Raw genomic sequence first — 72,089 nt, 5'->3', positions numbered from 1 at the left:
TCGTTGGACAAAATCCAAGTAGTAGTTGTGGGAGTACAACCACTTCTCTAAGCTCCCATTAGGCATATACTCAAGCACCAAGGCTTTGAAGTCCAAATTGGAGCAACTACTAATTATCTTGGCAAGATTTCGATGGCGAATATTCCGCATTACTTCACATTCTACCTCAAAACTCTTGAAAGCTCCCTGCAATTCCAAATTGAAAACCTTCACAGCAACAATCAACCCATCAGATAATACCCCTTTATATACCATGCCTAAGCTTCCTTTCCCAATCAAATTGTCTTCACCGAAGTAGTTGGTTGCATAAAGGAGTTCTTGGTGTGGAATCATTCTATGCATTCTGGGAAGCGACAAATCAACTTGAATTGGAGTTTCTGACTTAGTCTGTCTTCGCTTCCATTGAACAAAGAGAACCACTAGTATTATTGTTGATAATGATACACTCAGTGGCACAATACATTTCAAGAGGAGTGATTTTGTGTTCTTTCTGGAATCTTTCTCACATGCCATGACTTGAAACCGAGGTGCTCCACAAAGTGCTAGGTTGGAGATGAAAGATTCAGCAGTGAAGTTTGCAAAGGGTCCTCCATTTGGAATCTCTCCTTGTAGTTTATTGAAGGAAACATTTAGGTATTCAAGATATTTCAGATGCTCTAATGACTTGGGAATAGTACCAGATAAATTGTTCCCAGACAGATCCAAGGATTCCAAGCTCACCAAATCACCAAAATTGGGGGGGATGTGACCTTGTAGCTTGTTATGGGATAGGTAAAGTTGGAGCAGGTTTTGAAGAAGTGATATGGTGCTTGGGATGTTTCCTGAAAATTGGTTCTTTGACAGGTCCAATGCCACTAAGGACTTCATGTTTCCAACTTGTAGGGGTAGTTGGCTGTTGAGGAAGTTTGAAGACAAGTTAAGAACCAAGAGACCTCTAAGGTTGCACAGGGATGAAGGTATCTCAGAAGCTAGTCCATTGGAGTGAAGATAGACGTTACGCAGTCCAGTAAGATTCCCAGAGCAGCTTGGGATTGTTCCGGAAAGTTTATTTGAACTCAAATCCAAGAATGCTAAGTTTGTCAAATGGCATAGACCACTAGGAATGGATCCATGTATTCGATTTTGAGAAATAGACAACATCTGGAGCTTCTGTAGGCGTCCAAATGGTGTTGGAATCAACCCTGTCAAGTCATTATCATCAAGTCTCAAACCAATCAAGTTGGTTAGATTACTAATCCCTGTAGGAATGGTGCCTCTGAGTTGGCAGTCACTTGCGTAAATAATTTCGAGAGAAATGGAGAGATTCCCCAATGAATTTGGAATCATGCCTTTTAAGGGATTATCACTGATCGACAATGTTCTCAAAAAAATGCAATTCGTCAATGATGTAAGAAAGGCAAGCTCAGAGGCTGAGTGTTCATTAGTCAACTGGTTATGTGAAAGGCCGAGCAACTGGAGTTGTCTCAAGTTACCTAGATCTTTTGGCACATTACCAATGAAGAAGTTGTCGGATATGTCTAGGCTGATAAGGTTGGACATATTTGAAATAGACATTGGAATTATTCCACTGAATTCATTGCCTCCTATTAAAAGTTGTTCAAGATTTGGGAGCCAACTGCCAATACTTGATGGGAGACTGCCTGAAAGGTGATTTCCTGCCAACGAAAGGACTTGCAGCTTAGAGATGTTAAAAATAGCTTCTGGTACTATCCCCGTTAGATTGTTCACGTTAAGACTCAAGAATTGTAAGTTTACCAAATTCCCCAACTCCTTCGGGATATTACCTTGAATATTGTTTTCCCCCAAATCAAGATGTTGTAAGGCGGTTAAATTACCAAATGACGGTGGAATAGTACCTGTGAAGCTACTCCTCCGAAAATAAATCTGTTCAAGCTTGGATAAGTTGCCAATTTCTCTTGGTATGCTTCCAGTGAAGTTGTTATAGGCAAGTGTCAGTGTCAGAAGCTCTCCACATAAGGACAGAGTTGTAGGAAGTTGACCACTGAGCTGATTCAAAGAAAGAAGGAGCCATTGGAGATTAGGAAGATGTTTGCAGATATCCATTGGAAGACTCCCAGAAAGGCTATTATTAGCGAAACCAATCTCTTGCAATGAAGAGATATTGAAAATTTCGGCAGGAATTGGACCACTTAGTCCACTAGAGGCAGAGTTCAAAAGATTTAAATTTGAAAGATTCCCAATCTCTCCAGGAATTCCACCTGCCAATTGGTTAAAACCAAGATATAATGTTTCAAGATTTGATAAACTCCCTATGGCTTGTGGAATGAACCCAGTGAATTGATTGATTGATAAGTCTAGCAGTCGGAGCTCTCGACAATGCAACAAACTGGAGGGGATTTCACCTTTTAGGTTATTTGCTGCTAGACTCAAAAACTTCAGCCTAGAGATGTTGAACAGAGATTGAGGTATTTCTCCTGAAACACAATTAAAATGTGTGGGTTGGAAAAATATCATCACTTTGCCTACATCTCTGAAAGCTCGAGGAAAAGTGAGAATAAAAAGTAAATAAAAAAAATAAAAATAAAAAGCGTACCTGTCAAGCTGTTATTCCGGAGAGATAACCTCTCAAGCTCTACCAAATTACCAATTGCTCTTGGTATGCTTCCCGTAAATTCATTAAATGATAAGTAAATTACTTGAAGCCTTACACATTAGCCTAAACTGGTGGGGATTTTTCCACTCAAATGATTTGATGAAAAATCAAGCTCCTTGAGTTTTGGATTGGCGTTGCACATATCCATGGGAAGACTCCCCGAGAGGCTATTATAGGAGAGACTAATGTTGAGCAGAGAAGATATGTTGAAAATGGTGGCTGGTATGGAACCTATTAAATTGTTCATTTGCAATGATAATATCTTCAGATTGTGAAGATGACTGACCGCCTTTGGAATTTCGCCAGTCAGCTGATTATTGCCAAGATATAGCTCTTCGAGTTTTGATAAATTACAAATGGCTTCTGGAATGTTTTCAACCAGTTTATTATTGAATAAATTCAACTGTTGAAGGTCCTTGCACTTACCTAAAATAAAATAAAAAATATTATTATTATTATGAACATATAATTATGTTTGGTTTAGAAGAGTATTAAAGAAAGAAAAGAAAATATTATAAAAAAATAAGAGCTTATTTAGCAAAGTATTTAAAAACAATTTTCTTTTTTTAAAAACAAAAAACAGTTTTTAAAATTTCATAATACCGTTTAATTATTGTTATCTGTTTCCATTTTTCAAAAATAAAGTGAAATAGAAAACAACTTTTAGATAACAAGTAAAAGTTATTTTTACTAGTTTTAAAAATAATAGAAAAACACACACTATTATTTCTCTTCTTACATAGAATCATTATTTTTCGCTAGGCAAATTAACTCAAAATTAAACAAGACCTAATGCGTTGGATTTGTTAACAAGTCTATTAATTTTTAAAAATAATTTAAAACTTAACTCATTAATATCATAAATTTATGAACAAAAAATGATTTAAAACACTCTTCTACATAAAATTATTATTTCTCAATTTTTTTTCACTAGCCAAATGAACTCCAAATTAAGTATGACTCAATGTGTTGGATTCATTAACAAACCTAATAATTTTTAAAAATAATTTAAAATTCAAATAATAAAATTATTAATACTATAATTTTATAGATAAAAATTGGTTTATAATGACTATTATTTCTTTTCTATACATAATTATACTTTTATAAAAAATTTCACTAGAAAAATGAACTTTAAATCAAGTAACACTTTTTATTGAATTTATTAATGAGTTTAAAAAAAAATTAAAATAATTTGGAGCTCAAAAATAAATCTAATAATAGAAAAAAAAAACTGATATATCATGAGTCATGACTTTACTATTTATCCTATACACAACTTTTTTTTTTTTTCTCACTAGGTAAATAGATTATAAATTAAGTAAGACATAATTAATAATTTAAATTCTTTAATAAATCCTTTAATTTTGAAGAATAATTTGCAATAAAAAAACTGATACAATTAATTGTAGATTAAATCAAAATATTCTAGAATTTTATGTTCAAAATTGATTATTAAATGAGTGTATATGTATAAAAAAAAATTGGCTCATTTATATGTTAAAAAAGTAAAAATTTATTCATTATTCATTTTAAATAAAATGCTATTGGCAATTAATACTATTCATTTTTAACAAAAAAGAAAAAAAATGTAATGATGTTAATATCCTTATGTTTCTAACATATTATAAAATAGTATATTTTCTACTAAAAATATAATTTATGATTTTATTATAATATTATTATTTATATTTTACTAAAAACTATTTATTTTTTAATCTTTTGTAATTAAAAAATTATTTTCATTTTCAATAAGACTTCAATTAAATTTAATTAATTAATATTATATAAATTGAATTTAAAATGTTTTTACAAAATCAAAACAATTTTTGTTTAAAAACAATTTATCCAAACAAGTATTTTGGTTTTTTATTTTTAAAATTCTTTTATAAAAACAACTTGCCAAATATCCTTATTTTTATAAAATATTAAAAAAAAAACTTTTTTTTGTTTAACTTAAAAACAATTTCTAAAAACAAGCATAAGAAATCATGGTCAAACAATAAATTTAAAAAAAAAAATTAAAGTACTTAGACTTGTATTAAAAATGCATATTAAAATTATTTTTATCTTATAGTAATTTTTATTTCACTAGAATAAAAAAAATTATTTCATAATAAAAAACAAATTATTTATCTTTAACTCATATATAATTGTAGATATAAATTTTATTTATTTTTAATCAGATTTAACTTGAATTTGATTTCATATTATTATAAATTAAATTTATAATTTTTTATAAAATAAAAGTAAGACATTTTTTAAAAAAAAAACAATACAAGTTCTTTCATCCAAATAAACTTTTTGATTTTTATTTTTAAAAATATTTTTTAAAAAAAATATATGTTTTTTGTTCTCTATTTTGAAAAAAATAAAAAAATAAAAACACTGTCAAATGGGCTTTAATTTTCTCATGTGGTTAGTTTTACTATAGAAAAAAAGAGAAAAAAAATATAATTATAATTAATTATAATTTTATGTATTTTAAAATTATTAAAACTTTGCATCGAGGATTTAAAATAAGTTAATGAATTTGAAAAAACATATAAAATTAATTTATTGACTTTAAATCTTTTTTTATTTTGAATGAATTTGAATGAACATAAACAAATAATTTATTAACTTAAAGTTTATTTTTTTATTTTCTTTCACTTTTTCTTTTTCTTTTCTTCTAAAGGACTCTTTTTCCTCCTTATATTTTCCTAAACATAGGCATAGGTTTTATTCAATTCCAAAAGAAAATAAATAAATAAATAAATAAGACAAAGAAGATGGAGAGAAAAAATTTGAAGGAAAAAATTATATAAATATAAAGTTAATAGACTATTTATATGTTACTTTAAACACATTTACCTTGTTTTAAATTTTCTATCTAAACATTAAATAATTGAAAATTAGATAAATTTTAATTAATTTTATAAGAAAATTATTTGCTTTAATATATTTTTTTTTAATATTTTCACGGAATCAAACATGACAATAATATTTGTAAGAGGCACTAATGTTGAGGAGAATTTATCATGAATCACATATTGATAGTTGCCAAGCAATTAGGTAGCACGTTTTTGGTTTAGTTGAATATAATTTGAAACTCCTACTATGGTTTGAATTGTGTACAATAATATTTCTTACTTGAAAATAATAATTTGTGGAATAAATTAACTATACACTCAACACAAATGTTGAATATTAGATGGAATATAATTAACTAATTGACATTTATTTTTATTTTTGTTAGGAATTTTAACAAATTACATTAAATTATATTTTTTTTTCAATAATTTAATTTTTTTTGGATCAAAATTTTCTATATTTGAAATTATCTATCAATTGTAAAATGTTACAATAAATAAATCAATTAATGTTATAACTTAAAAAGAAAAGCACTTAGTTAGTTGAAACTTTTTATTATTATTGTGTATGTTTATTTAGATTTATATTTGGTATTACTCATTCTAAAATTCAAAATAAAAAATTATTGCCATTAGTATGGTTATGCTTACTTGAATTCATTCAAAAAAAACAATTTTTAAGAAATGAAAAAAAAATAGAACTAATTTTTAAATTGCATAATGATTTATTCAATTAAAGTGGATTTTATATCAAAATAAAGAGAATAAATTAGACTTGTATCATTCCTATTTTAGTGATTATACATGATCACAATAATTCAACATTCCAATCTATCAAATATATAAATATTATTTTTGAAACTATAATTTATCAATTACTCAACCATTTCATGACAATTGAAAGCCAAAAATTATGATAATCCCAACCTTTATTGATGTTATATATTGAAGCAAGAAACATGAATATTGACCCATAAAGTAGACAAATGTTATGAGAATCTTACCAATATCCTTAGGAAGAGAGGCATGAAAGTAGTTATTACTAAGATCAAGGGAAACAAGAAAGGAAAGGTTGCCAACTTGTGGTGCAATAGTTCCTTCAAGACCCATGTTAGAGAGGTTGATTGTAGAAACTCTTTGTTGAGGAGCATTGCAAAAAATTCCATACCAACTGCAATGGGAGCTTTTGGTTGACCAATTTGTTGCCAAAATGCCTTGAGAATCCTTTGTAATATGGGCTTTCAAGGCAATAAGAGCAAACTCATCAACTAAATTGATGGAGAATACCATGGGAGTGAAGTAAGCCATCCAACAACACACCAAAGCAAACACTAAAACATAAGGTGAAAAGAGATGCATCTTTCCTCTGAGAGAGCAAGAAGAAAAGATAGTTGATGAAGATTGAAGAAGAGGATGTGATTCACAAATGCAGGAGTTAAGGAAGGGAGAGTAATTGGTGGCCAACAACCTTTTTGGAAGAAGTAGGTGAATGAGGTGGACAAGGGCTTCAATGCAATCTCATCCAAAGTGACAACCACAAAACTAATTATGTGGGTCAAAAAGCATTGGTTATTAACTTGGTAGTCTCACTTCTTATGCTACTCCACCCTTATCTAGAAGAATGTAACTATTTAATAATTAATTTAGTAAATTGCTTAACAACTTTCATCTAATTATGATTCAATCATGATTCAATTCAAACTAAATCCATCAACCTTATGCTTGGAATTTTCTATCTTCATTATGCTATGGAGATCTTCTCCACTCATTTTATAAATCCATTGTATAACATACCATTATATATAAATAGATAGATAGACATAGTGACACTAAACTATGATCATGACTGCTAATTAGAAGAAAAAATGATGTTTTTTTCTAGTACACTTCTTTCAAATAATTTAGAAAGAGAGAAACTATGATAGTATGTATAATATAGAAAAATCTAGAATGTAACATTACTCATAAAAAATAAATAAAAAAATAAGGATTCATGAAAAACTTAAAATTTTTTCAAAACACTTATCATTTTAGAAAATGTCGTTTGAAATAATTAATAGGGTAAGAACATTTTCTGCATGTCATGATTGAATCATTGGATGATCATTGAAGAAGCAAGACTTTTCTAACTCCAATAAAAATTAAAATTCTAGAGAAACAATTTTTGCATGACCAAACACGAAGTTTGATATTTCCTACACATCATTGAATGCATGGATTATGACCAGAGCTGCTGCAACTATCTCTTGTTGGACATACTCAAAACAATTCAACAAGCATTTGCATATGTGATAATGCAATTGGATAAATGTTGGAAGAAGGAAGAAAGAACGAGTAATTGTTGGGTAAACCCGGTGTGTGGCCCCTAAAGTGACAAGACACCCTCAACCACTTTTGGAGAAGTGAGTTAAGCTGGTCAAGAAGGGGCAACTACGGTCAAGGAGGTTCTTGCGGACAATTTATTGCTAAAATGCCTTGGGAATCATATGTTATATGGGCTTTAAAGGCAATAAGAGCAATCTCATTAACTAAATTGATGGACCATGAATAACAATATTCCTCAAGAATAAAGGAATAGAGAATCAAATCTAGCAAAACCAACTTCAAATATTTAGAAATAATAGAAACCAGTATGGTATAGAACAAATTTCCTTTTTTTTCTCTAAATGATATAAAAAAAATAAGGCGAATATTTTTTTGTGGTTCCTTAAAAAGAATCCCTTTGAAACCATGGAGAACAGTGAGACCAATGGGTGTCTCACTTCTCAAACGTGTTTTTTGTTTTCAAGAAAATAAAATAGATTTAAAAAAATCAACCAAACAAGCCTATAATTTTTAAAAACTTTTTCCACTTTTTTAAGAAAAATTATAAGAAAATTCTTTTAGTATTTTTTTCCCCCTTTTTTCTTAGTATTTTTTACTTTTCTATCTCCATATTATCCAAAGAAATTCATTATTTAAATTATTTTCTATCTTTTTTAGTACTTTTCAAAAATTAAATATAATTTTAAATTTATTAAAGAATAATTTATGAAAGAAATAACTTTTAAAAATTCAAATAAATGATTTATCATTTTTCGTATCTATATCACGTTAAAGTGGCACTACACTGTAATGCTAATTTAGAAAGAAAAATCATACTTTTTCTAATTAATGTAAGAGAGAAAAATCATACTGTTTAAAGAAATGTAACCAAATTTAAAACATAACATTAATTCTAAAAAAGAGCGTTCGCGAAAGACTTGAAGATTTTTCAAAACATGTTAATTATTTTTATTTGTAAAATGAAATATTTCTGACAGAAAAAGATTTTGATTTGTTCTGCCAGACCTGGTAAGGAATTGGAGAGTTTACATGGAAGGAAAATTCTAGGGTGCCGAGGGAGGTAGCATGCCTCGTTTTTTTTCAGTCATCGGATGAAACCGATTAAATCTCAGCCATCCAAATGAAAAGGCAAAAATGAATACCTACTACCTTGAAATTATGGGGTTTTCAGGTTGGCTTTGAAATTGCAACTCAATCACCTTCCATGGCAAGCCTTCTGATAACAAAATTTCTAACCGTTTTTGTCCTGAGGTAGATTTATCATTATTGTTGACATTATGCCGGTCATCGTAGTAGATGAATGGTTTATCATCATTATTATTGTTACCGTAGAAAGGACAGCAGGTAGATAGATGGGCCCATGATCATTATTATGGTGGCCTAAAAGTCTAGCACCTCTCTTGGAAAAAAGAAAACTAATAATAAATAAATTTAAGCTAATGATTTCTATATCTTTAATTTGCATTGAAACAAAATTTCTGACTTCTCTAAAAATTTGAAGTCATTTCAAACTTTATTTTTAAGAAAAATTGCTAACAATGACGGAAAGAAACCAAAAAGAAAATATGTGTGCAGCATATAACAACTTTCATACAAATTAAAATCTTCATTTACCCCCTATTATTGGTAACAAGATACAATTGCTTAGCGACTTGGCTAAACATGGTAATAGGAGGAAGTGTATTAATATATAAGAATTTAAGTAATGTAAGATGTTCTTCAATCTACCTTCATGAAGATATGATTCTCGTGGTGTTTATTGGCAAGTGTTAGGTAAGCCATTGTAGGTTACCATGTTGGTTAGATTAGGTGTAAGTTACATATTGGTCAAATTTATAAAAGTACCAATTTTTCTCATAGTTTATATCTAATAAACAAGTGTGAGAAATGTAAATTGTGAATACGAGGGCAAACATGAGATCTCATACCAAACTAAACTCTTATACCATATCACAATTTACCAAAGATAATAATGTGATTGTAATGGGGTCCTTATATCAACAATTCGATTCAGGATCTTCTTGAGTCTAACAACACATCTTTCATGTTAATCCTCGTCTCAGGAAACTTGATTGCACAATCCAAAGCTAATGTCATGGTGGAAGAAAAACAAGCTCGTTTTAAAGCAAAACATTCATCTTCTTCTTCCTCAAAAAAGTTTCCATAAACATTACCCCATAACTATATATATCACCTTCACAAATACTATTCCCTTATTTGAACCATAGTTTGCATGCTTGCATATTAGTTTTCATTAATAAAATGAACAAAGAAATAGTAATATAGAGAAAGATAAAAAAAAAAAATTAAACAAGTATTAAGAGGTCAAAAAAAGATGTAGGTCTGTAAAGAGTCGATGATTGCCTCTTCATTTTTCAAACGATAGAAAAAAATATTAAAAGCCAAGAAAACTTACAATATCTTATCCTCTTACTACCTTGATGTGATATTAGTTGTTAATTTTGTAGACTTTAATGCCAAATACTGCTTCTTGGTCAAATGGAAAACCAGCTGGTTTAGAGAGAAAAAAAATGATGGTAGTCCGTATCATTGTAATATAAGAATGTGTTGAAGTGGTAGGAAACTTTACCTAGTGCCATATAGCCTATGGTGCAGCCCATGGTTTTGGTTCACTTCAAAAACTCACTTCCCATCAACAGTTTTGCAATGTTGAAATTACTTATGTGTGCAACCATGTCATCATTTAACAAAACCTGGTTGGGCTTCAAGTCACATTGCACCACAGAATTTGAATAATTATGATGGAGGTACTCTAGCCCTGATGCCACATCTATCATCATTTTTAATCTTTGGAGAAAATCCAAATGGAGTGTAAGAGTACAACCAGTTCTCCAGGCTCCCATTAGGCATATACTCGGGCACTAAGGCTTTGAAGTCCAAATTTGAGCAACTACTGATTACCAGTGAAGAAGTTACCGAACATGTCTAGGTGTAGACCCTCCATTTTGTCCCTTTAGCACATGTCTTTAAGTTCACTTCCAATGTTCCACAGTGATTCTTGGATAGCCCATTTCTACTCATGCAACTTACCTTCTCTGAGCTACTTTGGAGACTTTGGTTGGAGGATTTATCCGGCTCCACATTATGACCTTGGTCGCCCTTCAAGTTTAGATTAGGCTTCACTTAGGTGCATTTCAGGTTAGACTTAGTTAGGCCAACTTAGTATCACCCTAGGCCCGTATAGGTATACTCGGCCCATTAGGCACCACTCTTGATGCCATACTTGATTGTCTTGATGCTTGTTTGATCATCCTTGATAGAATGCATGTCGTGGGTCATATTTCTGAATTAACCATTGATGTTTTATGATAGCGCTTAAGAAGTGATTCAGGTACGTACCCTATCTCTCCTTTATCGTGGTTAATTCCCTTATTTAGCATGCTATTTTCTGAAATCACCTAGCTTACTTAGGTATTCATGATCAACCATTTAATTGCCACGTTTCCCTCAACTTAGTCAGTAGAGACCTTTATAGGGCTTAGAGGGGTGCTACCTCTTAGAGGTACCTTCCCAATAGGTACCCCGATCCCCGGACTAGACTCGGGTTTTTCAAAGACATGCTTTTTCCAAAAATTATGGAGTCACATTTTAGGGTTTTTCTTTCTTGTTTTATTTTCCCTTCAAAATAAAAATAAAATAAGTGACGACTCCAACCTTTTTTCCAAAATTACTTTTTCACAAATAAAAGTGAGTCTCGCCGATCGAGTGGGGACGCAAGTGAAAAATGCGGGTCCACATTAGGACTGTTAGTTTTGACATATTTGAAATAGACAGCGGAAGTTTTCCACTGAATTCATTGCTTCCTATATAAAACCCTTCAAGATCCGGGAGCCAAGTGCCAATACCTGATGGGAGGCTGCCTGAAAGGTAGTGATTTTGTGTCAGCCCGAGGGATTGCAGCATAGAGATGTTTAAAATATATAGTTTCTGGTACTATCCCCATTACATTGTTTTGAACAAGATTCAAGATTCGTAAGTTGAAGAGATACCCCAACTCCTTGGGGATATTTCCTTGAATGTTGTTTCCCCCCAAATTCAACATCTGTAGGGCAGTCAAATTACCAAATGAAGTTGGAATGGCACCTATAAGGCTATTCCTGAGTAAATCGATCTGTTCAATGGTACCAAATGAAGTTGTTGATAAGTTGCCAATTTCTCTTGGCCTGCTTCCTGTGAACTGATTCAATGATGGACCTAGCACTTGAATCTCTTTACAATGCAACAAAGTGGACGGTATTTCACTTTGAGTTGATTCTCCCCAAGATTGATGAACTCAAGTCATGAAAGATTACTACGCAATCTCATAGGCAAAGAACCTGTCCAAGTACCTCAGCGAGAAGATGTTGAACCGTGGTTGAGGTATTTCTCCTACTGGGAAAACACTGAGGCTTCCATTGGATTTTGGTAAGTTTGAGGGAAAATTGCACGGCAAGAAATCAAGAGAAGAAAATGAAAGGTAAGAAAAAAGGAAAAAAACAACATATTTTTTCTAAAATTAATAAATCATTTTCACGTTTTTTTACAAGGAATGAATATTGAAAAGCTTTCTAACTAACTTTATTATATTTGATTTTCCTTGGCATTGTACACCCTAAATAAAAAATAAGATGTTATATTTCTTTCTACTTTTTTTTCTTTTTCCTATGGTACTTGATTTGCATAATCCAAACATCACTTAAGAATTTGAAATTTTCAATTCATTGATAGAGTGGAATTGTAACTGTGTTACGTATATCTAACCACTCAAGCTCCACCAAGTTGTCAATTCCTCTTTTGGCATGCTTCCTGTGAATTCGTGATCTGAGGAGCAGCCCCTTTCAACCGTGGTGATTCCTCCCCAAATCTGTGCCCAATATGCAACCGTGGTGCTGAAAAGTGACGCCCCCAAAAAATCTCCAATGATATACAGCTCGGTCTTCCACTTTTTTATGGTAAGTCATAATTCCACCTTGGTCTTCAATAATATGGGAATTCTCTTCCCTCCAAAGAAAGCCCTGAATGATCTCCTCTATGGCGGCGCATATATCTCATGCAAAAATAAAATAAATATAAGTTAGAAATCATGTAATTGAAAATAAAAACAAACTATGCAATTATAAAATTAGTAAGTCACTCACATACATCTATAAGGAACTAAAGGATAACTACAAGTCAAGAAAGAAACATAGAAAAGCACTCAACATTACACGTGCTAAGAGGACAAAATGGAGGTTTTACACATGTTTAATTTTTATTTGTTTGTTATGGTTTTGTTTATAATTTTTATATGTTTTCCTTTTATTTTTAAAAACTGGTGAAAATAACTTATACTTGTTCTCTAAAAATTGTTTTCTATTTCACTTTACTTTTAAAAATTGGAAACAAAGAACAACAACCACATAGTATCATGAATTTTTAAAAATAGTTTACATTTTTTAAACATAGAAAATCATTTTTATAGTCCATAAACTAAGAAGGCTATTATTAGTCATGATATGATTAATTTTTTATGAGCAAGCAGTATGAAATTAGTCTTTTAATGAAAAATAACCATTAAGTGTTTGCATTAATCTTGAAAAGAAAAGCGAAAGTCAAAGGATGCAGTTTGCTAGTGCACCAATTATGATTCCATGTCCTATAGTCATCAAGGCATCTAGCAACACCATGTCTTACCTACATACTTACAAGGTTATGTTGTTGGTGATACAGTGACCCAACAGATGAAGAATTGATGAATATTGTTTTATTTGCTATGGATGAGGAAGTTGCTAGAGATGATTGTTGGCTTAAAGTTATGGGTGAAAAAATTGATGCAATTGAGAAAACATGGGAGCTCACTAATCTCTTAAATTCTAAGAAGCTAGTTGGTGTCAAATGGGTATACAAAACCAAGTATAAAATAAACGGAGAATTTGATTGCTTCAAGGCAATATTGGTGGCAAAGTCTTACAAGCAAAAACTAAGTATTGATTATTTTGAAGTATTTGAACTTAATTACTACTAGACTTGACACTATTTGTATGATTATCTCTCTTACTACATAAAACAATTGAAAAAAAAAAATTCAAATGGATATAAAATTAACTTTCTTTAATACCAAACTCGAAGAAGAGGTTTATATTGAACAACCTCAAGGATATGTATAAAATGGGATGGGGGGGGGGGAAGGTCTTATATGGATTGAAATAAGCACCAAAAGTATTTGTGGACCCACATTTTTCACGTGCGCCCCCACTCGATCGGCGAGATTCGCTTTTTATTTGTGAAAAATTAATTTTTAAAAAAGTCAGAGTCGCCACTTATTTTATTTTTATTTTAAAGGGAAAATAAAACAAGAAAGAAAAACCCTAAAAAAAAATGACTCCATAATTTTTGGAAAAGCAAGTCTTTGAAAACCCAAGTCTCGGTCCGGGGATCAGGTTACTTATTGGGAAGGTACCTCTAGGAGGTAGCACCCCTCTAAGCCCTATAAAGGTCTCTACTAACAAAGTTAAGGGAAGTGTGGCCATTAATCAGATAATTATAGGTACCTAAGTAGGCTAGGTGATTTCAAATATTGCATGCCAAACAAGATCAAATTACAATAAAGGAGAGTTAGGGTGCATACTTGGACTGCTTCTTAAGCGCCATCAAAAGACATTAATGATTTGTTTGGAAAATAAAACGCACAACATATATTTTATCCTAATCTCTTTGTCAAAACATGGCAAGCTAAACAAACAATAAAAAATAAAAAATAAAAATATGCTGAACAAGTTGAGAATCGCATACGAAGCAATACATAACGATCATATATAAAGCAATACATAATTTATGGAATTAAGATACGAAGGTAAGAAGCATACCTGAATAGCATGGTGTAGACCCTCAATTTTGTCCCTTTAGCACATGTCTTTAAATTTGTTTTCAGTGCTCCACAGTAATTCCTTGGTAGCCCATTGCTACTTGTACTACTTACTTTTTTTTTAGCCACCTCGGAGATTTTGGTCGAGGGATTATCTGACCCCTTATTGTGACCCTTGGCAGCCTTAATTTAGACTTAGGCTTTTCATTCATTTTTAGGATAGCTTTTAGGGTAGTCTACTTAGGCCCACTTAGGCACCCTAAGCCCACTTAGGCACCCTTGGGCCATTTAGGCACTTGGCCCATTAGGCATCACCCTAGACCCACTTAGTCTCATCATAGGCCCGTTTAGGCACACTTGGCCCATTTGGACATTTTTAGCGTGACTTGTATGACTTGCATGGTTACATGGCTTTTGGGCTCAGCTTTTGTTTATTGGTTTATTTTTATTTTTATTTTTATTTTCATTTTATTCTTTTTTTTTAGTTTTAGTTTCATGATTATCATTCACTTTTTAGTTTGAGTTTAAGGAAGGTGGGACTCTCCTTGGAAGGTTTTGGGAGGGGAATTTGAAATTGGGAAGATTGCTTTTGAATTGGAAGATTTAAAAAAAAGGATAAGGAGAAAAGAAGAGAGAAAATAGGAGATTTCACCTTTTTTTAGGGAAATTTAGGTCTTGAGGGGTGATATATATAGGGGAGAAAAGAAAAAGAAAGAGGGGGGTGGATTTTTCTTTGAGAAAAAGCACGCATTGGAGGCATTGGAGAGGGAGGGAGGAGAAGCACGCAGCAACGAGAAGAGAGTAATTGCAGCAAAAGACTGTCCAGGTATGCTCCTTGTTACTCTCAATGTTCCTATCCCTATTCGATTTCTCCACTTGGTCGTCTTTTCGTTTTAATATTTTTTATATTGTTGATTGGTGTGGACGGAAAGAGAATATTTTTTTATATTCTCCACTAAGATTGCTGTGTTGAAGTTGATTCCTGTTATTCATTATGCTCTCATTCATATTCCGTTCTTCTTTATTCTTTTACTGATTCCAAGACGCCATTTATATCAGCATAAACATCATGATCACTAACTCGTTTGTTTGCTGAATCTGATTGCTTGTGATTGTTTGTCTATCTCTCCTGTTCAAAGCCCGTTGATTTGAAATATGAAACGCGGCTCTTCCTAGCTCGTTCTGTTCTTATTTTATTTTTATTTTTATTTTTATTTTTTTCTTTCTTCTTCTCCTTTTGTACTCTGTTTTTGGTTACCTTTCTCTCTTTTCGATACTTGCCTATGAGATTCTTCAAAAGACTGTCCAGTGAATTCAGTGGAAACATCAAATCGCTCTCTGCGGTTAGGAGTGGACAAGCTGATGCAGAGAATAGCAATGAAAGGTCAAGAACTTTCAAAGAGGTAGTGAGGATAAATTGGATAAGAGACTGTATGATAATACTGCTGGTTCTGAGAAGAAGAATGGAAAGAGGAAAGCTAAGATGGGTGATATTCAGGCAGCAATCAAAGAGCAGGTAGATGAGGTTGAGGCATGCTTTATACTTTAATAAGTCTCAAAGGAATTCAGAGCTGAAGACCATCAGTAGTCTAAACTTTCCACTTATATCGGAGTATCAGAAGGAATAATTACCTCAGTTGCCTCCTGTTAAACTTAAATCGGAGGAGAAACCATTGAATATCAGCTAGGAGGAGAGGTTTGAGCATGAGGGGCCTGGTTCTAAGAATTGTTGGTGAAGATGGTGCGCTTCTTATGGGGTTGTATCTGGACATTCAATTGGACAAGAAATCAACTCTTCAGGTGGAGAACGAACTGCCGGGGGCAGATGGCTATCTGTAAGACAAGGCATTGCAGAGGATATCACTGACCTGGTTTCTGGTTTTGCTGCTGTTGATGACGGGTTAATTGAATCTGTTGACTATCCGATTGAGTATTGGGTTTCTGATGAATATGATGACGATGATGATGTTCGATACATGAGAAAACCTATTGAAGATGAAACTTGGTTTCTGGCTCATGAAATTGATTATCCAAGAGACAATGAAAAAGAACATGAGCAGGCACTCGAACTTGAAAGACGTCGCTTATTTGAGTTGCAGTTGACTCCAAAAAAAAAATGCTCACTCTTGCCCTGACTATCCCATAGATGGGTTCAAGCAGTACTTTGGCAAACAAGCTGAGTCTCCATCTGCAGAGCACCTCAACTATCTCTCAGAGGTCCTGAATGATGGTTCCAACAGTACTCTCTTGGTCTATATTCCAGGTATGGATTTCATTGATGCCTTCTTTGGGTGCCTAAAGGCAAAATTCTTATCAGTTCCGGTTCTTCCTCTGGATCCACTGTAAAGAGGTGGGCAGGCACTTCCAGAAAGGTTCTCATTGCCTTTTTTGTAATTTCTGCATTTGCTCCATTGCTGTTGGAATGATTATCAAGATCATTGTCATGTACCCAATACAACACAACGAGTACAGGATTGGAATTGACAACTCACTGGTTCTCTTGATTGGAGGAATTCCTATTGTTGTGCTTATTGCTTTGTCTGCTACTATGGCTATTGATTCCCGCCCCCCCCCCCCCCCCCCCCCCCCCCCCCCAAAGGAAGAGACGTCGGGCCACTTCTGAAAGGCTGAAAGTCAAAAATCAAGCAACCGAAGCCAATGGTTCCCCATCTGCTTCAACGACTGAGACATCTGATCATTCCATCGAAAAAGAGCAACCATAGTGCAATTCCAACAAATCCTAGAATTGCATGCCACTGGTGGTGCAGCAAACTCAGCATATGTTAATGTCTCAGTTCCGAAGCCAAGCAAAAAATGCTGTCTCATGATGGTGCTGATACTATACTTGAGCCTCAAATACTCCCTCCATCTCTATGTGGATATATGGAAAGGGCCTTGGTTCATTGCAAAGGTGAAACACAAATGGCAGCTTGTCAAATTGTCCTGAAGGAAGTAATTATTAATACAATTGCTGATGGTACACTCCACACAAGAGATTGAGACATTGAGCCTCTTTTTCTCACTGCCAGATGCGGATGCTGTCAATAACAACATAGAGAATAAGGGACAACGGGTGCTGAATGAACCTTCTCAGTTTAGTTTAGAAGGAACTTCTGAAAAGGTGTTCTAGTTCTGTGTAGAAAGTGCAGATCCTAATATCTAAAGCTCTCAGGTATTGGAAACAATTCCAGTAAATTCATTGGGAACATAGTTTGGAAGTGAAGATCTGCTTATTGACATTCATGATTGGGTATCAAAGGAAGTCGTGCTTTGGCTTCTAACCAACCTGCCCTTCCTGTCTACCTATTTACACCTCTCTCAGATTCACTCAAGTTTCCTTTGATCTGAATTTCAATTGTATTCATCCAGATTAGAATCAATTTTCCCTCCACTGAGACTGGCGTCTATTCGACTCCTACGCTTAAGGAGATTCCAGTCTAATAATTGAATTTCCCATAAATCAGCAGCATGGTATGAGAGAGTTGTGTAATTGACATAGGCATGCATACTCCACTAGTAGATGCTATGCTTGCACTTCGAGAATGCCCAGATTCTAAGGATATATTCGGAGTTCTCTCCTACCCTTCTCCTGCTGGAAGAAGATCTGGAGTAGCTCAAAGTCTTTGAGAATGAGTATAAGATAGAGATGATTGAAGATATGATGAAGTTGAGTACAGTAAAGTTGATGTTAATCGGTCACCGAGTTTGCATTCCACTGATCAGGATCCTAGGGGTTCATCAACAACCTCATCGACACCATGTTCAGACCAAGGATGCGGTCTAAGAGCACAGTCTTCAAATGCTGGCTGTTCAAGTCAGTGGCAGGCTGACATACACCTCGACCTTAAGGTCAATGGAGAAAAGGCTCTTGTACTATTCAATGTTAGCATTATACAATACTACGAAACTCAGTGCTGTTCGAAATTTGCTGCTAGACACTACTTGATGCCTAAAAAGGGGGGTTAAAACCTGTTAGCTCTGATGATAATGGTGATGAACCTGCTGTGGATGCGCACTCCAATACTGAATCCCCTTCATCATGACTTAAGGTAGATCCGGAAATAGAATATCTTGCTGAAATTCATATTAATCAACCTGCGCAGAAGTGGAAATATGTTAACAGCATTTAATAACAAGGAGACTCAAATGTGAGATTCTGGTTGGAATTGTGAACGTATGGAAGTCTGAGTCATGGGGTACTTGGTATTCAGAAGTATGCGAGAGGCTGAAGGCTTTCACAGAGGCACTTACAAGCAAGAAAATTCTGAAGCTGTATGCTTGGAAGCTTCAGTGTTTAAGGCTCTGTTTCATTTCATATACTGGGATCCATTGCCTAGCATAGAAGAGTTCTTCTACTTTGAGAGGCTTAGTACCTGCTCAAAAGATTGGTACAGTCCAGGTAGGTTCAGGCAGCTATGCGAGTCTAATCTCCATGAAGATATCGCCATAAATACTGTAGCAACTATCTTAGCTTATGACCAGAATAGCACCACTGTTTCCAGCTAAAAGCTAGATGTCATAAATTTGTTGAAATCTTTGAAAAATCTAAGAAGTTGAAGTCAAAAATCATAAGTGCTGAAGCTCCATCATGACCCATTGCAGCCACAAGGTTACTAGCACATGAGGGACTAAATGCAGAACAGTTTGCTTGGGGTCTCAAGTCTTTTGAATTGAAGACAACATTTGAGGATGTTTTCTCTGTTGAGGCAACAAGTGTTAAAGAATACCTGTAGTAGGTTCATGAGATGGCAATAGTTTCCGCTATCCAGGAAGCATAGAGAAGCACTATAATCCGATTCTGTTTCAGAAAATCTACATCATTGGATACAAACAGAGAGGGAAGGCTACTAAAGAAGTTGTGAATGTTTTCTAGCATTACACCTATGAGGGAAGTATAGACATAGATTCAGTTACATATCCTTCATTGAAACTATCCACCAGAAAAAAGAAATAATGAGCATATCAATGAAAAGACTGGCCATCTTTCTTAAATAAAGGAGATTGGATCCCCATCAGAACCAAAGTCAGCACTCGTGTCAGTTTTGAAAATACAGGATGGAGAAGACAATAAGATTGCAAGATTACGGGCCATACCGGAAGCGGGAAGTCAGAATACTGTTTTATAGGAAGCTAACAGTCAGTTGTAACTCGTCATAATTGCATCCGAAGCTTAAACTAATCTCTATACTTACTCGATTTTATTGAAAAATCTCTTGGATGCTGTAAATTAGAGGAAATGCATTGAGATACTGCAATAGATATAGGAAGTAGGTCTTCGATCTCTAGTCAGATCACGAGGAAGTTCTTCGCATAGCAGAAAGAAGAAGCTAAACCCTCTGAGGCAGAACCCCTCACGTGCCAGACATACCATGAGCTTATTGCTTTAATTTATGACTCAATTGAAGTTGTTAATTAAGCCTGAACCACAGTAGCAATATGAGGAAACTCTCTGCTAATGTTCATGATTCATTTCCTGATTTGAGCAGTCGCACATCTTTTGCAAATAAATTTGCAGAAACTGGTGTACCTATGGGTAATAATGATAAGTTACATCACTTTGGTCTGTTAATATCTGAGTACAGAGGCTCCCATATGAGGTCTAGTCAGTCATCAAATCTATCTTCAAATATAGGCGATCAAAGTCACTTTATATGTACCTTACATGAGAGAGATGCTTTATTGCCCAGACAGAGTTCGATAGGTGCTGCGTCCGATCAATCTCTTATTGCAAAGACATAATCTGATGATTGTTGAAGAAATATATGATCTAAATCCCGTGTTCATCAAAATGCCATAGATGCCTGGCATTTATCTCACATGGAGCAAGAATTCAGTAGCTATGACTTGACAGAGCACCTGATGTCACAAAAGTTGCAAATGAATAACTTCAACCACGGAACCTTCCATCTCCTCATCCCACATCTCATTTTATTGGATCAGTCAGTCCACCATCCAGCACAAGATATGGAGCATCTTTTAGAGCCTAAATTACAGTAGCAGTGAGAGTTTGAGCTTCATCAACAACAGCTTCATCACCACCAAATGAAATTACAGCAATAGCAGCAACAACAACAACTGCAGCTACAGCATGACTCATATTCAACAATTGCTTCTTGAATAGTTGCAACATCATCACATGTCTGATCTGGGTTTTGGGCAGTCAAAGATGGACCTTATGAGAGACAACATGCTTGATTAGGTTTCTTTGAGGAAAAGCCTTCTCCATGAATTGTAGCAAAATTCGTTTGCTTCAAGACACCTGGATCCATCTTTAAAACAGATCATTCAAGCCAAGATTAGTCAGAATGCACATGGAAGACGACCAAATGGTTTATTGGAACCCGTGTCACAGGTAATACATTCCCTTCAGAACAACAGTTTCGTTTTCACCAAGAACAGTTATATGCAAGGCGGTTATCTCTGACATTGAGGCAATATGGGGCAGAGAAAGAAAACACAAAGAGAGCAGGAAGAGAAATTCAAAAGGAATAATGATAGCACCAACATCTTTAGTAATGCAGTCTCAGTCACATCTCCAAGCTCCATTCCATTATGGCAATCTTGTTACAAACATTCTCCTCTGTTCGCTCCTTTGATTGAGAATTTACCGTTTTAAATTGAATTTTAAAACCATTGTTCAACTAAACATTCTCGGCTTTGAAAAATTCATCTTTAGAATACCTTGAGGCATAAAACCCAGATTTTAACAAATCTTTTGCTGCCATTTTCCTTCGGGCATGCACTTTCATTGTTTTATTCGATTTTCAACCGATTTTCTTGATTTTTCTTAATTTTCTCAAGCATGAACAAACTTCATAATTCCAAATCATGGAATTTATGGAATCAACTCATGCGAAATTAATTAGGGCTTTGGTGGGGGCCCGACATTCATAACACTCACTTCAATACTGTTTACTTGATATGTTGATTTTTGACTCTTCTTGATGAAATACTTGAATTCACTTAATATTTATTGTTGAAATGCTCTTGTTTCCCATAGAGGAGTACTAGCTTGCTATCCAGGTACGCTCTCTTCTCATCTATTTTTTTAGAACTCTATGGGCTTGTATGTCATTGATGACCATATCCATATTTGACGTGATTCTTGGATGTCTTGATATATGCTTGATTTTCTTGAATAAAACAAATGGTGTGTGCTACGTTTCTACACTAACTTTTATGTTTTATGATAGCGCTTTGAGAAGCCGTCCAGGTATGCACCCTAACTTTCTTTTATGGTAATTTGATCCTATCTGGCATGTTATTTTTTTTAAATCACTTTAGTCTATCTAGGTATCCCCAATTAATCAATTAATTGCCACATTGCCCCCAATTTAGTTAGTAGAGACCTTCATAGGGCTTAGAGGGGTGCTACCTCTTAGAGGTACCTTCCCAATAAGTAACCTGATCCCCGGATCTAGACTCAAGTTTCCTAAAGACATGCTTTTTCCAAAACTATGGAGTCACATTTTAGGGTTTTTCTTTCTTGTTTTATTTTCCCTTTAAAATAAAAATAAAATAAGTGGCGGCTCCAACTTTTTTCCAAAAATTAATTTTTCACAAATAAAAAGCGAGTCTCGCCGATCAAGTGGGGACGCACGTGAAAAATGCGGGTCCACACATGGGTAACTCGTAATGTGCTTCCACAAGACATGAGGGGTTAGATAATAAATAATAAGATAAATCCTAGCATGCTTGTTATCTAATTAGCATAGCAAAAAAATTATCGGAGTATACTAATTCAACAATTACCACATAAGTCTTGTATATAATTCCTAAAAAAATAGATATGATTGTAACAACCAATGAAGGTGGTAGCAAAAATAAGTTTTGAAAAGATTTTGTTTATGTAGGGGTTTCACCAATTCCCCAATTAATATACATAAATCTAACCTAGAATTATCCCATTTATGTGGGACCACAAGCTCGGGTTCGTGTCTGATTTAAAACCAAAATTTTTATAAAAAAAACAAGAAAAATGCGAACCGATCAAAACATGGTTGCACATTATTTAAGAAAATGAGATTTTAATTCTAAGAACTCAAACGAATTTTTGAAATGGATTTCTAAAGGGAATGAGATTTTGATTCTAAGAACTCTAAATAAATTTTTGAAATGGATTTTTAAAGGGATCTTTTGAGAACAGTGTTATGTTTTAAAAATGAAAGAAATTAATTTGAAAACAATAAAACGTATGAATCAAATACCAAGCAAAACAAAAGAGAACAAAATCACAAAGTAGAATTTTTGACAACCGAGAAAATTGAAGTGGTGAGAATGGAGGCCAACCTTCACTATTTTCCGATGGCCTCCGAAAATCGAAGTAAAGATAAAATTATTATAGCAATTGACCAAAGATATTTAGATCAAGTAAACTAACATTCTAACAAATCCAACTTTCAATTTGACACCAAAAATTACATACTAATACCTTAAAAGATTTTGACTTTCATTCTATTACTAAAAACTATGGAAAACAAATGTAAAAGAAAAATTCTATCTTTAAAATGATCACCAAGAATAATAATAATAATAATAATAATTAAAGACTTCAAGAAAATCTTAAACTAACATAGATAATCAATAACTAATTGTTGGAATTTCTAATGCTTCTAAACTTAAGATAAATTAATCAAGCACTTATAAATGAGTTTTAAAATGAAACTAATAATACGGGATATTCACAATTATCAACTTAGTTTCAAAGAAATAATAAACGTCATCAGGATTACCAAAACAACATCTAATAATCTAAAGAGCAACATATAATGGCATAGATTATCAAAAATCAATAACTAACTACTCGGAGACAAACATAAATTAACATGGATCTTTAAAATCAACGACTAAGGATTCTGAGAAAAATGAAAATCAACATGGATCGATCAAAATAACAATTATTAATTTTAAGAACACAAATTTATGCATCAATCAAGACCAAAAACTAATAATTTAAGGAGCAATATAAATTAATATGGATATTCAAAGTCAATAACAAATGATTTTATGAAATGCACACACCAACCTGGGTATTCAAAATTGACAAGAAATATTTAAAAAAAAAAAAAAGGAATTAAATTATTAACTAAATATATAAAAAAAAAAACGACTATTAGCTCGTGCTTAATATTTTTATTTTTATTTTTTAAATGTTAACACCGCATACTCATTACATGGTTGCATCTATCCATTCCCGTTAACTTTATTTTATTCAAACATACATCCAAGCATTTCTTTACATGGGTAATTGCATTAATTTCAGTTTATAAATTTTTATTTTTTTTATTCAATCAAACTAGGCCTCCAACACCAAGCTATCCATGGCAGCACACATTGTTTCAATTCAAGGATTGTTATTTTTTTTTTTTTTTTTTTATTCAAACCACTAAGTTAATATATAACAATGATTATACTCACTTATTAATTTTATTTTATTTTATTTTTTTGTTTTAAATTCAAACCACTACATCTTATAATATGTAACATTTCATATATGTAATTGCATTCTTAACGTTCACATAGAAATCCATCAACTTATTCACGAGGGAACAAATAACCTAATAAACTAAAAAAAGAAACCTCAAAACTTTTGAACCAAATAAAATCAATCAAAAATAAATTTAATGACTTGAAAACACGGATATAACCGCATAGGATTAATATTAAACTAAAAAAGTTAAAAATTTTAAAGCATATAGGCTAAATAGGAATAATTTAAAACTAAACTTAACAACTTGACAGCATGAATTTATTGACATTGGAATAAATTAAATTAAATAACTAAAATTATAAACAACTATGAATTGAAATTGATATTCATGAATCAAAACTTAAATAAAAAGAATTAACTTACCTTTTTCACACACGCATGGGCCACCTTCCACCAAAAGTGCCAGTAGGATTTTCAATAATGGTGCCATGGATGCATGGAATGATCGCTTCAAATGCTTTGCACAGTCCCCAAAGCACTGCACGTTAATGGAGAAAACTCCTCATTGACAACGTGTTGCCTCTTGTTTTGTTCAAAGATCACCTCTTTAGAATCAACAAGAGAAATTGGGTGTGTGATGCTCTCAAGAGTGGTGCGTGCGTTCCCCTTTCAGAAATGATGATGGTGCTTCTTCCAATACCGAAAATGCAAGATGGAGAGGATTCTTCTCCCTTTCTTGGAGAACGGTGCAGCCGGCTGATGGTTCTTCTCTTAAAGACGTGAATTTCCCCTGGATTATGTTGTAGATGGTGCGGCCTGGCCTGTGTATGTGTTCACTTGCAGGTGTGGCTGCGACTTTCGGTCGCTCCAGAATGATGCGGCTGCACCTTCCTCAATCCGGTGATGAGAAAAAAAATCTCTCTCAATCCGGTGATCAGAAAAATCCCCTCAACAGTAGCCCGCTCCCCCTCTTTCTTTCTTTCTTTTTTTTTCCTTTTTCTGAAAATTTCCTTTCCCTAAAAAAAGAACTCTTCTCTTCCTCTGTATCTTTCCCACATAACTGTCCTCATTCATTCCCATGAGCATACTCTTTTGAGCCGCTGAATATGCTCTCTTTACATGTCGGGAATCACCTTCTCAAGTCATCTTGATCCCTTCCCATAAGCGTCCCTCTTTGACCAGCCGAATATGCCTTTTCTATGCGGCTCAGAATTTCACTTCATTCTGAACACAACTCACTTTTCCGTCCATGTACACACTTCATCTTCTTATTTTCATTTACCAAAACCAGCTTTGGCAATTTTCCTTCTTTCAAAGATGTGGGTATTCTCGAAAGTCAATAGCAGCCCGTTTCCTCATGCAAAATAAAAAAAATAAAAAATAAAATAAAATTATGAGATTGAAGATAAAAATAAAATAAAAGATGATAAAAAAAACAAGATTATTCAATTAAAATTAGTTAAGCAATCTCAAGCATATCTGAAGTCGAAATAATTCAAGTGGTTAAAAGTCAACATTGGTTTCACTAAAGTTTGAAGAAGTGATTAAATAAGTAAATAAGAAAATATGAATAAATAGATGAAAAGTATAATACATAAATAAATATTAGACATATTCAATAAAAAGAAATTAAACTAATGCAACATATAATAATAATCAAAGTGTCAAACTCGAACCACCAAAAAATTAATAATAATAATAATAATAAAAACTCATTTCATGCAATTATAAAATAAAATAAATAAACAAAAATACAAATAATAATAATGATGAAATAATATAAATATATCAAAACATATCAAAACTCACTTAATCTTAAAAGCAATCAATAAAATAAATAAATAAATAAAATAAGAAAACAAATCTAAGTGAAACTAAACCTTGAAAAGTGTTTAAGTGGGCCTAAGGCGGTACCTAATGAGCCAAGTGCGTCTAATGGGCCTAAGGTGCACTAAGTGAACCTAAGGTGTCTAAATGGGCCTAGGGTGATGCCTAATGGGCTAAGTGTGCCTAAATGGGCCTAGGGTACCTAAATGGGCCTAAGGTTACCTAAATGGGCCTAGGGTGCCTAAGTGGGCCTAGGGTGCCTAAAAGTTATCCTAAAAAAAAAAGCAAGAAAAGCCTAAGTCTAAGTTAGGGCTGCCAAGGGTCACAATAAGGGGTCAGATAATCCCTTAACCAAAGTCTCCGAGGTGGCTTAGAAAAGATAGGCTACACGAGTATTAATGGGCCACCAGGGAATTGCTATAAACGACATGTGTGAGGAAGACAAAATAAAGGGTCTATAGTATTGTACACACGTATCGATACCTATTTTGCTAAGAATGGATATTAAAGATGTCCTTATGAACACACTTTATATGTCAAATCTAATTTGCAAGGTCACATGCATTTTTATTGTGTGTTTATATTGAGATGATTTAGTTATCACTAGTAATAATTTGAAGATGATTGTAAAAAAAAGTGATGATTAGTTAGTTTGAGATGACATATATGGGAATGGTGTCCTGTTTTCTTGGCATTGAAGTAATCTAAATAGATAAAAGTATCTTTATTTTTCAGAAGAAGTATGCAAGTGATATATTCTTAAAAAAGTTCAAGATGGATCATGTAATCCTATATTAACTCTAGTTGAATAAAGACTGAAATTAGGAAAAGATAACTCAAATAAGTTGATTGATCCTACAAAGTTTAGAAGAATGATTGAGAGTTTGCGGTATTTGACTTATACAATGGTGGTAATACCAAATGTAGATTTTGGGACTTGTATTAAAGTTTCAAATTGACTACAAATCAAGTCGCAATAAGTACTTAAGGTATGTTTACTAATAATAATATTATAAACTATAATCGTAGTTACTTAGATTTTAATGCTCTATCATTGCACCTACAATTTCAAGTGTGTTGATAGTTGAATATTTAAATTATGTTCAATTCATTTAGTTAGAGATAATTATATAATGTCTTCAATTTAGTTCAACTTATTTTCTTAAGGTAATTACTTAATTAGTTGAAATTCAATATTAGTTTTATATTTCATTTAATTAATTAGATAAGTCTAGTGATTTATACTTACAATTGTATAATTTGTTTACTTTGAGGTATTTCAAATATAACTTTATTTAAATTTAACTATATATGGTTTATCATTTATACTTATAAATTTACTTTATTTACTTTAATCTAATTGTTCAATTGGTCCAATTCAAATATTATTACTTCCTTAGTTAATTGTATTCTATTGAATATAATTTGTTTTGTACACATACAAAATTTCAATTTATTTTTATAGATTTATAACTCATAAACAATGGCAAGTACAAACAAAAGTGAGAGTGGAAGTGACACAAGATATGATCCTAAACGGAAGTATTGATTCCAGTGGAAGGGAACAAAATGACAAAATATTCTTTTTGTGTCATGCTATTCAAAGTGGAGGCATCACCTGATGAGTGAGATGATTTGTACATATACCCCACTGATATGTAACCTAACGAATGTGAGTCTTATTGAGTTGTCGGTCAAGTATTGAAGTCTACTAGATGGGAAAGGTACATAATAACAACATGTCTTTATTGGAAGCAAGCATAATGAGTAAAGTGAAGTTTCTAACCCTAAATCCCTAAGGGGGTTTATATGGACTTTCTTGTGGGCTTAAATTACTTAAGCCCTTCTTAGGTTTAAATCACTTAATCTAGTTCATTGAGTCTTAATTGATTAATTAGTTATATTAGGCTCCAATTAATTAACTAGCTCAATCTAGAAATTAAAACTATTCCTAATCTCTTATAGAACTTTTTATATTTGCCAAAACACATTTAATTTATACACACATATGAAAAAAAAAAAAAAAAAAAAAACCTAAATATTTCTCAAAATAATGCAAATATAATACAACCTTAGAGTCTCACCCATAGGTCAAAGCTAGCCACTAAAGAACTCAACATTAGCCCAATATCCTCTCACGGTTGAGAGTTTATACAGCATATATAATAACTTGGTGAAGTAATGACTACTTGATAGCTAATATCATAACTCACCCTAGGTAGTGTTCAATGTGTAACCATACACTCTAGTGTACTCACCATGGAAAACCTTCTCAATGATCAAGATAATCATCCCTCCAATTAGGAGGTAGTGCATTATAACCTCAAATAGATTGTCCAAGTTCATGAACTAGCCACAAACAACTCATCAACTTACAAAGTAACCGTTGACTTGGATTTTTCGTGCAACTCTTAATGCACCCAAGTCATGTAAATGCAAGTAAAACAATCCTAGAACTCATTCACAACCTTAATAAACTCTTACTTTATGATCACTCAAGGGAAGCTTTGTACCAATCCTAAATTTGTTTCTTAAATGGTCCTGGCCTCATGTACTAAGGAACCTAATACACTAAAGTAGCACCTAAAATTTCACATAGGGTTCATCTGATGAAGGAAGAATTAGATGCATTGAAAGGAAATAATATATGGGTATTAGTTCCACTTCCCCTCAATGTTAGTTATACTATTAGGTCAAAATGGGTTTTTTACATAAAATTAAAAGAAGATGGCAACACTAATCACTTTTAAAGCACATCTTATAGCCAAAGGCTTTACTCAAGTTCCCCAATGAAACTTCAATGAGACATTTAGTCCATTATTTAACCCACACCATCTAATAACTCTCTTTGTTGTTGTGACTTGTAATTGGACTTTTCGCCCATTAGGTATTAAAAATGTCTTCCTTCACCTTAATGAGACTATGCATATGAAAAAACCACCTTGGTTTTATCATCATTCATTTCCAAATCATGTTTGCCTTCTATGGATTTCTCTCTATAGCTTCAACCATGCTCCCTAAACTTTGTTCGGTCAACTTTCCCAATTTCGTCTTTAGTTTGAGTTTCAATGCAATAAGATTGCCTCTTCATTTTTTTCAAATAAAAAAAAATCATTCACTTTGCTGCTATTAAGTTATGTTGATGATCTTGTTCTCATAGGCAATAATTTTGAAGTTATTGGTCAACTTATTAAAATATCAGGAGAAAAGATTGCAATTAATGATTTAGGCAAATTATAGTGTTTTTAGGATTAGAAGTCTAATATTTTACAAGTGGTTTGTTCCTTTCTCAATCAAAGTATGAAAAGGATTTATTGAGTCATGAAAAGATGTTTGATGATTCTTACATAAACACAATTATGACAATCAAGGTTTCTTCTTCATCCAGTGACAACAAATCCATTGATACCATTGAATATAGATGAATTGTGAGATCCATTTAATATTTAACATTCACTCATCTTCACATTACATATGCTACATGAATTGAGATTATCAACCTTTTCAGTTACCTACGTGAAACATTTGAAAAGGGCAAAGATATATTGTGCTACTTAAAAGGGGTTACTGATCGTGATCTTTGAATTCTCTTCCAAAATTCTTTTCTCTTATCTGACTTCTATGATGTAGATTAAGCAAGATGACTAATTACTAGAAAAAGAACTATTGGATATTGCATTTTTTTTTTTTTTTTTTTTGTGCTCTAATTGTATCTCATGTTCATCCAAGAAACTATTATGATAGAGCCCTTAAAAGCATGACATAATGTAACAAAATTTGGCATTCATTATTTAATGATATTTCAATTTCACTTTTATCTATCCTTATCCCATGCACTACACTTTATAAGCATTCTTGTCTACATTTTTTGCATTGTACGTGACTTAGATATATTAGGAGTTGCACGGAAGATCTAAGTCATGGGTTCCTTATAAATAGATGACTTATTCATAATCGATTCATGGGTCTAGGCAACCCATTAAAGGTTGTAGTGCACCATCTCCTAATTGAAATGATGGTTGGTCTTGGTTATCAAGATGGGCTTTTCATTGTGAGCGCATTAGTGTGTATGGTTACACATTAAACAGGACCTATGGTTAGTCATAACTTAAGACTATCAAGTAATCATGACCTCACTAAGTTGTTTCAATATGTTGTCTCTCAACCTTGAGAGAATATTGAGTTTATGCTCAAGTTACTAGTGGCTTTAACCTATGAGTGAGATCGTAAGTTGATCATGTATTCCCTATGGATTGGTCATTGTTGATGGAATTCGATAGCAATAAGTATTCTCAATAGAAGCATCATGATATGTCATGGGATTAAGACAAAGTGTCCCAATGGGTGACCCTAAGGAGAGGTGTGTTCATGGAAACTATGGTCATGCATAAGGGTGTTTTGATAATTATGCAAGGTTGTACAAGGGTAAATGAACGAGGTCTCTAGATTAAGTTAATTGATTAATTAGCAGACTTTGTTGGATTAATTAATCAATTAAATGACTTAATTTGAGTTAGATTAAGTGACCCAAGCTCATGTGGGTTCAAGTCACTTAAACCTAGTTAGGAATCCTATAAATACCCCCTAGGTTTCCATCACTTTTGCCTTCCATTATCAAGAGAAAAAGAAAGAGTCATAACATTCACCCTTCTTTCCTCCCCACCGGAAGTGTGCTAAGAAAAGGTTGACTCATCAGGCAAAAGATCATGGGTTTATGAGATTTCCAACAACTTCGAGGTTGTCTTCAACACTTAGAATTTAAGGTTTGGAAACATCCAAACCTAAAGGTTAGTACTTTAACCCTAAAGATCAATTTTTTGAAAAATTGATATTACTTCCATTGCTTAGATCTAAGATGCTAACAAAAACAACCTACTAATACTCAATCAAGTGTTGAAATCAAATACCTCTCCAAGGCTTCCACTCCCATGGGCCTCATGTGGTTTTCTTTCTTGCTTCGTGACATCAATATTTCTCTTTCAAATCCCTATAGTTGTTCTATGACAACATGAGTGCTCTTCATATTCCCATCAATCCTATGTTTCATTAATATACTAAGCACATTAAATTAGAGTATCACTACTTTGTTCATGAAAAGGTAGCTATCGGAGCCCTTGTCGCTCAGTTTGTGCCTTTAGCTAATCAAATTGATGGTATTCCCATTAAGAGTCCATCTAGCAATGATTCTAGGAAGCACTTTTAGCCTAAAAAACATTTTTTTTAAAAAATTGTATTTGGAAAAATTTAGAAAACACTTTTAAAAATCTCAAAAATCATTTGTAACATTGAAAAATCAACACTTGATAAGTGATTCTTCTAAAAACATTTCCAAAAAATACTTCAAGTAAAAACATTACCAAATGCATTCTAAGCCTTTATAAAGACAATCTTTTGTTACTTGTCGTAGCAAGCTGGGATTTCAACCCATTTTACCTGCCAAATGAGGAGGCTTGCTAAGGAAACACATTCGGTTTAATGTAAAGCATTCACTCGTGGCATTCAATCATCCAGAATCATGGAGCCAATATATATCTACAATGACTACCAGCATCTGTTCTCGCACAATCATGGAGCAAATCTCTTCAGTAAACTCAATAATTTTGGAAAATCAAGAAAACCAAAGAGACAATGACTGAATTATTATTGACATCCATTTTTCACACCGTAATTTTAGGTGTTGCAATTCTTGTATTATACTCATGTAATCAACACAATAACTCAATGAAGCTTTATCTGATTTCTCATTCTTGCTTTTGAATTCTTCAACCTCCTACTACAAGTTCTTCATGATATGGAATCCAAGCCGATACTTGATTAAAAAAAATGGTTGAAAGGCATGGTTTGATATATCTAAGATTGCTCCTGGTACAATGCCCATTAGGATGCTGGAGGCAAAACTCAAGTTTCTATAAGTTTACAAGATTCCCTAACCCCTTGGAGACACCTTGAATGTTGTTTTCTCTCGAATCAAGCACCTTTAACACTGTCATATTAGCTGAAGGTGGAATGGTACCCATCAAAATGGTCCTGCCAGGATAATTCTCTTCAAGCATGGTTAAGTTCCCAATTTGATCAGTTCTGTGGTGCTGGTGAATATATTGAATGACATTGACTAAGATTTGAAGGGAATTAAGCTCTTTTAGGCCAGTCCTTGGTGCATCAAACAGGCCTAAGCAGTTTAGATATTTATTCTTGAAAGATGGTTGGTAACTTAATTTTAAGTAGCTCATCCAAGTCAAATAATCAGCAAATTAAGCTCAAGATGCAATTAAATGTAAATGGATTATGGGAGATCAATTTGCAACCTTAATTGGAGCTCCCAACGTTGCTTTTGAGGAGGTATTGCCTAAGTTACTGATTTGCAACCTTGATTTGACATTCAGTGGCACTGAAAGTTTCAAGAGAAACTTAAAAAATCCTATGAGAAATTCGCCTAGTTCTTATGAGGAAGGTTTATTTTAACAGATCATCTTAAAGGCCAGGTTCTTGGCCTGGCTGCTAAAGAAATTGTTGGATACTAAGCAGGTGAGGTTTGAAGCATTTAAAATAGATTAGAAGATCCACAAAAAGATGATTAATTGCTAGCGATAATAGTTGTAGCCTCTATCTTGGATTGTTTCCGATATTATTAATACAATTAGTTTTTGTTGATCAAGAAAAACTCTCAAACTTAGTTTGCAAATTTAAGGGTTGACCAAGCCCTTGAGGAAACCAACAGTACACTTGGAGGACTTAGTTATCTCCTTACTAGGACTAGGAATGAACTAATTATTCATCTTAGATTTCACGCTCATTTTCAAATCTGAATGTCTCTGACTTGCCCGATTGTTGCCCAAATTTCTTAACTAATTCCATTTTTCAACCTCTAATCATTCTGCCCAAGAATTTCAGTATATAGAATCTGCAATTAATCATTCAAATTTTCAACGGTTGACGAGCAATGGCACTTGGATGCTCAATATTCACTCTTCTTACGGTATAAGATTATTATAGACTTTGGATGTTTGGTTCCCGGAAAGTACTAAAGAAAGAAAAAAATGTCAAGGAAAATGGTTTTCTCATGTTTGCTTTCACCGTGAAAAATAGGGGAAAAAAATTAAATATAGTTAAAATAAATTAAAATTTTATGCATTTTAAAATTATTTAATTTTTATATAATCTAAAAAATAAGTTAAATGAATTTGAAAAAGCATATAAAAATAATTTATTAACTTTAAATCTATTTTTTATTTTCATTCACTTTTATTTCTTCCTCTCATTTTCCCTCAAATTTTTCAGAACCAAGCATAGCCTTTAAAAATTTTCATTTCGTTTTCAAATTATTGATTGCTGCCAGCTATTGTCATGCAATTAAACTGGTTCGGAGAGAGTATCAACATTTTGGGAATGAGCTATTGTCTTGCAGGGCTAATACCACCAAGCTACTGGAGTCACAAATATCTCTAGGAATCAAGACTTTGACATGGCATGCGGCCAATTTGAAAAGTTCAAAGAAAATTGAATATCTCTGGCAATTAAATCGGAGATCGTATTATGTCAAAAGAAGAAGAATTTGAGGGTATTTGTCAACAGTTTAGTTAATGCATGGGTGCATGACAGTGAAGGGTTGTTAGATATAGGTGGAGATGGGTGAGTCTCAAGCATTCTAGATAAGATATTTAGGGGTGGAGAAAGAGTTTAACTTGGAGATTAATAGGAAGCCAGAGACCACTCTACCTATGAAAGATTTCTTGATCAAATCGGATCATTATCTTAATAACATATCTTAATTAAAATTCTTTTTGAAAATTCTATTTCTGACAATTGGATGTCGTTGTAGAGCATTTAACATGCACAAAACAACTAGAAAATATATTAGAATCTTCCTTTGTCTTCCTCTTTAATCTATTTCTCAGTTTGAATTCACCGACAATTAAGGTTAAATAATCCACGAGTTTGAGCTTCATAAATTTTTTTCTCCTTCGAAATTTTCTCTCTTAAGATTATTCTTAGTGGTTAGTATTTCTAAAAATCCAAAGAAAATGTTAAAAGCCAGATTCAAGTTACCTCTCCTCTGGTGTAGCATGGTCATCATCTTCCTCAGTCAAACGATGGTAATTAATTAAAAGTTGAAGTCAAAATGGATGAACTTTCTATGTTAGATGGCCACCGAAAGCTTGAGGGATTCTGGAGAATAATTCAAAGTGTATAGACTACTGTAAGCAGTCACGGGGTCACTAGTGAATGACTCACCTCTTTGGCAAATGGATAAGATAAGGATCGGAGACTTTCTCGTGGGGTTTAAGAACTGGAAAAAGAAAAAGAAATTAAGCATAGTAATTCATCTTTTTGGTATGAATATCTTTAATTTTTTAGTCAATTTCTAATGAAAAAAAAATGAAATTATTTGGGGAGTTTCATCCATAATTAATTGAACAAGGTTTATGTAAAATAACTTGGGATTTTTTGCCCATTTTCTAGGTTAAAATATGTATCATTTTCAATATCTCAAATATCTCAGTGCTTTGAAGATCCAATTGGAAACGGCAAACATGTGTTGTGACATTAAAAAGTCAAAAAAGAAAAAAAAATCAAACTTGTATTTATTGCAGTCTACATTGGATGAAATTCACCCTCAAAGTTTTAATTTGAAAATATATTTATAAATTAAAATTGATCTGTGGTATCAAAATTAAAGTAGAATTAAGATTGTCTAGATCTTTTGATTTTCTATTTCAATCAATTTTCTTAGGAAAATGGTTAAAATTTTCTATACAATGAAAATCTCACAAACCCTAAATGACCTTAATTATCCAACAAAATGGAATGAATGGATGTTATTGTTAAAAACACTTAGGCTAGTGCTCTATCCATGCAAAAAAGAAAAAAAAAATCTATTTTGGAGAGCATAGTGGTAATATTTTCAGCATTATTAAAGTAATTGAAGCTTAGAAAGTGACCCCATCCCACTTGGAGTGCCTATCTTCAATATGCCGACCAAACACTATCTACTACAATCATTAAAGCTTAGCTAGGCATTCTTTTATTAGTCAAAGACACTTTTTCTATATGAAATGACAAAGAGATCAAAATGCATTTATTCTTGCTTACATGCAAATCAAAGTCACCTCCCATGATTTCTCTCATTTTCTTCTCTTTTTGATAGGCTCTTGGAGTAGTGGGCTGTCATGCATGCTTGATTTTTGTATCAAGTCAACTCGCCTTTAATGTGGCCACACATATGGAGTTTACCAGGAAAAGTAAACCCTGCAAAAACCGCGTCAGAGCAGCTAAGTTTGAAACTTTAGACCTCTTCTCTCCCCACTGGCAATGACCCACATGCATGCAGGTTGCTTTCTCTCTATATATTTGGAGCTCGTCCAAAGCTTTTTCCATCATCTCAAGCCAAAACTGCTTTCACTTAGAACATTGTAGTTTGTTATCATGGCCTCCTTTACCAACTCTTTTGTTGTATTCTCCATCATTTCTCTCCTTGCTTGCTCCATCAATGGTCAGCTTTCGCCTAATTTCTATGCGTCCACTTGCCCTAACGTTCAAAATATTGTGCGGGTTGCAATGAGGCAGGCTGTGATTAGAGAGCCACGAATGGGTGCTTCGATTCTTCGCTTGTTCTTTCATGATTGTTTCGTGAATGTAGGATTCCAGTGTCTTGGTCTTTCCATATAACATTTTCATTTCATGCATGTTTGCCTATGCATGGTTCTTTAACCAAACACCAAAGACATTTTTCATATGAGGATAATTTGAGCTTTTGTATTCTACTCCCAAATTTGAAATTTTGCTTTCTTTCTTGATTTTCATACATTTTTCACTGCAGCCAAACAGATAATTTAGCTAGACTTTGGGCATTGTCCATGGAGAAAAAGATCAACTTTTAGTCAACTTAACAAACTACATTTCTACTATATAGTCATAGCCTAGGTCATGCGAAGTCATATTTACATGAAATTCTTGGAATTCATTCTATAAATTTGTTTGTGTAACATCATTTTCTTTTGGAGCACAGGGTTGTGATGCATCAATACTACTGGACGATACAGCCACATTCACTGGAGAAAAGAATGCTCTTCCGAACCAGAACTCAGTTAGGGGTTTTGAAGTAATTGACACCATTAAAACCCGAGTTGAGGCTGCTTGCAATGCCACGGTATCTTGTGCAGACATCCTGGCACTGGCAGCACGTGATGGAGTCGTCCAGGTTAGTACCAAATAGACCATGAAATGCGAACCTGCATATTCACAACTCCACATTAGCATTTCCTGTTCATTGTCTAAAATGTTTCCATAGATTTGAACCAATTGGACTTTTTTCGAATGTTAAACAATGCAATTCATGCTACAATCAAACTAGTAATATAATTTCTAGCAGTCAATTTGTATGTTGCATATATGATGAAAGAGTTCTGATGTTCATCTTTCACAGATGATAACTGTACTTGTTCTATGCGATTTGATGGGCATAAAAATGGTTTCCGTTTGTAGCTAGGAGGACCCTCTTGGACGGTACCACTTGGGAGGAGAGATGCAAGAACAGCCAGCCAGAGTGCAGCAAACAACGAGATTCCATCGCCATTGGCTAGCCTCTCGGCCCTCATCTCCGGTTTTGCTGCCAAAGGTCTAAATGCCCGTGATATGACCGCTCTGTCAGGTAGCCATACAATAGGCCAAGCTCAGTGCTTCACTTTCCGCTCCCGCATCTACAACGACACCAACATCGACCCCAACTTTGCTGCCACCCGAAGATCTACATGCCCAGTTTCAGGCGGAAACTCCAACTTGGCCCCCCTTGATATACGGACCATGAATAGGTTTGATAACATTTACTACCAAAACCTTATGACTCGGCGTGGGCTTCTCCATTCAGACCAGGAGCTGTTCAACGGTGGGTCTCAGGATGCTTTGGTTAGGACCTATAATGCTAACAATGCCTTGTTTTTCCGAGACTTCGCTGCTGCTATGGTGAAGATGAGCAATATCAGCCCGCTCACTGGAACAAATGGCGAGATCAGAAGCAACTGCAGGGTGGTGAATTGATGAGATGTCCAGCTTATATATCAGCTGAAATTTTAAGGCATTATTGAAGTGTTTATATATGAACTATAAAGTTAATTGAATAAGAGGCCTCCATATGATCTAAAGAGGTCTTGCCATCATTGTTCTTCCTTTTTGTCTCTCTCCAATGTTTCTAAATTCTGTTTCAATCTCCAAAAATGTGTTCTAGCTCTCAAATGTCACAACACCAAGATCAGACCCGCAATCCCAAAATCCAAGGTTTGATCATAAGGATTATATATACTGAATCCTGGCTAGCAATCAATTAGTCAATCCGATAGATAATTAATATTTCATAATTAGGATTTTCCAAAAACAAATTGATGATCTAAGCAAGTCTGAGAAAGCAAACCAGAAATTACAATATAGACCCCCATCGGGGATCCACAATTTAATACATCTCTTTAATATGATAAAAAGAAAATTTCTTTTTCAAGCTGGAGCTTAACCACTTAAAAATATATGAGCAATTCTCTTTATGCTTGTCTGCGATATGTGTACTTAGTGGAAGAGCACAAAATTTTAAGTACACTAAAAATAAGAATTAAATAATTAATTTTAAGTTAATTAATAACTTAAGTATAATTTAATTTAAAATCAATTTAAGTCATTAAATAATAAATATTAAGTTTTACTAAACACCACTTTAAAGAAAGACATGTGAGTTTTCATTATTTTTTATTAAATTTATATTGATATTGTAATAAAAAAAAAATCAAAAAGCATGAAAGAAATATGATATTTGTACGATTGAATTTGTACGAAGAATGTTTAATTTTAAAAAAAAAAAAATTGATGTGTACCATTGATGAAATTTATTTTGTAAAATTGATCTACTGTGAATCATGATTTTATTTTATGTGTGGTTAGTTTTCATGAATTGATATTAATTAAAATGAAAGGATTTCTATTACCAATTAGTTGTAAAGCTAATAAATATTAAATTAAATTGATATTAATAATGATCTTTTTTTTTTTTACCAATTAATTTTAAAGTAATAAATATTAAATCAGATTTGTTGATAATGATACAAAATTAATTCACCGATTAATTTTAAATTCATCATGTTAATAATGATAAAGACTTGTTCTACCAACTGACCAAAAATTAACTTTGAAACATTAATATTATACATGTGTTAAGTAGATAGTTGATATAGATCCTTTGATCAAGGATATTTGCTTTTCAATTATCTCTTATGATATCCTCTATAATAGAACAATTAATTCTCCATATTCTAAACTCCCCACTGATTCAAATGAAGAAAAGTAAGACTTTTTGTTGGTTTGTTTTTTTAGAGTCGAGAAGACTTACTATCTACTTCAAATACTTTTACATCAAATTTCACAAAAATGTTGGTCACAATATAACTTTTATTTTTCTATAGTTGTTATAATTTGTCAATCGTTTTATATTTTTACTTACTCAATTGTCATTATTTATGAAAACCCATAAAAAAACGAATAAATATTAACACTTACATAGACAAAAGTTATCTGAAAAATACTTTGTCATAAACAAAAATTATGCATACTCAAAAACTATGTCATTGTTATTATTTACAATTAGAAGTTATGAAAATAAAAAATAATAATATTTTTTGCATTAGCCAAAGGGTTTAATGTATATTTTATTATAACCAGAAGCCATAGAAAACAAAATTGTTAATTAACAATTTTTTATAATTTTGTAAATTTCATATAACTAGAAGGATGTGAAAATGCCATCATTTTTTATATTTTGTTATGATCAAATTATTTATAGACAGAAGTCTTGAAAAATTATTCTTTCATTCTTATGATAATATAAAATATGATTTCTCATAGAAGCTATGTAAAATATATATATATATATATATATATATATATATATATATATATATATATATTTCATAATCAAAAGATAAGTAGAGAAACTATTTTATTATATTTATATATCTTTTTAATATTCTTATAACTAGAAGGATATAATAATTATTTTGGTAGCCTAAAACTATATGAAAAATAATTGATATATTGTTATAGTTTGAAACTCTACCAAAAAATATTTTGCATATCCTTACAACCTCAAAATCATGTAAAATACTTTCATAGCCTAATATTATGTGAGCAAATATATATATATCTCTTATAACTAAAAATTATAGAGAAATTATTATTTTATATGTTATAATAGCTTAAAGCTATATGCAAACTATTTAATATTTTTCTCATAACTAGAAGGATATAATAATTATTTTGGTAGCCTAAAACTATATGAAAAATAATTGATATATTGTTATATATAGTTTGAAACTCTACCAAAAAATATTTTGCATATCCTTACAACCTCAAAATCATGTAAAATACTTTCATAGCCTAATCTTATGTGAGCAAATATATATATATATATATATATATATATCTCTTATAACTAAAAATTATAGAGAAATTATTATTTTATATGTTATAATAGCTTAAAGCTATATGCAAACTATTTAATATTTTTCTTATAACTAGAAGCTATATAAAAAAGTTAATTTTATAGTCTCTCTTGGCCAAAAGTCATCTAGAAAATGTTTCACATAGAAAATTTATGGTCTAAAGTCATATACATGGAAAGAAAAATATTCATAACTACAAGTTAATCAAACAAGAAAATAAACACAATAGCCAATAATTATGCTAAGGTTATTATTTATCATAACCAAAAACTATACAATTATTGGATTATTTCCATTGTTTAATTATTTTTGTTAATATTATGAAATTTGTGAACAATCTTTTATTCTTAGTTTATTTTTATACACAATTCTAAACTATGTAGAACCATATAAAGATGATAAATTTTTGAAGTTATTATCTTATATATTATTGCAAAACATACATAAAGCTATGTAAATTTTTTACCTTTATAACCTACTATTACGACAAAATTGTGTTATTTTTTCTTTCTTTTTTTTAATTGAATTATTATACTTGTTAATTTGCTACGAAGATGAACATCAAATGACCATGGGCAAGTCCACCATCAAATGGGTATCGAGTAAAAGCTTGTCTCAGATAATCTCGGCTCTCCAACAATGGAAACTGAGCGAACTGGAGTATACCCAAACAATAAACGGCCCTTGCAATCAGAATCCGTACCTTCGTAAGCTCATTAATAAGAATGACAGCTCTGTGGTCATTAGTTTCTCTACACCAGCCAAACAGGATTGATCTCTCATTGCCACCAAAATACTTTCCTTCTCCAAGCCTTGGCTACTTGAAGACAAACCATCAATTGAATCAACCTTGGCGCCACTTGCTTCCAAGCATAACTTTCCTCCAGCATCAGCAACAATTAGCTTTCCAGGGCGGCTCAGTTCAACTTCAAGTTCAGCTATTGTTTCGTTGAAAAGGGCTTGGATGCTTGGGATTTGGATTTGTTTGATGAAGAAGGATTTCGACGGAAGGCTTTGGAAGGGCTTTGGAAGGCCGCGCATGCATGGATCACATGCACGTGGGGAGGTCTTTCTTGGTGAAAGTTATTTGTGTCCAGAAGGAGTCAATGTTGAATTGTCACCAGCTTTGTCATCTGGGATCAGATTTTGACTGTACTTCACATTTAACAGTCTATAACCAGGCTGGAAAACATATGTTACCATCTCCCACAATATCTCCTTTGTTCAGGAATTCCACCAATCATCTCGGAATCGCAAATTCTGTGCACCACCGAAACTCAAGTTTTTTTATCAAAGTGCATGATTTTAGCACAGAAGGGAACACATTATGACTCGGGTACTTTCCAAAAACTAGCGCTTGAATGAAGATAGGTAAGGAATGGAGGAAGTGGCCATGGGAAATGGCATTGGTGAAGATTCTGAACTTGAAGCTCCTGGTGTGTGCCTTTTAGTTATTTGAAACCAATCATCTTGGCAGTTAGGTTCCGCAAAGGAGCTCATCCAAAGTCTGAAACTTTTAGATTTCCATTCTCAAAGGTATTATGCCCTCTGTCAATATCCCCAGCAGTGCAGGAGCACATACTTCAAAACCCGCAATCTTGAGCACATACTATGTAACTACACTGGTCTTCCATCCTTCTAGTGTTGTCGCTTTATGCAGATATCCATAACAGGATTAGCCTCAATACTCGCCAAGAGCAAACCTCCCAATAATGACATCTCAAACTTTCTCCAAGGAACCGGGAACAGTGGAATATAGGGAAAGAGCAAAAGACAAGGAAAAGGAGCGGGGCATAAAACATTCACCGATTATGCATAACCCATTTCATTAGGGTTTAATAATCAGTAGGTTAATTCATGGACATGGTCTCAAAAGAAAAGCACAAAATCCAACAAGCTCCTCAAATAAGAAACAGCGAACCGAAGCACATACAAATATCTCTTGAATGGAACCAGGGAAAAGAAAGATTAAGGCAACAATAACCTTCCATAAAAACCCAACAAGCAATGCAAAAATCATAGGAAAAGAGGTGGGAGAAGCATGAAAGGTGAAATAAGCGGGAAACACATAACAGCCATACCTCAAAGTCTCCTCTACAGAAAGGTGTGCTGGGCTTCGGGCTTGCTGCTCCTACTCCCAAAACTAGCAAAAAAAAAAACCCGTGAACCATCTCTTCTGTTCTACTCTTCTTCTCTTTTGCTCTCTGATTTTCTTCCTTGCTCTAGAATGCATGGTCAGCCCCCCTTCCTCTCTAAGACCGATTGGCAGTCTTCCTGTTCTTTGGCAGCATGCAGCATGTACATCGAATCCTCATGGTACGGCTGCCCCTCTCCTTTATGAACGGTGCGAGAAAATCAGAACACTTACCGGCCCCTTTCTCTGGTGCCCTACTTTTTTAATTCTACGCGTGATCCTCTTCAGTATGGAAAGTGTGGCTGCCAATATGGAATGCATAGCTGCCTTGTCTGTGAAGTTGTGATTCTATCCCCCAGAACCTCTCATACAGCCACGGTATTTCCTTATTAAAAATTCAACCCTTAGGAGTGCTCAGATTCAGTCCGTGTACGATCCATGATCTCTTGCAAAAATATAATTAAAACTAAAGTAAGAATAATGTAATTGAAAATCCAAAAACAGAATTATGCCATTAAAATAAAATTAAAAAATTAAAAAAGAAAAGATAAAGTCCATCACATGCATATTTGAGAAGAACAAATATTATTTCATGCAACTTAAAAGAGAATTAAAATCATTAACCACAAACAATTTCCTAAAATAAATAAATAATGAACAAATAATAAAAAGAATCAAGAACATGCAATAAGTAAGAAATGTCTAAAAGGTGATCTAGGTGATATAGGGCGAACTAAGTGAAATCTAACCTAAATTGCACCCAAGTAAAATATAACTTAAACTCGAAGAACGGTTAAAGTCACAAAGAGAGATTAGACAAAACCCTCAACCAAAGTCTCTAAAATGGCTTAAAGAAAACAAGCTATATGAGGAGTAATCGGCTACAAATGAACTATAAGGTACAAAATGAGCCCTTAATAGGACATGTGCTATGGGGATAAAATGAAAAGTCTACAAAATTATTTGGGGAGTTTCATCTACAATTAATTGAACAAAGTTTATGTAAAATAACTTGGTATATTTTCCAAGTTAAACTATGCATCATTTTCAATATCTCACTGCTTTGGACATCCAATCAAAATCTAAATTTCATTTTGTCTCTCCCAAACATAAAACAAAATTGGAAACTGCCACCATGTGTTGTGACACTAAAAAGTCAAAAATAAATAAATAAATAAAACTTGTATTTATTGCAGTCTACATTGGATGAAATTCACCCTCAAAGTTTTAATTTGAAAATATGCTTATAAATTAAAATTGATATCTTAATATGTGGTATACAAATTGAAGTAAAATTAAAATTGTCTAGATCTTTTGATTTTCTATTTCAGTCAATTTTCTTAGGAAAATAGTTAAAAAAAATTATCGAATGGAAATCTCGACCTCAATATATAGTACTTATATGGTAAAATTTGACTTGCTATAAGTTTGGCAAATTTTAAGTTTTATATTTAAACTACGTATGTGCCACCAAATTAAGTTTTATATTCAAGTTCTATCGACAAAAGTATAAGTACTATCAACAAAATTTTAAAGTACTATCAACAAACCCTAACTGACTTTAATTATCCAACAAAATGGAATAGAATGGAATGGATGTTGTTGTTTGGAACACTTGGCGTCCAGTGCTCGATCCATGCAAAAAATCTAATTTGGAGATCATAGGGGTACTAATTTTCAGCCCCATCCCACTTGGAGTGCCTATCTTCAGTATGCCGATCGACCAAACACTGTCTACTACAGCTTAGCTAGGCATACTTCTATTAGTCAAAGACACTTTTTCTTTATGAAATGACAAAGAGATAAAAAAATGCATTTATTCTTGTTTACAGCCAAATCGGTCTCATTTTCTTCTCTTTTTGATAGGTTCTTAGAGTGGGCTCTCACGCATGCTTGATTTTTTTATCAAGTCAACTTTCCTTTAATGTGACCACACATATGGAGTTTATCCAGAAAAGTAGACCCTCCATAGCAGCAAAGTTTGAAACTTTAGGCATCTTCTCTCCCCATTGGCCATTACCCCCATGCATGCGGGTTGCTTTCTCTCTATAAATTTGGAGCTCGTCCACTGCTTTTTCCATCATCTCAAGCCAAAACAGCTTTCACTTAGATCATTTTAGATTGTTATCATGGCCTCCTTTACTAACTCTTTTGTTGTATTTTCCATCATTTCTGTCCTTGCTTGCTCCATCAATGCTCAGCTTTCGCCTAATTTCTATGCGTCCACTTGCCCTAACGTTCAAAAAATTGTGCGGGTTGAAATGGTGCAGGCTGTGATTAGAGAGCCACGAATGGGTGCTTCGATTCTTCGCTTGTTCTTTCATGATTGTTTCGTGAATGTAGGATTCCAGTGTCTTGGTCTTTCCATATGAGTAAACATCTTCATTTCATGCATTTTTGCCTTTCTATGGTTCTTTAATTAACCAAATACCAAAGACATTTTTCATGTGAGGATAATTTAAGCTTTTGTATTCTACTCCCAAATTTGAAATTTTGCTTTCTTTCTTGATTTTCATACCTTTTTCACTGCAGCCAAACAGATAGTTTAGCTAGACTTTGGGCATTGTCCATGGAGAAAAAGATTAACTTTTAGCCAACTTAACAAACTTTGTTTGTGTAACATGAAATTCTTTTGGAGCAAAGTCGTTTTCCTGGACTTCATTCTATAAATTTGTTTGTGTAACATCATTTTCTTTTGGAGCACAGGGCTGTGATGCATCAATACTACTGGACGATACAGCCACATTCACTGGAGAAAAGAATGCTCTTCCGAACCAGAACTCAGTTAGGGGTTTTGAAGTAATTGACACCATTAAAACCCGAGTTGAGGCTGCTTGCAAAGCCACGGTATCTTGTGCAGACATCCTGGCACTAGCAGCACGCGATGGAGTCGTCTTGGTTAGTATCAGATAGACCTTGAAATACAAACCATGCATATTCACAATTCCACATTTGCTCTTTTTCTGCGTTACATTCTATACCTGTTAGATGCAAATTAATATGATCACTTTGTTCATTGTCTAAAATATTTCTATAGATTTGAGACAATTGGACTTAGTGCAATATTAAACAATGCAATTCATGCTACAATCAAACTAGTAACATAATTTCTAACAGACAATTTTTATGTTACATATATGATGTAAGAGTTCTGATGTTCATATTTCACAGATGATAACTGTACTTGTTTTACATGATTTGATGGCCATAAAAATGGTTTCCATTTGTAGCTTGGAGGACCTTCTTGGACAGTACCACTTGGGAGAAGAGATGCAAGAACGGCCAACCAGAGTGCAGCAAACAACGATCTTCCAGCGCCATTTGCTAACCTCTCAGCCCTCATCTCCGGTTTTGCTGCCAAAGGTCTAAATGCCGATGATATGACCGCTCTGTCAGGTAGCCATACAATAGGCCAAGCTCAGTGCTTCACTTTCCGCTCCCGCATCTACAACGACACCAATATCGACCCCAACTTTGCTGCCACCCGAAGATCTACATGCCCAGTTTCAGGCGGAAACTCCAACTTGGCCCCCCTTGATATACAGACCATGAACAAGTTTGATAACAATTACTACCAAAACCTTATGACTCAGCGTGGGCTTCTCCATTCAGACCAGGAGCTGTTCAACGGTGGGTCTCAGGATGCTTTGGTTAGGACCTATAGTGCTAATAATGCCTTGTTTTTCGGAGATTTCGCTGCTGCTATGGTGAAGATGAGCAATATCAGCCCGCTCACTGGAACAAATGGCGAGATCAGAAGCAACTGCAGGGTGGTGAATTGATGAGATCTCCAGGTGTAACATAGTTTATATATCAGCTGAACTTGAATAAGTAGTACTGTTTGTTCAGCTGAAATTTTAAGGCATTATCGAAGTGTTTATATATGAACTATAAAGTTAATTGAATAAGCGGCCTCCATATGATCTAAAGAGGTCTTGCCATCATTGTTCTTCCTTTTTTGTCTCTCCAGTTTTTCTAAATTCTGTTTCAATCTCAAATGAATAAATATTTTTAAAAATGGGTCTTTTTGAAAAAATCTCAAAAATAAAAAATAAAATAAAATAAAATAAAATTGGAGATTGTTTAAAAAAAATAGCAGATTTTTTGACAATTTTTTTTGTAACTTCCAAGTGCATACTTTTTCGGTTGAAATATTGCATAGAATCGAAATATTAGCTATAATTTATCAATTTTATAGATATTTTATGGTAATTTTTCACTTGATCATAATTGGTAGATTTTATTTCTACCATCTTCAATATCGGACGAAATATCAATATCTGTGAAATATTTTGATTTTTCAATCCTTGTTGACAAATGATTTTGTTAGAAACAATTTGATAGAAAATAATTTGACTAAAAACATTTGGAACAAAAAGGGTAAAACACATTTTTAGTATTTATTTTTTTATTGAATAAAAAAAAGTTAAAATATTTAATTTTTTATATTCAATTAAAAATATCTTTTTGATATTAATTAATATAATTAAAATAAATTTGTTATGGTAAATTTAACAAATTTATTTTAATTATATTAATTAAATTAAAAAAAAAAACAAACAAACAAACAAACCCCACCTTTCTCTCCTTTGCTGCTGAATTACTTTGTCTTTTGACTTTTTATACTTTGAAATTTTTATTTACTGAGTTGACTTGCAATCATCAGTACTTCTGGTTTCTTATCAATCACATCGCAGGTTAGAGAACATGATGAAAAGGGCAAAGTAATTAATATATTAAATAAAGGTTTTTTTTAATCAAATTGAAAAGTAATTTTTAGAAATGTCTCACTCACATACCCAAAAAAAAATGGTTTTCTCGAAGACTAGATAGTCGCTTTGTAATTTAGAAGGGGCAAAATGGTAATATGGGGTTTTTCGGAGGTCAAATAAAAGGAGAGATATCGCTCTCTCGAATGACACGCCTTTCAAGGTTGTTGCAACAAATTTGATAAGCGGCGAGGCCGAGCCGAGGCGATTAAATTAAACTCGCGATTTTCTAGTGTCTCTTTGTTTCTTGGCTCAGAGTCGTAGAGGTCTACACCAGCTCTGTCCATGGCGTTTAGAACGGGAATTTCCAGAAGGATGATGATTAGGTCGGGGTTTGGACTTCGATCGATGTCTTCGTGGTGGGGGAGCGTGGAGCCCGCTGCCAAAGATCCCATCCTTGGTGTTACTGAAGCTTTCTTGGCCGATCCCAGTCCTGATAAAGTCAATGTTGGAGTTGTAAGTTCTTTATGCCTTCCTCTATGGATTTCAATAGCTTTTTGTGTTTTTTCTTTCCCTGAAGAAAGAGTTTGGGGTTTTTGTCAACCTCTTCTGTTTCTGTGTTTGGTTTTTTTTTTCCTTTGCTATGGAAATGGAGGGAAAAGGAGGGACAGTTTGGAAATTTTGTCTCTTTTTATTGTTGTTTTGGGCTTTAGAAGAGATGGAGGATTTCGACTGAGACAAGTAGTTGTTTTGATCAGCTTTGGTTTAAGTAAAGAGCTTCTTCTTCTTTCCCTGAGGCTGTGAAAGACAAAGTTTTTTCTTCCCTTATATTTTCTAGAGGACGAGAAGGGGAATAGATGAATTTTTAAAATGGTTCTGATTTTACCTTCACCTTGTGTTTGGTTGCTGGGAAACCAGAGGGAAAGATGAGATCAGAGGAGAAATTTTTAAACTTTTAGCTTCTGCGTTCGGTTGCTGAGAAACTGGGGGAAAAGAAAAGAAATTTCACTATTTGGAAATCCAGAAAGCTGAAGCCTTTCTCGACTAAGCGTGAGCGTTTCATATTCTTGTTTGTTTATTTTAGAAGCAATGAATAAGTGGACTAGATTGGCAAATAATTTTCCTTTCCCTCACTTTCTCAGCAAGCAAAAAGGGTACTTATAATCTTGATTAACTGTACATACATTTTCTAATGCGTGCATGAATTGATGGGGGCTTTTGGTCTTGTCAAAGGGTGCCTACCGCGATGATAATGGGAAGCCTGTTGTTCTTGAATGCGTTAGAGAAGCAGAGCGGAGGATCGCCGGGAAATTAAACATGTGAGTGGGCTTTGTTCTTCTCAACTTAAATCATTAGATTATAACTTCAAGCATAATGATTAAAAGTTATCTTTTGATTAATTATAAGTTGTCAGCATTTAGATAAACATGTATGCCTGACGCATTTACTTTACCAATTGCAACTTTTGTGGTGGTTCTCTCAAGATCGCATCTTTATCCTCCACTCAACAATGATTCCATTTGCTACTATTCTATTCCCTACTTTTGAAACCATGATATTGTTGGTTATTTGAGGTATATTTTCACTTTAGCCATTGGATTTTGGATTCTTTGGGTTCCATTTGTTTCCATGGAAAATATTCGGTGGAGAACTTTTTGCATGGGAGAAATTATATGATAGGGTGAAAATTTATTGTGTCTTGTCCAACCTTTTTTGAGAAGGGAAAAATCTTATAGCACTAAACTGGGCCATTTGCATCAATCTTTTATTTCTTGGAAATTTTCAAATTTTCATTTAAAGAAATGGACACTTGTTTATAAGATTAAAAATGATACAAAGAAAAAAAAAAGAATAAAAAGGAAGAAAAGAAATCCAGAACCCATGCTTCCTTGTAAGTTTGTTTGATGGTTATATGTTTAGTGTGTGGTGAGATATAGAATTGGGAAGACTTATTATATCTATGGTAAATGTCGGGTTTCTGTAGTTCTAATTTACAGCTTTGGGCAGGGGATGGTAATTACTCAATTATCCTTGGTGGTATAATTTTGTTGACATAGGTTTGAGATTTTGTTAGGAAGTATATGATAATTGAAAAATCTTCAAGTAGCTGGTAGCATTTTGAATTTGTATTTTAGGGCTTTCATAAGGAAATGTGATGATATGATCCAATGATGTCAGAATATCAATAGAAATGAATATTTCATGAACCTAGGTTTGATATGGGATGAGGCTTTAACCATGTTGGTAAAGGGTCTTGGTTTCATTTTTGGTTTTGGGAAGATAAGGGTGCCTCTTGAAAAGAATCAAGCTTTTGTCAAATTTTTCTTATAGTTTGTACCCATTTTCTTTACTTTTTTTCCCCCTTCTTTTCCTTCCTTCCCAAAACTGTAATTTAGCAATTGTATTGAGGGTCTCCATATCAATTAAGGTAGCAAGGGTATTCTTGAAAATCAATAGAAGGTGCTTTTAATTTCATTGAAAGGAAAAACCAACGTGTCATGTCAGTCACGGTTAGGATGATTGTTTCTTTGTTATCTCTGGTTTATCTCCAAATTTCTTCTCAAAAGAAACTTGTTGTTCCTTGATTTTTTTTGTCAGTTAAATGGTAGAAGCTGCACCAAGTAAAATATTTTAGCTGTGACATATCTAATTCATTTGTTGTTTCTTTGTTTTTGGATTGATGAAGTATTGTATGCATTTTTCTTTTTGCCTTTTTTCTTCCAGGGAATATCTTCCCATGGGAGGAAGTGTGAACATGGTTGAAGAAACACTGAAGTTGGCATATGGAGAGAACTCTGAATTCATCAAAGATAAGCGGATTGCAGCAGTGCAGGCTCTCTCTGGAACTGGTGCTTGCCGACTTTTCGCAGACTTCCAAAAGCGTTTTCGGCCTGACTCCCAAATTTATATACCAGTCCCAACCTGGGCTAAGTGAGTACTCTTCTTATTTGTTTCTTTTTATTTCTTCATTTTTGCCTCTGGTATTCCTTGTGCAGATTTAGTTAGAAAATCAGAATGATAGTGGATATTCTTATTTGTTGAGTTGTTGTCTGAGGTGCCTAACATGAGATTTCAACAGCCATCATAACATCTGGAGAGATGCCCAGGTCCCTCAAAGGACTTTCCATTACTATCATCCAGAGACAAAGGGTTTAGATTTTGCATCACTGATGGATGATGTAAAGGTACTTAGGCCGGACTCATTGTGATCTGTGATTTATTTGTCTCATACTGTTTAAACTTCTGTTTTCCATGTTTCCTTTCCTTTATTTATTTATTTATTTATTTATTTATTTATTTTTGACAGAATGCTCCAAATGGATCATTCTTTCTACTTCATGCTTGTGCTCATAACCCTACTGGAGTGGATCCTTCAGAGGAACAATGGAAAGAGATCTCATACCAGTTCAAGGTAGACATAGAAGATGTTCTTTTTTTTCAGTTCTCTGTACTGACTTTCCATGTTTTAATACATTATGATCATTTTCAGGTCAAAGGTCATTTTGCCTTCTTTGACATGGCATATCAAGGTTTTGCTAGTGGTGACCCAGAGAGGGATGCCAAGTCCATCAAGATTTTCCTTGAAGATGGTCATCTAATTGGCATTGCCCAATCGTATGCAAAAAACATGGGACTCTATGGCCAGAGAGTGGGATGCCTAAGGTAGTTGTCAGTATACGATCTTTGCACTGATTGTGAGATTTTTTCCATCTGTCTTTTCAAGTCTTATTTTCAGAAGGGGGCTTCTTATGTTTCTATTTTAGTTTACCTGTATATCAGGATCTGTTTTTCATATCAGATAGACTTTTCTGTTAGATATCTGCAGTAATGTTTTTGTGTGGCTGAATTTATGTTATTTTTATAATACATAAAGACCCATTACAAGATTGTTGCACCATTTGCATAGTGTGGACCAACCTTCAGGGATCGTTTCTCTAAGAATAAGGCTTCTGTCTTTTAATCATAAGTTGAACATTTTAGATTTGATCCTAGGATTTGAATCATAGGGTTCTTAAGCACAATCAAATGCATATATGGTGCATGTAGAGTGCAGGCCAATAGTGTGAAAAGTCATAACTTGAGGACTTTGATCCTTCTTATCTGAAGTTTGACATGCAACAATTTTCAGTATTCAAGGTATATGGTGAAATCTAACATTCTAAAATTGATGCCTTATGTTAGTCCATTAATCATTAGGCCCCAGATTTAAACCTTATAGTCAATGGCCAAAATGCTTGATTTGGCTGTTGCTGCAAGCTTTTTTTTCCCCTTCATATGGAGTAAATGTGAACAGAAATAGACTCTCTTATATTCCAATGTGACACCTTTCTCTACAATTTCAGTCTGCTCTGTGAAGATGAAAAGCAAGCAGTGGCTGTCAAGAGTCAGTTGCAGCAGATTGCTAGACCCATGTACAGTAATCCACCTGTTCAAGGTGCTCTCATTGTGTCAACTATTCTTGGTGATCCAGAATTGAAGAAATTATGGCTCAAGGAAGTTAAGGTAATTTACTATTCCTGTGTTCTTTCTTGAACTTTATTTACGTCCTTGTCAGATAGGCGAATACTACTTTTCAGACTTTGTACATCAATTTATGTTGGCGTCTTAGTTGATTTTGGCAACAATTTGATCTACTTGCCACTTTTCACTGTCTTTTATGAATGCTTAAAAGTTGAGGAATCATAAGGGCAAATTTTATATGGTATCTAAGTTTGATCTTGGGAAGGATTTGATCTATCTTCGAGTTTGCACCTGTTTCTTCTTGCTTCCCTTTTTTTTCTCTTTTTTGAATGCTTAAAAATTGAATAATCATGAATATAGAATGCAGCTTCGAAGCCACTCCAAACAGAAAATAATAATAATAATAATAAATCCACTGTCTTAGGATATTTGATTTAGGGCAATGAAGGAGCATGTGATCAACTAATTCTTAATCTTTACCCATAAAGCATCTAGTTGTCATTATCCGTCCTTTCCTTTTGGGCTGATCAATCGTCAAAAGCCTTCACATGTAGCTTGCTAAACATAGAAATTCACCTTTGTAGGAGCCCAAGGATTCCAAACTATATTTGTGGGAAAGAGTTCTTATAAGTCATAGATATATGCAGGGTTTTTTTTTCATTTCTTTTGTTCTGGTGTGTACCTCTTCCTTTAATGACTTTTACATCTTCATGTTATTAACATGCCTCCAGGTTATGGCAGATCGCATTATTGGAATGCGAACTGCTTTACGAGAAAACCTAGAGAAGTTGGGGTCCCCCCTGTCTTGGGAGCACATTACTAACCAGGTATTGTAGAATTTGTCAATTTATTTGTTTTACTCATTTATTTTCCTTTCCACATTTCTTCAAATGCTTACAGACCTTGCTGATTCTTGCAAACAGATTGGCATGTTCTGCTACAGTGGTTTGACACCTGAACAGGTTGATCGAATGACAAATGAATTTCATATCTACATGACTCGCAATGGTCGCATCAGGTAAAGTTTCCTGCATTGAAGTATTTCTTTTGTGCTTGTATTTTTGTTCTCTTTCTGTGAATTGGATTCTTATCTAACACGTGAAAAAATGTGTACAGTATGGCAGGTATTACAACTGGAAATGTCTCATATTTGGCTAATGCCATCCATGAAGTGTCAAAATCTGCTTAGAGAAGCATTACAGGAAATATACCTCAACTAAGAAATGATCTAGGAGCCATAGAAAGGTAACCAGTCATTACAATTAGCCTAAGTTTTTTCATACCCGTTCAACCATTCCCTTTTCTACCAAGGAGCAATAAATTGGACTTGAGTTATGCGCTCTTCACATTTTTTCTCTCTTTCTGTTGGTTATTGTAAAATGCAAGTTGAATTTCGGGTGGTGTCCTGATTCTCTTGTATGTAAACCATTGGGGGGAGCAAATGTATTACATTTGTCCAGTTTTCTTGGGACAATAATTTGGTTAGCAATAAGTTGAGGCAGAGGATGAAATTGTCATACGGGAGCATTGAAAACAAAAGAATCATTGGATGTTTGGATTCCAAGAACATTTGTTGTGTCTTTTAATAAATTGAAATCAAAGGAAATTTGATTTAGGATATTTGCTTAATGTTTAAATTGCTGGGGTACTTGTATCTGTTTGTGGCACATGGCTGTAAGCAGGCACTAAAGGAGGGAGTATAAGCAAGATGAGAGAGCAGATTGAACCCATCACAAAAAAATCACTTATTTCATGTTTTTTAAGGACCACTTTATTTAAGTATTTATGAAATGGTTTAGAGTGTCATCGAAAAAGTGAAACTACTTTGTGCGAGACTAGTTTTTTTTTTTTTTTTTTTTTTTTGAATTCTTATTTTTTTTGTTTTTACAAGTATTAAATTGGTATGATGTGTTGGATGTCAATTAGTTTTAAAAAAGTTTTCTTAAAACCATTACTTTTGTTATAAAATACAGTATGATATAAATACATTGTAAATACAATACAAATACTATTTTACAATACATTACAAAATACCTAATTCACAACATATTGAACTGTTTTTACTCAATTAACATTTGTGGGTTATCATGTGGTATTCTCGGCATGCTCAATGTTATAAACCAAGCTTAGAAGCCAAATAAAGTAGCAATATGAATTCACAATGCTTTTATATATTTTTTTTTAATAAAAATTAGTTTGTAATTTCCATGCATTGATTTGTTGATGGAAATCCAATGATGTATATATATATATATATATATATATATATATATATATAGTACAAATACACTACACTAACATTACCATATATTATGATAAGATATAGTTTTGAAATTTTAAAATTTATTACAAAACTGGTAGTTATAGGTTACTTTACTACCTATGCATTTTGATGTACTACAAATATGTTTTTTTATGATATAAGATATTTTTTGATTAATTACAATGATCATTAATTGATTTTGTCTTTGTTGTAACATTTACCTTGGTTGTAATATTGCAAACTAGATTGATTTGATTGTTATGGAAAGAAAGCTTACTTTTTCATGGGTAATGGACTTGGGAAATTTCATTTATAGTTGCCTTCACGAAAGAGGGAGATTGTATCTAATAAGGAAAAATAAATATAATACAATGGTAGGCAAAGAAAAGGAAATTTGACAATGAATGTCATATGATGATTTTTTTCAAGGCATGTGATCAATGATTGAGTATTACTCCAGATAGATGTACATTTCATTACACCCTTCAGTTTGATCCATCTACACTTCAATAGTTGGACAATGATGAGGACATGCATATAATGTTATCCCACAGTTATGATGGTGCTTATATTTATGTACAAAAATAGGTTCGATGAGTAGAAGTAGAAGAAGGTATAGTCAATATGCAAACTAGGAATTGGTAAGTCATATATGCATTATTAGTTATCATTCATTTCATGGTGTAGGCTGCAAATTTTAAGTATTTGAGTGTGCTACAAAATGTAGTGGTAACAATAGAGAGGAAACACAATTCAATTGCATTATGTGAAGCCAACAATGACTCCAATATATATGTAGAGACAGAAGTTGGGTCACATGATTTAAGTCTTTGTCCTAAACCTATTATTGAGAATGAACATAGTTTTCCTGATGCATATGAATTTAGAAATGCATTATACGTGTCATTAGTTGATAGATTTCACTACAAATTCAAAAAAGAATTCTCTGAAGCGAATATCTACATGTTGTTCAATGGACGAGTGCCTTTTGAGAATAACTGCTCATTCAATAGGCATAACCAAAATTTTAAAGGTCCATACCTTCCACAATGTGCACAATCATTATGTAGATGTTAAGTGTTTAAGTCAACCTTTAATGGGGGCAAGGAAAGGTGCACATGTCATGGAGCAATTATAAGCACTTTACCTCATCAAATTTACAAAGACTTCATGAGGCAGTATGGTTAAGTTATAAGCAAGCTTGAAAATACAAAAAAAAAAATGCAAATAAGAGAATATATGGTCTTCTTGAGAACTCATATAAGTTGTTACCTTGGTTATTTAAGAAATTGTTGGAGATTAACCTAAGAAGGATTGTTGAATATACTGGACATAATGGACATTCTTTGCAATTGTTCATTGCTCATTCTTTTTCAATTCAAGGGTTTTTAATGGGTTGTTGACTTGTTATTGTAATTGACTCAACCCATTTGAGTGGACCGTACAAAGGCTCATTCTCTACAACAACTTATGATGTTGATAATGACATGTTCCTAATTGCATTTGGTGTTGTCAGTTCAAAAAACTTTAAGAATTGACTATGGTTTCTATAGAAATTAAAGGACTTACTTCAAGATAAGGATGTAATCATAATATCTAATAGGCATAAAGCAATTTTTCATAGTGTTTCTGAAATTTTTGGAGTTGAAAATCATGCATATTGTTATCGCCATGTAAAGGAAAATTTTAGTATCCATGTGACCAAACATAATATAAAGGAAAAGAGAGGTAAAGAGAATGCATTGTTACTACTTGATAGTATTATTCATGCTAGGTAGGATGATGATTATGTTGTAATCGTGAAAAAATTGAAAACACATAATAGTGATCTAGTGAAGTGGGTTGAGGAGGACAATTCACAATATTGGGGAATGTCAAAGTTTGGGAAAAAAAAACGTTGGGATAAGATGATAACTAATCTTGTTAAATCATTTAATACTTGGCTGAAGGAGAAACGTCATGACACATTTTTCAATTTTGTAATGGCACATATGGATAAGTTTGTTCATCTGGCATATGATCATAAGCTACAACACAAAATTGGAAAGCACCATTTGGACTTAAAATAGAGGAAAAGTTGTTGGAGAACATTATAAAAGGTGGATCATTTCCTATATATCCCTCTATGTTGGTAGCGTGTTTAAAGTACCTAACATGAATATATACATTGATGTGAACTTGAGGGAATGCACATATACTTGTATGGCTTGGCAAAAGGTAGGAATACCTTGTGAGCGTGTATGCGCAACAATACATGAGATGAAACTAGATGTTGATGAATATGTTGACTCACATTACAAGCTTCCAATGCAAGAATTGATATATTTCAACCATTTTAATCCACTTTCGAATCATAATATGCCTATAATTGATTCTGATGGATGTGTCTATGATGCATGAAGTCGCTTGTACCCTTGAATTAAACCTTCATGCTCAAAATGACCAGCTAGAAAGTCTCGACATCATTGAATATAGTTTTAATTTAGTGGAAAAGGAGTTGTCATTAGGTTGCAATGTAAAGTTATAGGCCATAATCGAGCTTCATGCAAAAATTCTTTACCGCTTCCATGATTGCAATGTTATGATTGTATAGTGGCATGATACTCCTTATCTTATTTTGATTATGATTATATCTACAATTTTACAAAATTATTATTATTAAGAAATTGTTTTGGAACTAAGTTGTATACTTGAATGTCATGACCATGACCTTTTTATTAAATTTGTCACTATTTTAGGATTATGATTTTATTATTATTTAAGGTTGTATAGATCCATGTTTTTAATGTATTTTAAAATATCATTATTAACTTTATACATGTTCTTTTCCTCTATTTAACACACTACTAAAGTTGTTCTTTTGGAAAATTAGTATACTTTCACACATACAAATGGACTTGTATGGTCTTCTCAACATGACCATAGCATGCAAGCTTCAATTGCTACGAATTATGCACACCTTTTGAGATATCAAAATAAATCTATGTATTCTCATATTAGAATGATGGAGAGAATTTGTGGCTTAGGTCCATGATTGCAATGGGTAAAATATCTATAGAGGATTTGATTTATAAATTGCCTCAAGATATGAAGAACATCATCGATGGTTTGGTAGTGTGATCAAGGGCTAGTAAGGTGTTACATTGACTTCATCATTCAATGATTGTAGAATAGGATGAACCATAATTTTTTTTGCAATGGATAAAATATTCATAGAGACTTCGATTGATAAATTGCCTTACGATATGAAGAACATCATCGGTGGTTCAATAGTGTGATCGAGGGCCAGTAAGGTGTAACGCCGACTTCAACATTCAATAGTGATACAATAGGAAGAACTGTTATTTTTTTCAACTCACAAATCTTCAACAACCTTGGTTTACAAATATTGATCAACTAGAAGCCGAGTGAACCACTACCCCTTACGTGTATTTGTGTTACTTGCTTAATACCTCCTACCATATGCCCCTCATAATTGGGTTTAACGCTAATTGCCCAAAGCCCAGCCATTAACATTGCCTCTAGCACCAACCTTTTATAATGATAATATTAATAATGGTAATAATAATAATAGTGTCGGGTTTAACGGTATTTGCCCAATGCCCAACCATTAGAATTGCCTCTAGCAACAACCCCTTTTAAGTTTTAAGGGCTTCCATATTCTTTCCCCTTGTTTTGTCCCCATCCTTACCGAAAACCACCTTACCCCAACGCTACCTTAAACTGGCCTTTTTCCTTTGATCTTTATCTTTTTCATGCTTTTGATTTTGGAAGCAACCCATCTTGTCGCCAAAAGATTAATGTAGATTTATACAGATGTTAACCATAACATAATTACACAAGAACCCAGACCGGACGAGAAAAGCAACCAAACCAACCTTAAAACTGGGAAATCTAGTCCGCGACCACAATCCACCACAAACATAAGTAGAAACATCACGAATTTTTTTCAAGTACAAGACAGCCAAACTACCGTAGGGGCACTCCAGCTGCTGATGCACTTACAGACCCACCTACGCCTAGCTACATATGAATTGCGCCATCATCTTTCATACCCCTTAGCTTGCTTTCTGAAATCTTTACGATCAAAACAATGTACACAAGTAAAACAGTTTTCTTTTTTTAAGCTAAAACGATGTAGTAGACAGAATCACCAATTTCCAGTTAAGCCGAACAGCCACTATATATATGTATACATCTTCGCAGGGCGAGAAAACAGCCAATTAGGCCAGAATGCCTCATTGATAGAGACCCCAAGAGGCCACCTTCATTGCTTCACCTCCATCATCAGCTAGCCAAATAGTTTCGTTCCATATTTTGTCTCTTCATTTACGTGCCAGCAGGATGGGGGAAACTGAGACCAACTTGCCGGCGGACATGCTCTGGTATCAGCCTATGCAGCAGTTCTGGTGAAGCTGCAGCTAACTGTAACAAGATTTGGAGTAAAAGATGAAACGCAGAAGTTAGATGATCAACAAAGTCAAAGCTAATGATAAAAATTTACAAACATTTGCCAACTAAATAATGACAAGGGTAAAGTGCAAAAAATAAAAAATTAAAAGGGGATCACTCATAGAATTGTTTTTCCATGTCACTCCAAAAACCCAAATGTGAACTTGAATTGCTAATCTCACTATTAGATAGCATGTCCCTATCATCCATGTCATCCAAGCCAAAACCTACTAGATAGCAGTTCGAGCTTCACAACAAAAAACTAAACTGAAATTTTAGGAATAGCTTTTGTTGCCCAACCGAGGTGAGATTGATTTAGCATGACATGCATGCAAAGAGCATGTGATCCCATTGACTTTGGCCTATCTAAGGTTTCCAGAGAAGCATAACTACTTGTACACCAAGTGGAAATTGGATCTATTCAACAAGATAGTGAGTAGCATTCGAATTAAAATATATAAATAATAATCTCTCAAAGTCATAATGAGTACCAATACTCAGCAATTTGCAACCTTCATTAAGAATTTCTTGTATTCATTAGTAAAATTGATATAATAACAGTAAAGTGATAAAGATAAATAATAATAATAATAATAATAATAAACAAACCCTACCCCTCATCACTCAAAAAGATACAAGAAATGCTAACATCAGGCTAAATATCAGTCAGAAGCCAACCAACTGGGAATAAACTAAGTGATCAATATTCAAAAAATTTACATAATGGAAATCACTCACCATGATGGCAATTAAGATAAAATTTCAAGTATTTATCACTTATTTTTTCTTTTTTCTTTTTTTTGCTTTATAACAATTTTCAATTAAATAAGACTTCACACAGGAATTTTACATCATTGGATCTTAAATACATGTTAGTTTGTCTCCCACTTCTTGATGCATAACAATTTTCAAGACATGCAAAGGTAATGTTCACCACTTCTATTGGAGTGTTCTTTTCCTCTGTTTTGAATAGGTTTTGTAATTTAGGGAAGGATTTCTCATCCTTCTCCTGTATTTTCATGTTTTTCATGTTTTTGTTTCTGCTAAAAAAATGCACACCACCCATTGTCTTGGACTATATATATGACAACAAATACTGCAGTAAACAACAATAAGTGCTTATAATGTCCTGATTAATGGTCTTCATTGTCTTACAGGCTGATTTCTTTTGGTGCAAAATTCTGCTAAAGGGAAGGGTTCCATGTAATTGGCAATGTGCCCAAACTCATTAATAAAAAGGAAAATAAAAAATTGATGAACACGTTTAAAAAAAAATGCCAATGCCTCATAAATATATTGCTTCCCTATTGTTGTATAATAATAAATAAACAGTTCCAGTTCATACTTCCTGTTTAAAGTTGAACAGCGGGGGTAAAGGGCGGCCATTTGGAAGGCGGGCATTAGGTTCCCTGAGCTCGTCAAAGAAAGAATGAGCACATGCTTCTAGCTGCAAAAATTTTAAAAAAAAAAAAAAAAAAAGAAGGAAAAAGAAAATTAAAAATATATATATATACATATATATATATATATTCAAGCGCAAATGGATATAAAGGAGCTTCGAGTTGCAGTAGAAAAAAGTGCAATAGTTCCAAGCCCAAACCAGAAAATGAAATGCCAAATGGAGGTAAGTGCAATCTGTTTATCAATGAATACATATTCTGGTGACACTGGACCACATCTTAAAAATGGTGAAAAAACTAGAGGAGAATCCAACTTACAGCAGTGCAGCGAAGGCTCGGTGAATATTGAAGAAGTCGTGAAGCAAGATCAAGAGCTTCAGGAGGCATCCGTTTGTGAAACACCTAAAACAAATTTTATTTTATTTTTTTAAATAGGGGCACCAACTACAAGAATACAGGAAAATAAAATATATATATTCCTTTACAGATATACAAACATACCCAGAAGGGCCAATTGCAACAGAATAGAACAATAATAGAAGTCGTGTAATTACAACTACATTAACTGCTATTGTAACCATCATTCTTAGGGAAGGAATGGTCAGTCTACTTGTGATTTTCACTTGTCCTGCAAAGCATGGCTAATGGATGGGTTCCGTGTTATTAAAAAAATGTAGTAGGTATATGTATTTCAGGACAGGTAAACTTGGATGAATCTGAATTGACCAAGGAAGAGGCAACTTGATTTTCAGACAATTAAAGCTTTCATAGTTTAGAATGAAAAAATCCATTGCTTTTTCAGAAATAGTCCAATGGACCTAATTAGGCAGTTCCATCTTGGTAGGAATCAGGCAGAAAGAGGATACTGCATAGGTCGATAGATTATATAAAAGGCAAGCCAACTTTATAATTTAAAGGAGGTGATTGGAACCCAAACCAAGCCAGCTAACACAGACAGATATAAAGAAGAACCCTTAATAATTCCAATTTCTTTAAGAGCATTAAATAAAATCCGTTCTCATTACATCTTCCCTACCTTATTGCTAAATATTTAAGAAACTACCACATCATTGAAGAAACCAGGAAATGGCATACCTTGTGCCAAGGATGAGCTTTGATCTGAGGAAACCTGAAATCAGTATAATTCGGGTTCATACATCGAATTTCTTCTCTAGTTGGAGTACCAAGAACCTATTAGAAAATGCATCACACATTACTACATGATTGCCATAGCAGATGATCCTCGATAATATCAACAAGAAATGATGCTGCACCTTTATAATTTCAACAAGTTGGTCTACTGCACTCTCTCCAGGAAACAAGGGCTGCCAAACATTTGCAATTGTGAAAGTAAGCAAATGATATACAACTAAGCAAATAATGAACTTAAAAAAAACACTGGGAAAATTCTTGGTAACAACAAAATATAAATTTCTCACAGCCACTAACCTGGCCTAGTAGAAGCTCAGCAAAAACACAACCAGCTGACCAAATATCAATCGATGTTGTGTATTCAGTTGCACCAAATATAAGTTCTGGGGCCCGGTAGTAGCGAGAACAAATGTATGATATGTTTGCTTCACCCTTGACCTGATGAGCGATGAGAGCAAAAATCATGGTGAAACAAAATAGAACACCACATAAATTAAACATGCAGGAAAACATACTGCGGCATTAATGTTCTGAAATAATTTGGGGTAAAAGGCAACAACAAAATTCTACAACCTGAAAAAAATCTATAACTTGCTAAAACCTCACAAAATGAACAGGTAAAGATGGTTAACTCAGGACTTTGACAGATGACAACCAAGATTGTGTGTCAACACAATAATAGAACAAAACAAAAACAAAAAAGGAGGGAAATGGTATTAACAGGAGGAAAGTTCCATAAATCTGTGGACAAAAGTCATCCCTCTGTGTGTGTGCATCTGCATGAAGAGAAAAGGCCAGCGCTGTCAAAAGCAAAAGGCGATAGGACTTCTTTTAGCCTAAGGCAAAAGGCAATAAACAAGGTGATAGCCTAATTATAGCAAGGTGATAAAAAATATAAGCATAGTTTCCTATTCAATACTGGACCACTATAAGCATTGTCTTCAATAATCAACATTATTAATTTTTCATCCCTCATGGTGTCATATAAAATTAACAAAATAGCAATAGTTATTCAAAGTGTTAAATATTATACCCCATATCATAAGAAACATTACATTGTTTAAAGAAATCATCCTGTCCAAATGCATGAGATTGAATTAAAGTATATTTCATCTTATACTTTATTTAGTCTAATGTTAGATTGAATTAAATTAAAATCTAAGTATGTTTAATCTTAACCCATGGTCAAAGGTTTCTGTGCCCTATGCCTTATCTCAAGGCGATCACCTAGGCTTCGCCTCTTTGAAGCCGCCTTGCTTGAGTCTTCAAGAGGTGACTTTATTTTGTGCCACTTGCCTTATGGCCTAGGCGGACCCGGGCAATCGCCTTTGATAACACTGGAAAAGGCATTGACTAAAACATAACAAAATGCTAATCTATTCTATAATCCCTTGGTTGAATAAACATCTTTTCATAGGCAAATAAAATGGTTATTTAGCTGTTGGTTGAATAACCAATGGGTCACTCTTAAAGCCTCTCAAAATCAGAAATCAAATTTGATAAATGAGAAAACCCTTCCCTTTTACTACTGAGGTTTCTCCTGAAGGCTGCCTTATCCTCTCTTAACTATTTATTCCTCAAGTATGTTCGAAAGTTCATGGTTGCTCATGTATTTGCATGGACTTCCAGGAGTCGTATTGCATTAAACTTTTCCAAGAAGAGAATTATGATAGCTTCTGTGAGTTCATAGTTCTGACCCCATTAGTGCTGGTCTAGGAAGCTTTCCATGAGCCCACAGACAGAAATGCTCCCTTAAACCTACTATAACTTTCACTTCCAAATATGGATCAGAAATAGAAGAAAGGCAGAAAGATCTTGCACAGGTGAAACAGATTCATGAATAAGGCCATGTTTGCATCTCCTGCACTTATAGCTAGCTAAAAGTAAGCCGTGCAATTTTAATATGACCAAAATCAGCAGTAAATGTTATTAAAAAAATTAAACTATTAAAAAAAACCTAAAATAAGTCAACCATTTCTTTTCTTTGTTTGGGGTAGGTTGCAATAAGTTCACTTAAAAACTCGGAAAATTGAATATGATGCAAACATTACAAAGTTTTAGACTGTTTGGTAATTGTTTTCAAAAACTAGTTATGGAAAACAGTTTTTGAAAATCATTCTATGATGGTCTGAGCAATACAAGTCTCTTTAGGAACTTAAAATTTTTTTTAACTTGTTTCCAGTATTTTTAAATATGTTTTAAAAATAATTTTTATATCCAATGCTTTATTTTGAGTCATTTTACATGTTTGTATAATTATTTTTTAAAACACCTCTCAGAAAACAAATGAAAACAACTAAAAGATGTTCATAAAAAACACAAAAATAAAAAACAGTTTTCTCGTTAAACGTGTTTTACTGTTTTTTTTATTTTTATTTTTTTTGGTTTTGAAAAACAGAAACTATTCTTGAAAACAACTGCCAAACAGACACTTAGTTGCTCAAAGTATGAAAGATTTTTTTTTTTTTTTTGACAGGCCAAAGTCTAGTAGCATGAATTGCCATTAAGCTCTACAAGCTTCTAATTTGAAACTAGGGCATATATTATTAAATTTCCAAATTTTTGGGGTCAGATCAGATGTTTCAAAATAAAACGGTGCCAAAAGTTGTAACATTGGACCAGGTTGCAGGGAAGACCCTTATTTTTGGAAACTCATAACATGAACCCCCACATAGATTGACTTGGCCACCCAATATGTTCCTTTTGTGAACCAAACGACAGCATATCTCATTCAATACTCATCCTCAATTCAAAGGCATTTCGGCAAGTATATATTTTTTTAGATATTATAATTTAGTTTGTCTCCTCTCCTCTCCCTCCCACTACTCACCCTCTTTTTTTATACTTTTTCTTTAAAATCATATCCTTCCTTCTATATTAAAACACAACAACCAGACCATTACATATGTGCTTCATGTGTGACCCAACTGGCAGCAAGTAGATCTTTTTTAAATTTTCCAATTTACAGTTATATAAAAAGTCAATAACAATCACCAGTTATAAAGCACTTCAAGGCAATTTATAACAGAATTGATTTTTCTAAAGTTTCTAGTCAAATATCAAAATGGAATTTTTAAAAAGAAAATATAAAGGCAAAAGAAGAAAGGAGCCCAAAAAATAAAGAGAGAGAGAGAAAGAGACAGGGATAAGAAGAAGGAACACGCATCAAAAAAGAAGAAGGAGCACACATGGTCTTCAACACTTACCAGAACCTTTGCACTTCCAAAATCACAAAGCTTAACCTGATGGGTGAGAGGATCAACCTGCAATTATGTTCAAAGAAACAGTCCAAGTCATTTAAAGGAAAGGGGGGAAGGGGAGGGGATTCAGCATGCCATAATCTTTATCAAAAAATGAACAATATACCAGAACATTTTGAGGCTTCACATCCCTATGGCAAACCCCAGGCACTGTATGAATATAGGCCAGCCCCCTAAAAATCTGATTAAGCATTTTTCACTTACTATCAGGGTCAGGAGTACCAAAAAAGGAAAAATATGCAAATCCTGGAGAAACAAAATCATTACATACTTGATATGTATAAAGTTTGACATATATGAGAGGCATCCTCTGGTTAGCATTGCTATAATGCTTCAAGACCCGGTACATAGTCTCAGGAACATATTCCATTACCAAATTCAGAAAAAGTTCATCTCTACTTGTTGTGGAAAAGAAGCAGTGCTTCAGGGTGACCACATTTGGGTGATCCATCAAGCGCAATAACTGCAGCTCACGATTTTTATACCGCCTGTCTTGTAAGACCTTTTTTATTGCGACAGTTTCTCCAGTTTCCAAGCATTTTGCCTGGAAAAAAGTTACAAGAGAGCCTTCAATGATAAAGAGACGGGTGAGAATACTGAATTTGCTAGAAAACTGGTATACTAGTACCTGAAAAACAATTCCAAACGATCCAGTGCCTACAATGCGCTCTGCCATGTAACTGATGGTCTGCAAGAAGCATCACAAGAGAGGCCTAAGCATTTTTACTGGGAAGAACAAATCAGGAAACACAGATTCACGAATCCAATAAACAATTCTACTTTTCAAAAGTTCCAATTAAGATATATTCCAAACACTTCAATAATAAGACCTTGAGACAGAGAAGGAAATGTGAACTCATTCAACCAATAATTTTCACAAAAATTTGACCAAATTCTCAAAGCATTTAAACCCTTGAATGCAATTGCATATTATAGAAGGAAAAAAAACAGTAATGTCAAAAGGAATAACTCGCATTCGAGGAATAGGAAAGATCCAACTCTCACCTGTTTAGGCTCTCCATTTTTGCCTCCAATGGTGGTGGAAATTATATGACCAGTGACTGGATCATTCCCCTCAATAACAGCAGCTGACATTTCCTGCAATTCACATCAAGTCATAGGAATAAAATAAATGCAAAATACATGCCAATTATGTCAAATAGGATAATCTTCCCTATTGCTAGCTGCTATTTCTAAACCAAACCTGTACCCACCCATGTGTTCGCCTTCCATAAAAAAAACATGTTGAACAACAAGTATAACATGCCTAGTATCATGGAACCTATTGTAACATCATTACTCCATTCCTTATGTTTCTTCCACTATTCTCCCAAATCCAGACAAACTCAAACACACAATCATATCTGTTGGATATAGTAAATTCACATAAAAACACTGGCAATGCATTTCTATGTCTTGATTTTGGGAAGCACCCCCATCTGACATCTAACTTGTGTAGCCATGCTACAGATCATTGTAAAATTATGATGATGCATAAGACCCTCTCAGCAATCAACAATGCATGAAATGACGAAAAAAATAAAACTGAGAAACTATTATTAAGAAGCAATGATCATAGCAAAAATGTTGCTTGAGACACTTTAATAATCCTACATAGGTACACCAAAATAGACACATATCCAAAGGAACGACTAAAAAACCCCTCACCAACACAATTTAACCACCCAGAAATGGATGAAGATGCCTAGAAAATGAATGAACGTATATCCAGAAGGACCACTGTGAAATGCCTTAAATATTCAACATGAAAACCCTAGAATAAATACATATCCAAAGTATCAATACGTGCTTAGGGTCCAATTGAAATCTAAGTAAAGTATAAAGATCCCTAAAGATATGCAACTAGGAAAAGCAAAATAAAATGACTCCAGCTCACAAGAAAGCATCACATGCTATAAAGCTTGTATTTCAAAGAAAAAACTATTCAGAGAGAATCAGCCGATGCTAACAGCATCAAGCAAACCCAAAAACTCCACCTACAGAAAAAGAAAGGGACCCAACAAGTACACCAAAACTACAGAAAAATCAAATAACGAAAACTACAACAACCTAGAAAGAGTATTCAACAAACATCAGATCACGAGAGAACCCTAAAAACAACCCAAGATCTTATTAAGATCTAAAAGTAAGCATCAAACACCTTCATAATCTCCAAACAAATAATCACAAAAAAAATGTCCAACAAACCCTAACACGCCTCCTTGTCGACAAGAAAAAGGCAGAAAAACTGAATAACACAAAATCCAGGCAAAAGAAAAATCTTAAAATTCACATTCTTCTGAATCTGAGAAGAGAAACACCTTAGCTCAGCTAAACCTAACCATCCAAAAATGAAAACACCCGAAGCACCAAAACATGAGATCCAAAACTCTCTTCCTTTCCATCTTCCTAAATTTCCATTGCAACCAAACAAAGGAGAGGGAAAAAAAAAAGCGATACACCCAGAGAAACAAACATCAACCTAAAGACCTACATCACAAAACCAAAATTCAAGAAAAAAATTTGATAAAAAAGAAAAACAAAAACCCCCGATCGGAGAATCTCACCAGGGGACTGTCCCGGAGACAATGCTCCGATCTAGAAAGGGTGAGAAAAAGCGAGAAAAGTGAGATCGGGTGAGAATTAAGGAAAATGAAAGATAAGGAGGTGGATCGGAGGAGATCTGAGGTGGAGACAGAGGTGGGAAAGTGAAGTACCTTGTCGGAGTCGAGGTGGTCGGGGCGGCGGAAAGGAGGTTTGAGAGGGTCGTGTTCCGGCGGAAGGTGGTGGTGGTGGTGGTGGGTTTGAGGACCCAGAGGCAGCGAGGCCATGTGGAATACAGCTTTCTCTCCCTGTCCCTCTCCCTCTTTTTCTCTCTCTACCTGCCTATTTTCCCTCTTTTTTTTTTTTCTTGGTTTTTTTTGGGGGCTGTTTTTCTCTCTCTAGAAATGGTGTTTGGGGATAAGGAGAGGGAGAGACAGGGGTAGACCCACGCTAGCCCCGGTGCGAGTACGACAACGCCCCCCAATCAAGCCGTTTCATTAATTAATTCACGCTTATTTGACTTGTACCCTATCCTTTCTCTCTCTTTCCTCTAATCAACGGATCAATTGAGGCAATCCTGACTTGTACCTGGTTGAACCATTTCAGCCTGTTTGGCACCGCAACCAGAATCATTTAAAAAAGAAACAAAATTCTAAATTCTCTTTTAAGAACATTCATACAAATGAAGGAGCATATCACATTCCATCAGCAGAAAAGTTTTCATCTCATGGATAAGCAAATGTATTTAATCCAACCATGTGTTAATTAAATATTAAAATTCGAATACAATTTTTAAATAGGGATAGCAATGGAGTGGGTACTTGCCCGTCTCAATTCTAATGAGATAAGTTTGAAATTTAAATAAATAGTTTATGACGGATTTGAGATTTTTTTAAAAATCTGAGACAGGTTCGGAACATGTTCAGATGTTGTCGTGTCTCATCCTGTCCCAACCCTCATTATATATAAAATTAATTTTAAAATTTTATTTAATTTAATTTTTATTTTTCTATTCTTAATATATATATATATATATATATATATATATATATATAAATATGCATATTTTTAATGAAACGTTGATGGAAATTATTTTGAATAAATGGGACAGATGGAATGAGGAGGACGATTCGTCCCAAATCCACCCGTTATAATCCCTATTTTTGAGAAATACGATGCAAAGTGAGGCGAAAAAATTAATTACATTTCAAACAAAGCTAAAGCCATTTTGGAGAAAGCAAAGGGACATATTTAAATTGAGAAAAGATCAAAAATAAAAAAATAAAAAAAGTGAGAATAGAAGGGTGTGAATGAGGAGGGAATCCAATCCAAGTGGTGTGAATAAAATGGGTAATCAAGAAGCCCAAATGGGCTTTTGTTTGTATAGAGAATCAGGATTGGGGGTAGGGTCACATCCTCACCCTCTTTGAAATTTTCTCAGAATACCTTTTTCTCTGTTCCTGCCTTTTCAGCTTACGTATCAGGGAATTTCATTTAATTTTACAACTCCAAATTAGGCAAGCAATGACTGATATGACGTTAGGCTAATCTGGATGGGTTTTCAATTTGGGTTTGCAGTTGGTCCAACCGCTATAGTCCACTATTTTATTTGGTCAAATGAATAGGAGCCAGAAGTCTTAAGTTCAAGTCGTTCTACATGGTGGAGAGGACGAGTTAATGTTCAAACTTTGAAGTAGAACCACCCACCACAAATTGTTTTGAAAATAATTCTTAATGGGTTAGCCCACCATTTGAAAATATTGTTCTTACACATTTGAATCATTTTTAAAATCACTTCTTTTTTTTAATGTAACATATCATAAGAGTTGTTTGAGAATGATTTTAGAAAGTATTTTTAACAAAGATAAAAATTTTAAATGTTAACAAAATTAAAAATACTTCTTAAAATCATTATCAAATAGACTCGAGTAATACAAGTTAAAAACACTTTCATAAAAATTTGTTTTAAATAAACTCTAAGAATGCGTTTGAAAGTGATTTTGGAAAACGTTTCTAACATTTTTAATATTTTAATAATAATAAAAATATAAATATTAAAAATATTAAAAACGCTACTTATGATTAAGACCAAACGGACTCTTAGAGTATGTTTAGTAGTGATTTTAAGAAGTGTTTATAGGTTTTTTAAGACTTGAAAGTTTTTATTTTGCAAGTATTAGGAAAGTTAGAAAGACTTCTTGTAATCATTAACAACTTCTTATAATCATTAACAAACACACTCTTAAAGTGTATTTGACAATTATTCTAATAAGTATTTTTAGTTGTTCTAATACTTAAAAATTTTTATTTTAAGATATTAGAAATGTTAAAAACACTTCCTAAAATCACTATCAAACACATTTTTAAAGTATGTTCGACAGTAATTCTAAGAAACGTTTCAACCATTTTTAATACATGAATAATAAAAAATTTCTGAGTGTTAAAAATGTTATAAGCGTTTTCTAAAATCACTATCAAAAGGGCCCTTAAACTCATTTGGGGAAGTGGTTCTAGTCCAAAGGCTTTTATTTTGTAGTATTTTTTTAATAGTAGTCCCATTAAAAAAATTATTTCAAGGAGATCACTAAATATTTGGATATGACAAAAAAAAATGTTTTGATGATATTTTGTTGAAATCTAAGAAGACTCAAAGAGAAAAAAAAATTAATTTTTTTATTATAAATTATCTTGAAAAAAAGTACAACACTTATTGGGATTTAAATAGACTTAATAAAAAAAATAAAGATTAATTTACACTTACTTAAAAAAAATTGAATATAATAACTAAATAAATAAGAGATATAGTAAATAAATAAATATATAGTAATTAAATATGCAATAACTAAATAAATATATAGGAACTAAATATATAATTATAATATAATAATTAAATATATTAATAATTTATAGCATTCCCCACAAACTCATGATGCAACTATAAAAAGCATTGAGGGTTTGTTAACCAAAAATGGAAAACACAAAAGTGGGTGTAACTTGCTAAACAATCTTGTAATCATATTGCTTAGAAAATCCCTTAACAATCAATTCGAACTTTGCACCACTTAATCGAAGTATCAGTTTTATTCAAAGTAGAGAGTTCTTCAATCATACTTTGCTACCAAAGAAGATCAATAACTTCTTTATATGACAGAGGCTAAAAAATATTGTAAATAGAAACTAAAGATAATGTAAAGGAATTTGAATGAGAGGAATAAACAAAATCTGGTAATTAAGTGGACTTACATAGACGTTGAGAAGAACACGAGGAAGAAAAATCCACAATTTCAAAAGGTGTTGAAGTAGCCATAAGAGAATAGGGAAGAGCATAATAATCAAAAACCAAACTACCAATATCTACATGAAAACTATTTGTATCATTCAAGAGATGATAAATGCAAACAAGTAAAGACTTAAAGATATTACGAGACTTAGTAGGAATAGAAAAGGTAGATACTTAAGGAGGAAGTAGTAGAAGACATAAAACTAAAACTATCAAGAAAAAAGAGAAGAAAAAGATGTAGTAGTAGAAGATACAAAACTAAAACCACCAAGGAAAGAGAGATAAAAGTTGACATAAAATTATCAAGGAATGAGATATCCAAGAAGAGAAACAAAAGAATATACAAAATCATAGAAGAATGAGAGATAGATAGAATTTGAATTCATATCCAACAAATAGAGATAGATAGAGTTTGAATTCATATCCAACAAATAAAGGTAAATATAATTTAGATTTATATCCAACAAACAAATATGGAAAATGCAAAATTAGATTGGTGAAAGCACCCTCTGCTCTCTTCTTGACCAACTGTTGCTTGCAAAGCTTCTCCTATGTTTGGTTGATTTGCCTATAATCAAGTGTGTTTCTTCTTGAATTTTATGCATTGATCATATATTCTCGCTATCCTCTTTTACTTATTTGATTATATTTTATCTCATACAATGTTTTACCTTTGGTATAGTTGTTTTTATGTGTAAGATACAAGATTAGGTAATAAGTACTTCAATCTGATGTGATCTCTATCTTCTCTTGTGTTGTTTTTAGATAAGTGTATTTGAATATTACATAAACTACATTATGAGAGTTTGGAGGAGTCTATATACCAATGTTTATTCATAAAATTACCAAAAGGGAAGATTATTAGAACAATGAATCTACATTGTACGTTGGCAATTTTGTTCCATCTTTTTTTGGATTTAGAAACTTTTTAGATAGTAACATACTCTCCATTGAAGATTTAAGGTTGTTATTTGTTCAACTGAAAAGTCACATGTAAGTTTAAAAATGTTTGGTTTGTGGCAAGTTAGGTCTTTAAAGGGTTAAGGAAGGTTGGGATTCTTGTTGAACTAAAATGTTAATTTATTGATTTGGAAAAACATGAGACACTCAAGCGGTGGAAGCAACGTTGAGTGCTCGAAAGCAGTGTTTAAGTGCTCAAACTGCTCAAGCACTTGAGGCGCTCAAGCAATAGGTAAGTACACTCAAGCGTTGGTCCTAAATTTGTTAGAATATGATAGAATATTTTTTTGGGAATTCACAAATATCGTATTAAAAAAAAAAAAAAGGATACTAATCTCCTTGGGCTTAAAGGCCTATATAAACATTTCTTTGATCCTTTTAGGTTGGACACTTATAAAGAGTTTTAGTCTAACTTGCCTTACAATTCCCCATATCTAAAAAATGATTCAAAACATTGAATTTTGAGTTGTTGGAAGACTTGCATCATTTCAGTGAAGCTAAGAAGAATTCATTGGAGCAATTGTTGATTGTTGTATCGCAAACATAGATCAAATTATAGGTTCTAAAGAGTAAGTCTTTATGATAAAATGGTTAAGTAATTCTATGTGACTTGATTTCATATAGTGAATTTTAAATTAGAAGTTTTAAACCCTGTGGTTTTTTATCTTCATAATTAGTGTAAGGGTTTTTCCATGTAAAAATTATTATGTCCCCTACTTATTCTGCTTATGTCTTTGATATTTGGTTGTTTTGTCTCTCTCTTGGAATTAGTTTGGGCTATCATATTTCAACTTTTATATTATAATTTTTAATATACACTTATTCACCCATTTTGTGTTACCTATTGCACAACAAATTTTCAATAAAGTTGAGGGAATAGATGCAGCATATTACAAAATTTTACTAAATAAATAATTCATTTTTTTTTATAAAAATGCATATTAAAAATAAAAAAAATTGGATTTTTAGTAGATAAATTATTTAATTTTTTATAAACACAATAATTTATATTCAAAAATAAAAAATAAGGAATAAGAATTTTTAATGAATAAATAATTAAAAAGTTCATAAAAATAGGACATGTAAAACTTTTTTTAATATATAAAAAGTATTTTTTTTAGGACAAAACAATTTATAAACATCCATACAAATAATGAAATATAGATATAGATCTTTCAAATAACCCTTTTCTAATAATATTTAAAATAATATTTTCAAATAAATGAAATGTCATTATGCGGTACCAAAAGAATTTGTCGGTATTATAACCCACTTTTGTCCAATAAGATTTAGACACTTGTAAAGTTTCCATGAATTAAAAAAAAAAATGCAAAAAGACAATGCCGCAATGGGTAATCATTATTTTAAAAGGGTGCAATCTCATGCACCTCATATTTAAATTATTTTTACAACAACCAATTATATTATTCAAAAAAATATTTAAAGTTTTATACAATTACAATTTTTGTGAAAGAAAAGTTGCCACTTATTCTATGATATAAAGTTATAACACTAAGACTTTGTAAAAAAAAAAATCATTTATAAAAAAATTAAAATAAGTATTTATTGTTAAAAATTAGGTGGTGATTAATAATTTATTAACTAAAATTTTTATTATTAATTTTATTTATTTATCATAATTTTCATTTTTTTATGGAGAAGACTCTATAAAATATTGAGAGTATTTTTATAAAAAATTAAAATAAGATAAGCATGTAAAATTTTAAAGGTATGAAAAATGTGAGGAGCATAAAAAAAATGTAAAGAAAGTTCAAAGAATGTGAGGTTTAATTTTTATTTTTATTTTTAATTTTGATATGTTTTTTCCAAATATTTCATTAAATGTGAATAAACTATATTATTGATATTTGAAGTGAAAAAAACAAATTTAAAATTGAAAAAACTAGAAAATTTGAAGGGTACAAAAAATGTGGGAAAGATATAAAGAATGTGAATTACTGTTACATTTTTATACCTTCTCCAATTTTTAAGTGTTTTATTTTTAAATTTTTTTGTTTTCAACACTTTCATTAATTTTAAGTGTAATTAGTGTGAATAAACTATATGATTTCTATTTAAAGTGAAATAAAATATTTTAAAATTAAAA

At 33.1% G+C, this 72,089-nt stretch overlaps 5 protein-coding genes across 6 annotated transcripts in view; 3 read left to right on the top strand and 2 right to left on the bottom strand.

Moving 5' to 3' along the window:
- Positions 1–6,964, bottom strand: part of LOC100262504 (receptor kinase-like protein Xa21) — an 8,129-nt gene extending 1,165 nt beyond the window's left edge. The window contains exons 1-4 of one of the 2 annotated variants that reach the window (XM_059741246.1): positions 6,471–6,962; positions 2,555–3,040; positions 1,857–2,435; positions 1–1,655 (exon numbers count right to left, since the gene is read on the bottom strand). The exon at positions 1–1,655 is cut by the window's left edge and continues 214 nt beyond it. In XM_059741246.1, the coding sequence (XP_059597229.1) occupies positions 1–1,655; positions 1,857–2,064 (1,863 nt within the window). In that variant the 5' untranslated portion in view covers positions 2,065–2,435; positions 2,555–3,040; positions 6,471–6,962. Of the gene's footprint in view, positions 2,436–2,554; positions 3,041–6,470 lie in introns of both variants that reach the window. The other variant, XM_010658753.3, reaches the window with a different exon arrangement.
- Positions 6,965–35,125: 28,161 nt separating this feature from the next.
- On the top strand, positions 35,126–37,054 carry LOC100264421 (peroxidase P7). Its single transcript, XM_002281695.5, has 3 exons — positions 35,126–35,525; positions 35,899–36,090; positions 36,375–37,054. The coding sequence occupies exons 1-3, from the start codon at positions 35,316–35,318 to the stop codon at positions 36,924–36,926; spliced, it is 954 nt and encodes a 317-aa protein (XP_002281731.1). The 5' UTR covers positions 35,126–35,315; the 3' UTR covers positions 36,927–37,054.
- Positions 37,055–43,440: 6,386 nt separating this feature from the next.
- On the top strand, positions 43,441–45,445 carry LOC100259249 (peroxidase P7). Its single transcript, XM_002281719.5, has 3 exons — positions 43,441–43,840; positions 44,208–44,399; positions 44,732–45,445. Exons 1-3 carry the CDS (start codon positions 43,631–43,633, stop codon positions 45,281–45,283), a joined length of 954 nt encoding a protein of 317 aa, XP_002281755.1. The 5' UTR covers positions 43,441–43,630; the 3' UTR covers positions 45,284–45,445.
- A 969-nt stretch (positions 45,446–46,414) lies between these two features.
- Positions 46,415–52,291, top strand: LOC100254127 (aspartate aminotransferase, mitochondrial). Its single transcript, XM_002281728.4, has 10 exons — positions 46,415–46,726; positions 47,444–47,529; positions 48,935–49,141; positions 49,290–49,395; positions 49,518–49,622; positions 49,701–49,873; positions 50,554–50,713; positions 51,403–51,498; positions 51,595–51,689; positions 51,788–52,291. Exons 1-10 carry the CDS (start codon positions 46,556–46,558, stop codon positions 51,858–51,860), a joined length of 1,272 nt encoding a protein of 423 aa, XP_002281764.1. The 5' UTR covers positions 46,415–46,555; the 3' UTR covers positions 51,861–52,291.
- A 4,497-nt stretch (positions 52,292–56,788) lies between these two features.
- Positions 56,789–66,484, bottom strand: LOC100248790 (shaggy-related protein kinase eta). The gene is made up of 12 exons (XM_059741031.1): positions 65,916–66,484; positions 64,204–64,296; positions 63,827–63,886; positions 63,470–63,742; positions 63,305–63,379; positions 63,145–63,201; positions 60,236–60,376; positions 60,061–60,111; positions 59,882–59,977; positions 59,105–59,188; positions 58,732–58,833; positions 56,789–57,359 (listed from the first exon to the last, which is right to left on the bottom strand). Exons 1-12 carry the CDS (start codon positions 66,027–66,029, stop codon positions 57,264–57,266), a joined length of 1,242 nt encoding a protein of 413 aa, XP_059597014.1. The 5' UTR covers positions 66,030–66,484; the 3' UTR covers positions 56,789–57,263.
- Between the last annotated feature and the right edge of the window lie 5,605 nt (positions 66,485–72,089).

This window comes from Vitis vinifera, chromosome 12 (assembly GCF_030704535.1).
Source record: "Vitis vinifera cultivar Pinot Noir 40024 chromosome 12, ASM3070453v1".
Classification (NCBI taxonomy): domain Eukaryota; kingdom Viridiplantae; phylum Streptophyta; class Magnoliopsida; order Vitales; family Vitaceae; genus Vitis; species Vitis vinifera.
Note: the sequence above shows the minus strand (reverse complement) of the source record. Positions and strands in the feature narration are given on the sequence as shown.

What these genes read in the sequence shown, in the direction of transcription:
- LOC100264421 (XM_002281695.5), top strand. Translation starts at nt 35,316, where the DNA reads ATGGCCTCCTTTACCAACTCTTTTGTTGTATTCTCCATCATTTCTCTC. An exon ending in TTCATGATTGTTTCGTGAAT is followed by an intron (nt 35,526 to 35,898) that starts GTAGGATTCCAG and finishes TTTGGAGCACAG; the next exon opens with GGTTGTGATGCATCAATACT. An exon ending in CACGTGATGGAGTCGTCCAG is followed by an intron (nt 36,091 to 36,374) that starts GTTAGTACCAAA and finishes TTCCGTTTGTAG; the next exon opens with CTAGGAGGACCCTCTTGGAC.
- LOC100259249 (XM_002281719.5), top strand. Translation starts at nt 43,631, where the DNA reads ATGGCCTCCTTTACTAACTCTTTTGTTGTATTTTCCATCATTTCTGTC. An exon ending in TTCATGATTGTTTCGTGAAT is followed by an intron (nt 43,841 to 44,207) that starts GTAGGATTCCAG and finishes TTTGGAGCACAG; the next exon opens with GGCTGTGATGCATCAATACT. An exon ending in CACGCGATGGAGTCGTCTTG is followed by an intron (nt 44,400 to 44,731) that starts GTTAGTATCAGA and finishes TTCCATTTGTAG; the next exon opens with CTTGGAGGACCTTCTTGGAC.
- LOC100254127 (XM_002281728.4), top strand. Translation starts at nt 46,556, where the DNA reads ATGGCGTTTAGAACGGGAATTTCCAGAAGGATGATGATTAGGTCGGGG. An exon ending in CACTGATGGATGATGTAAAG is followed by an intron (nt 49,396 to 49,517) that starts GTACTTAGGCCG and finishes TATTTTTGACAG; the next exon opens with AATGCTCCAAATGGATCATT. An exon ending in CAGAGAGTGGGATGCCTAAG is followed by an intron (nt 49,874 to 50,553) that starts GTAGTTGTCAGT and finishes CTACAATTTCAG; the next exon opens with TCTGCTCTGTGAAGATGAAA.
- LOC100248790 (XM_059741031.1), bottom strand. Translation starts at nt 66,029, where the DNA reads ATGGCCTCGCTGCCTCTGGGTCCTCAAACCCACCACCACCACCACCAC. An exon ending in ACCACCTCGACTCCGACAAG is followed by an intron (nt 64,297 to 65,915) that starts GTACTTCACTTT and finishes TGTGAATTGCAG; the next exon opens with GAAATGTCAGCTGCTGTTAT. An exon ending in CTGAGCTTCTACTAGGCCAG is followed by an intron (nt 60,112 to 60,235) that starts GTTAGTGGCTGT and finishes AATGTTTGGCAG; the next exon opens with CCCTTGTTTCCTGGAGAGAG.